The following is a 72,089-nucleotide window of genomic DNA, read 5'->3' as shown; positions in this document are numbered from 1 at the left end:
CATTTCAAGAATGGAAAGATTTATCATAACAAATTAAGATATAATGAAGTGATTAGAAGAAAGGGAAAATATATCATTATGATATTTTCTATAGTTACTACCGAGTATTGGGGAAATCATAGTGGTTTTCAAGCTAGCTATGTTGTCTAAGTGCATTGAAAATTCTATGGAGATTGAGCTTACAACTATGTAAGCACTTAGTATTAATGCAAGGTTTTTTAGGTTGTATAGTCAATTTTCAATTCATTTGCACTTACTAGGAAAATGAAGAGAAATAAGTTGAATTGTGAAGAGGATATTAGTGACTGAAAACAAGATTCTACTACAACATAACACTATTTCATTAATTTGAAAGGTATTTCACTTGTACTGAGTTAAATTGTTTCTTGTTTTACAAAACCTAGATAGAAAAAATGATAGCAAGCTCTTCAGAAAAAGAGAGAAGGGAAGGAAAAGAGGTTGTGAATATTGAGTTGATAAGAAATTATGTGCATGGACCTCCCAAATTTTGAGCCATACTAGATATCACTTACAATAAAGACCAATCAGTTGCGTTATCAACTACCCCAAAAAAGTTTTTGACAATTCATGATGTATGTTGTTGCTATATGTGTAAAATAGGTGAAGTTGGAGACTTGGAGATCAAGGAGACCTACAAGAGGTTATGTGAAAATGGAGTCTTGAAGGTGGAGAACAAGATTGTAGAGCTCAAATGGTTGATGCATGCCCTAGATTTCCCTCACATGTTCAAGACAATGGATAAAAATAATGCTAAGAAAATTTAATGATAATAAACTATGGTTAGAGAATTCTCTTGTCAAAATTTCTAAAAGAATTATTCATAGGATTAGAAGGTATCCTACCCTAGAAAGACCCATGACCATAAGAAGTGATGTCAAGGAAGTAATTGAGAAGAACACTAACGTAGTATGGCATAAGAGGGCTATGTCAATTGGTACTATTACAAACCCTATAACTATATTTATAGTGTGTGTAATAGAACATATGTTTTATTAGTCTATTAGAATCAATAATGTATAGTGTGGTGTTATGGACTTACATTAAAAAGTTGTCAAGAAAGATCATAGCTACGACCTAGTCGAGTTGTAGCTTCAACAATTGTCAAAAAATATAGAAGATATCAAAAAGGAAAAGAATACACAATGTAATTGTTTCTCACTCATTATCTACATATTCATCTATGTTCAAAATACATTTCCAACATTCAAAAGTTAGTTTGGAAGAACAATCAATTCATTTTGATTTAGTAATGACTAGCTACTTTGAAGACTTTAAGAATTCTATGAAGTTGAGATCAAGTATTCCTATGTCTCTAGTGGAACTACAATACAATGATGTTAGTTTCCTAGTAAATGCCAACTATACATATATTTGAATGGTTAGATGTTTAAGATCATTACTTTATGAGATAAGTGTTGATGAAGCATTAATAGCCAACACTACACTGTTGGCAAAAGAAATTAAGAAGGATGCTATATCATTCAAAAATTATGAAGAAGCAAAGTCAAGGATTACTATAAAATTGAAAACTACTACCATCATCAGAGAGAAAAAGAAAATGGTAAAGAAACTAAAAGAGAAGTTTGGTGAATGTGAAGAAGTAGAAATATTAGAAGAAGAAGATCAAGGAACTCTATAGATAACTCAAGGACATGGTGAAGATCAAGCTCTAGAGGATGAAGAGGAAGCTGAGAAAGAACCCAAAGAAAAAGGAAAGAAGAAGAAGGGACAACAAAAGAAAGTACATAAGCCAACTGAACCTTTGATAAGGCCAAGCACAAGGGCTGCCACTGCACAAACTTAGGAAGCTCAATCTACAAAAGGCAAAAGGAAGAATGATAAAGTAGAGCCGAGTCTACCTACTAAGAGACTTAAGAAGAGTTTTAAGACTTTAGTGCAATTTAGATGATGAGAAGACCAAATAAGATGACATTAGTCAATTCAAAGTGGTAAACCAAAATCCTTCATCTGATATTGATAATCTATGTGGTAATATTAAGAATAATGCAAATTTATCTACTTTTAAGACTACTCCTTTAGAGATTACCAACTCAATACCTAAAAGTCTATATGAAAGAGTTGAGTAGAAATGGAAGTTTTGTATGGAGACTAAAAAGAAAATTGGGGAGGATACTTTAGCTCAAGTTATGCATAAATTTGATAATAAAATTATCATAGAGGGTGTAGAGAAACATAGAGGAAGATTTACTCATAAATACAAAGCCTTTCATATTTTGAGGAATAAAGTTGAAGAGGTGGTAACCCAGAGTAAATTACTTTGGAAAAAAATGATGGTTTGACCACAAAAATAGTGGACAAGGAGAAAGGAATAGAGGTAGATAAGAATGCAATAGAATAGGATGAGATAGCTCAAGATGACACACATGAAACCATGGATGTTAATAAGTCAAGCACCAACCCTCCACAAGGAGAGAAAGAGAGTCAACAGGACTATGTGGCTATTAAGGATATCATTTATAACAACACACATAAAGTAAATCCACTTAGTGATGATAATATTAAGAAATTTCAAAAAGAATCTACTGTTACAAAAATTCCATGCACTAATCCTATGTTGGTGAGGATTGATGACTACCAAAAGGATGAGATTGAATCCACTTAGAAGAAATAGAAAGAAACATATATTGTACTCCCACTTGTTGCAAAGGAAAAGGAGAAAGAGTTAAATGAACAAACAATATCACAAGATAAGGTTTTGGAGAGGAAAGATGAGCTTACTAATGTACCATTTACAGTGCTAACATCTATCATTGAGATGAAAGAGAAATAGGCATATACACCAGCTATATCATTGCCTAGTCTACAAAGATCAAGTATACTAGATCTTGTGGTAATTGAAGGAAGGAAATGAAGAGAATAAGGGTAAGGAAACAAGTCCTATACCCACCTCATCAAAGCATGTTGAACATCAAAAATAGGATGATCTGATAGAAGAGCTTAATATGACCATTGAGATAGAGGAGCAAGAAAAAATTCATACACTGGTTACTTTGCCAATCATTTCAAATCCTCTCAATAGTTAGAGTCTCTAAACACAATTCACTCAAACCACACCATTTCAAATATCAATGTCGAGTGCAAGTACACCAAAGAGTGTTGGAACTACATCATAAGAGGATTTGAGTTTAGATGAGATGATTGTTCTACCATAGTTTAATCCAACAAAAATGATATTGGAAGAGATGGAGATACTACGAGAGGCCCTAGAAAGGAAAGAAAAGAAAGAGAAGCTCAAAAGAGAGCACAAGAAAAAACACATTTTGCATCAAATAAAAGATATTTTCATTGACGCTTTTGATATTTCAGACTCACTATCCAATAAGCCTATCTTAGAGAAACTTGCACATATAGTTGATAATATTAAAGAAGAAGATATAGAGACCAATATAAAATTATTGGAATGGTTTGAGAAGAAATTTCATACTAAGATCATGCATAAGATATCCAGTGCTATAGAACTGAGACAAGTTGATTCATCCATTAAAATGGATAGTGTGAAGAAATTTTTGGAGAACATTTACTCTCTATAAAATAAACTATACAATGTTGATTTCTTTACTCAAGAAACTCAATAAACAATTAAAAGGTTGCAAGGAGATCACAAGTCTACTAGAGCTAAATTGAAGACATCTCCTAGTACTAGTTAATTACATTTCTAGAGACTAATGTTGGCACAGGAAAGGCTTGCTAAGTTTCAATAAAGAGATCAAAATATAATATCAACTTTTATTGGCATTCAATCCATGTTGACTCCACACATGGTAGTTTTATAGAAGGAACTATCCTTGATAGAGACATTAATGAAGAAATATTCTCATCTTTCTGTAGACACATAAATTTGATTACACTGCTTTAGTAATCCTATTTAGTTATCTCTAAAGGCATCATTAATTAAATTCTTATTTAATTAATCCTTTGTCATCCCCTAGCTGATTAATTTAATTAATCATCTATAGTCCTAATTGATAAATCAAATAACCTATCATTTATCAATTAAATCCTTTTCTCCTATCTAATTCCAAAAATCCCCATTTATTAAATAAATCTATTTGATAAAATAAAATCCTCAAATCAAAAAACCTCTGACTTATCCCTAATCCTCCATTCAGCCTAATCCACCCCATCCACCCATACTAGCCAAACTTAACCACTAACTCACCCACCCTCATTAATGCCATCCACTTGCACATCTCTAACATTCCTAATCTAATCCTAAACCCAAGCCTAATCCACCCCTTAATGTTGTCACATTCCCTAAGCAAGTTTAAGACTTTTCTAAACCAAACCAAAGTCTCCCCTCAAAAATCCCAACCACCAAGTCATGAGTGCTCTTACAAACCATAAAAGACTCTTACAAGCCCACTCATGAATCTTACATCCATCTTCCACACTCTTCCCTCTTCCACACTCATTCCTCTTACATCTCTCTTACATACTCAACTCCACTTATCATGCCTTTAACCAACCTTTTACCCTACCCTCTCACACTCATCCTCCTTGTGACAAGTGTCACCTTCCCATTGGTGCTAAACAAGCACAATCCATGTGCTCTCCTTTGAGTGCATCCTAGCCCTCCTTAAGCCTTCATCTCTCCTTGCATATTAGCCCTCCATCTCTCAAGCCCTTAGCCTATAAATTGAATCCCCTCCTAAGCCTTTTCAATCACAACCATTTGAGTAAAGTTATCATGCCCCTTTGAGAGCCAAAAGCCATACCCATACCCTTATAATGCCAAATTGAGAGCTCACAAAGCTACCAATTTTGTATTACTCATCTCCGCCATTGAAGCAACTTTGAGCATCTTGAGCATACATCCACATCAAAGGACGCATCTACAAAATCAAGAAAGCAATGAAGTGCTTCATCTTTTGAGGTTTGCATCTCTTGTTTGTTTTCTTTGTCTAAGCATATATGTGAACTTAGTTTTGGGTTGTGAATGCTTTCTTTAATGTTAATGTTCCTTGCATGCTAAGATCTAGTTCTACATTTTGGCATGCCCGGTGGGACCCCGCTCTGGGTCATTTTTTTAATCCATTTCAATCTACATTTTGCTTTTAAGAACTAACAATCTAATGATTTGTTATCATTTGAGTTGTTGCAAGGTTTTTTTGCTTGTTTTTGCAAGTTTGAGGATGCACTAAAGAGAAGCACATGCCCTTTAAAATCCAAAAATAACCAAAAAAATAAAAAAATTTGGAAAAAACCCACGCCCATTGGTTCATTACGTGTAGTGTCATCTCTGCAAACTGGCATCTTCATGTGTCGTCTACGCAGAATGTCATCTGCGAAAACTCAATTGTCATCGTCGTACATTCAAAATTTCGTCTATGAGTTTTGGCGTCTCTGCCTATTTTCTAGTAGTCTGCTCCAAAAATTGAGCTGTCATTTGCGAATTTCAGCATCTGCACAGATCAGCGTCTACGAGATTCAGTGTCTTCACCTGGCTTCTGTCGTCTACGCCACTTCAAAAGCTCAAACTACTGTCTCTGCTGCCGCTAGCAGTCAACTGTCATCTCTGCCACCACCAGTACTCAAATTGTCATCTCCATCGTCGCAACCCGTCAATTGTCATCTCTGACGCCGCCAGCTAAACTCTTTATCTGAACTATCGTCTGCAAATTTTGATGTCTGCGTAGATCAGCGTCTTTGTAGATTGGCATCTCTGCCTATTGTATTGTTTTCTCAAATTTGTCGCCTACTTTTTGACTCTCTTGTCCAAGTCATTGTCTTTGCATGTTTTCAAAATTCTAACAAATGAACCTGTATGTTTAAAAAACATTTTTAAAAAAAAAAGAGTATAAACCAAAATTTGACTTTTAGTGGTTCTGTAGGAAATAGACCATTCTAAGCATTTTTACGCATATCAAAAACAACAAAAAAAGTTAAAATTTTCTTTTTCCATAGTTAAGCTTTCATTTTGGAAGATTTTGGGTGACTAATCAATTTGCTTTTTTGGTCTTATTGCATGTTGGAGCAACAGATTTAATCATGTTTTTTAGATTTTTCGTGCAATGAACTTGCATGTTTAAACACATTTTATTTTGAATTTATGTTGCTCAAAACACACTCTTGAATGCAATAGATTAAAATCAATCTTTCTTGGAATGTATGCTTAAAACAAACAAACTCAATCTTGAATGCATAAGATCAATTAACCATTGCAATATCTCACATTGCAATTTTTGGGCATAAAAAAGAATATAAATCCACATTTTTGTAATCTTCTAAGTTATAAAAACAAATAAAAATGCTTTGAGTGAGTTTGTCATTGGACTCACCCTCTTTAATCACCCATCAATTTAACCATTGGTTGCAATCTCAGCACCATCTATGGGGATGGATCCACCTAAGAGGGTGTTAAGTGCTCCACAAAAATCAAACTCTACTTACTTGTGTTTTTATTAGTTTTTCTAAGTTAGAAAATTTCTTGAATGCACATTAGGTTTGCTAACACTTCATTTGAGCACTAAAATTGAACAACCAATTGGTGTGGAAGGCCTCTAGGCACACGCTTGAAATTGAATCTCACACACTTTTATTTTGGGCTTAAAACAAACTCACACTCAATTTTGAATGCCTAACAATCAATGAACATTGCATAGTTTTGACGCATTTTCAATTACGCTCGCATTTCTTATGTTTACGATCTCTCAACTTCCATTATGTTGACAACACTGTCAAATTGGAATGAACATTGTATGCCATAATCACAAGTGTCTTCAATCATAGCTTACAAAATCTAAATCATCAATTGGAATGAACGCGTGTCTTTTAAAACCCAAGATCATGTATGTGGTCTTGTACACTTTTTAGGAGGCCTGCTTGAGAATTTCATCACCCCTTGGATGACCTCAACTCCAGCATTCCGACGGAGTATAAAGATCTGGAGGTGAATCCAAAGACACCTCTCTTGGGATTAAAATTTTGTCACTCAGGCTAAGCCTCAAGGAACTTTATACCCTTGAGAAGTTAAAGAGGAGAAGTGAGTTACCACTCCCCTCGGCTATGTGACATCTTTTTGGTTTCATCTATGGATTTGGGCCTCACGTACGTTGGGTATATCCAGGACTCCCTAGCTAAACCAAATTTCATCTTTGTAAAAAGCTTTCGAGGATGTTGCTTTGTTTGACGTGTTTGCTCCAAAATTTTGTATGCTTGTTTGTTCATAGATTTTGAATGAATGTTTGCCAACTTTGGTCAAAATCCTAGAAAAGCAAAAATCTTCCAACTCAAGGCATACTTAGCGTAGTCACTGCCTCATTAGAAAATCATCCAAGCTCCCTTAGTTCTCTACCTTAGAACAATCCTAAATCCAAAGTCCATCCAAATCATCCCCCCCAGCTAGCTAGCAACCCAATCCAAAATCACACCCAAGCCTTTAGAGAGTTGTTGTCATTTTGCCAGAATTTGCTATCCAATCAATCCTACCAATCAACCAATCTCACTAAGGTTATCCCTCTGATAGAGCATTGTCTAGGATAATCCAACTTTGTCACTTGTATCACTCATCACATTGAGCTAAAGGTTGGGATCCATAAGTGGTCAATCTCATGTCATGCCCATAGGATCATTAGTTTATCCTTAAGTTGACACAGCCACCACCGAATCTAGCGCATAGGAAAGAAAAGCTCTCACCTTTTGACAGCATACCCTTGAAGTCTTCCATCCGTAGGAAAGCAAAAAATCTTTAGCCAATCCTCCTTAGGTCTGTCATGCATCTTTGACTCTCCCTAGGAAATCTTTCATCAACCAATCCAAAATCTACACTTAATCCAAATCCAACCATGAGCTTCCGTGTTCATCCATATGCAAGACCCCATCCCCATCTGACTCATCATCAAAAAATGAAATCCCAAACCTATCATGATGTGTTCGGTTGTATTGTCCTTGCTCCCGCCACCTCCTATTCCAATGATGATGAAAATCTTGTTGACTATGATAGGTATATTGAAAGCCTTAGAAACATTCCCCCATGCATCCCCCAAAATCCATGAATTCTTCCAAACTATCTAGTCATGCCATCTGATATCCCATCTTCTCCTCCATCACCCAATCAACCAAGCTTCCAATCTTCCACCCCCATCACACTATTTATTCATGTCAATCCACTTCCACCTCCGACACACAAGTCTCCAAGGAATCTCCTAGAGGAAATACAAGAAAAGCCACCTCCAGCAGTTGATAAGCCATGTCATCTAATCCAACCATGTGAAGTAGTCAGTGATGAAGCTTCCCCATCTATAATATCACCTCCATCTCCCATTTCTATCATCCTTGTGCCATCCATCAAATTTCTTTAAATCCTTCCACTTCCTGCGAGCATCAAAATCCCACCACCTATCAAATCCCTCCAAATCCTATACACATCACCTCCAAGCATTTCCTAAATATCCCGTAATGACCCTTATGCATTCATCTTCTACTCACCCATCTCCACTACCGAATCTCCCATCTATCCATCTGCTGCCTTTGAAGAATCCATCCCTTCACCTCCTATCGCACCATCCACTCCAAACCAATCCTATCAAGATCCTGCCCAAAAACATGTTGACATCCCCCAAAGCATAAATGAAGATATCATCATATCATGTCTTCCATCCATAGCGTAGTCACCATCCCCTCCATCTCCAAAACCTCAAGCCATACCTCCTCTACTACAGGATATCTTTTCATCCCATCAGCTAAATCAAGATCCTATCCTACCATCTCCTCCACTCCATGCTTCCATCTTACCACCTATCCAAGCTATTCCACCATATATAATCTACCCTCTTGGTTCACTTATATTCATCCATGGTGGCATCCTCTCAGCAGAAGAATTAAGAACAGTATCTCCCCATTGCATTACATCTGATAAAGCACTTCCACCATTTGCCGCAAGCAAAAAGTATCCTCAGCTAGTTCAAAAGCTTAATCAATGGAATTATCAAGGTCAAGGTTTAGGACCACAAGAGAAAGGAATCAAAAAACCTATTATTGCACAAAAGAATCTTGAATTTCATGGTCTTGGATATGTATCCAAAGGCTCACCATCTAAAAGTATGTACACGCCATCACCAAACCAAGCCTATCTCAAGGCCCACCATATCGGCCTCCCATCACTCCTACAAGAAATCTTATGCCATCCCCCCTCCACCATCTTTATAGCCCAAAACAACCTACCATATCCCCCCTCCATCTACTAAATCCATTTTGGGTCCCTATGTCCCAAAATCTACCATCCTCCATCCTCTTGTCAGCCGTCATAAAAATCCTATTCCATCTATTCCTACACAAGATCAAAAAAGGCACATATCAGGGCACACCATCCATCATCATCCCCCTACATGCTTTTCCATATCCTCTCCATCTCACAAAGCTTCTCCTAACCATCTTCACAAAGCTTACCACAGCAATGTAAATGCCAACTTCAAAATGTATAAAGCTAAAAATCCACATCCTAGGCAATCATATGTCTATTTTAAAAGACATACTCCGAAAAGACAAAATCCAATCAAAGAATGCAAAACAATGCAAAAGCCTATGAAAAGAAAATCCAAAACCATGTGGATCTAAAAGAAAAAAGTTGAAACCCAATGCATAATGGCATCCACCATTGCTAATCCCCCATCCAGTGACTCATGTCCCCCATCTCCTAACTCCATCTTGGGTGCCTATATCCCTAAGTGCACTTCCACAAATCCTCCATCAAGCTCACATCTACCATCTATCCCCCATATGCTCTTTTCACACACATCCCAACATGTGCCAATTTTGATCCTGCATGTATCCCCATCTCATGCTCCTTTCCAGCCTTTTCATCCCTCCATCTCCTACCATCAATCCCATCTAATCCAATCTATTGCATAAATCACACATCCGGTGTACCAACAGCTAGCAACAAAATTGAACATTCCAACAACCAGTGAAAAATCCCAAAGAAGCTTAAAATAGCTAAAGAAAGCTAAAATCATTCTAGCTAAGTCCAAAGTCAAAAAGTCAAAAAAATAAAGAAAAATAAAGTGTCCACTGATAAAAACTTGGCAATTCAATTGCCTTGGACAAGTACTATGATGAAAACTTGGCAAACAAGCATCATGCGTAATCCAGCCATCCCCGGCTTAGCCTATCCTCCTCATGCTTTTGGTCACATCTTGCCATCCAAATCCATCTTTCTATTTATCTACCTATCTTTCATCCTCCAACTTTTATCTATCACTATCCACTTCTCTTCTGCAACCTCACCCCATCATCCTAGCTATCATCCATCTCCCTCGCACCTCCAACTTTTCCATCCTAGCTTCAATCCTATCACATCCATCGTAAGACCTCCTTCCACATTTCATCTTCTAACTGGCAACACTGTATTCCTTGGAGATCTTGTCTTGTCCATCCTCCCTTGTCATTAGTATCTTGTTCTAGGCTATCCTCATGCAAATCCAATGTCATCCTCTCATTAGCCATTCACTCTAGCGCCATCTACCAGCTCAGCTACCACCAACCTTAGCATTGTCCCCATCCTTGGTCACACATCTATCATCATCATTGGATGCATCCTTCCAATCCATACCTTTTGCTATCACCCCATCCTTAGCTTTCCCATCTTACACAACATCGAACCATCCTGCTATCTTACCATCATGAGCTTTTTCCTGCTTGTCACTATCTGGGTCAGTTTCAGCTTGTAAATATCTAGGTCTGTCAGCTTGTACATCCTCTTTAGCTTAGTACCATTGTATCTATCTGACTTTCATTCATCCTTGGTCAACATCTTGCACACATCACACATATTGGTTAGCTATTCCAATGCATCCTTTAGCTAGATTTCCTATCACCAAAGTGTTATCCTTCTTAGTTCAGCTTGTTAGATGCATCCCTCATCCAAATCCACCAGCTTAGGTTCTTTTCGATAGGTCCTTGTAGGATATAGCTTTCCTCATGTCTGATCTTCATCCATTAGTACCTCGTCCTACCCATCTCATTGGCAAACGGTTCTCTTTTGGATTTTCACTTTCTTTTGATTTGGGATCTTCCCTTTTGGGTCTTGAAAATATCTTTTCCAAGCAATCTCCTTGTTCCCTCCTCAAGGTTGCCATGATCTTCCATATCATGGTATGCTACGAATGGGGCAATCAGAGCATAAGGTCTTGATCATGTCTTTTGCTTGTTTTCTTTTCTGCTTGTGGGTTACCCAGTGTCATTTCTACGCTCCTTCCTCTGGGATTCATGTGTGATACTAGGGAAATCCTTGCATGTTTGTTTTGAGTCATTTTTTTAGTCCTTTGGATGGTTGGTGAAAAGGCCTTAATGTTCTTGGTAACCTTGGCAATTAACCAACAGTCCTATAGAAAATCTAGTGCTCAACTACATGGTGGTACTTCTCTTTGAAGTATCCCCCTGCTCAAAAGGCTTCAATGGATTCCCTTCATCTCCATTATCCCCCATCCATATCCTACATCTGTCGCTCCTACCCCAGCTTATGCATCAGTATTTCTTTGAATCACTCCTCATGCTTAGCTTTAGGGATCCACCAATCAAATCAATCCACCAAGCCTCATCTTTCGAGATCCATAATCCTAGTCCTAGGGATCTCCAAAATCCATCTTTCACCAATTTGACTCTTTGAAATCCTGTTGCATCAGCTTTATCATTCCATCATCCATCTCCCTACCATGGATTCCTTTTATAGCGCTCCACTCCTCCATCCTCCCCCTAATCCTAGAAAGTCTTAAAGCTTGCTTTACTATTGTGCCTCTGATTTCCCTTTATCATTCTCCCGTAGTGAGAGTTTGAGATAATTCAGCCCCTTCACCAATCTATGTCTATGCTCATCTCAATTTATTGTACTTTTCAAGAAGCCATCGAGCCTCATTTCTCTCTCCACTACCTTCTTGAGGGGGCATCATCTAAGTTTAGTCTCTCCTCTTCTTATCTGAGATTGGGGCAACCTTGTTGCTAAAACATCTTCCTCATGTCATCTTCACTCGAACTTCTTTGAAATAGTGTTGTCTCAACACTATGTCAAAGAGGGGCAAAATGTAGACACCTAAATTTGATTACACCGCTTTAGTAATCCTATTTAGTTATCTCTAAAGGCATCATTAATTAAATTCTTATTTAATTAATCCTTTATCATCCCCTAGCTGATTAATTTAATTAATCATCTATAGTCCTAATTGATAAATCAAATAAACTATCATTTATCAATTAAATCCTTTTCTCCTATCTAATTCCAAAAATCCCCATTTATTAAATAAATCTATTTGATAAAATAAAATCCTCAAATCCAAAAACCCCTAACTTATCCCTAATCCTCCATTTAGCCTAATTGATATAAGTGTTAAAAGAATGAGGAGTTTGAAGATATTTTTAAGGAAGATATCTACTAAGAAGGAGTCAAAATAGAAATGAAGTATTTACTTAGGGGAGATAACATATCAAGGTAACAACATCATTCTTTTTTGCAAATTTTGAAAGTTTTGAAATTTTGTAAAGAGATCAAACATAATGTATACATTGGCTAATCTATGCATGAAGTAAGATTATATATGCCATGAAAAAGTGTTTTTTTCTACTTATGTCAAATGGGGAGATTGTTAATCTCATTATGGTTTTGACAAAGTAGTGACAAAAAACATAATCATAACCTAGCATAGTTAGTTGGTTATCACTAAGACCAAGCTACTATTTAGGCTAAGTGCATAGTGCATGCTGAGTGAATAGACAAAGCCAAAGGATTAGTGTAAGCCAAGTAATCAGAGCATGATGGGCATAAATATCTAGACAATACATGCTAAGTGATCTAAAAGTTAGTGTCGAGTACTAGTAGGTACCAAGTAGTCAATATGTGTTGAGTCACTCAAGTTCCCAACAGACATTGTATGCCCAATAGTTAGTGCATTTTGAGTGATTCAAGAGCCAAGTAAATTGCATAAGAGAATAGTTAAGGCTTAGCATCCAAAGCCTATTGATGTCAAGTAACTAATCAATGATATAGGTATTTGTAATGGCACAAACTCCTATGTAAACCATTTTTGGCTAACATAATCTCAAATTTTTGACATAAAGAGATAAGGATCAATTCAAGTCACATATCCCTATGTAATACATGTAGGCAATTAGAAAAATGGATGCATTAGGTAGCAATATAAATCAACCAAAGTAGTTGATTATTACCTAAGATCATCTCGAGATTCCTACTTAAAAAGGTAAATGTTGTCACAAAAGCTTGCACCCTTTGTCCAATTTTTTTACCTAAGGGAAACTTTGTGAAAATGGAAACAACCTACAAGCTATAGGACTTGAACTATGAGGTTGAGTCTCTAGAGAAGGTCAGATTCCTTTACAATTAGGATGTATCTAGAAGGAAATAGGGGAGAAGGAATGCACAAGACACTAACCTACTTGTTTAAATCCAACAATCACATGTAGATAATACAACCAAAATGAATAACACAAGGAGGAAGATAGTTCACTTATATATCATTCATAGGTCAAAAGAGTTATAATCATGAATATTGCAAATAGCCACAAAACATTAAGGAGAGGCAAATAAACCTTGCATAGTGCATCAATGGCTGAGAGAGATAGGGTAGAATATCATTAGGTCCAAAGGAAAAGTGAATTTATAGTGAACTTGCAAAGCAATATCAAAAAAAATAGAGAAGAGTCAACCTTAATAAAGAATTACAACTTTACTTTTATAGTACAAGCATAACTAGGATATTTTTGACTGAAAGTTACTCCACAACCACTACCATTAAGTCTAATGAGAATAATCAAGATGATCTAAGAAAAAGATCTGATCTGACACACTTGTAGAGATGTCAAAATCATGGAAACCCTGACTAGAGAAACTTTGAAGTGATAGAAATGGTGCCAATCAATGCCTAAATCACTCAAATGGACAATCAAGTGGTACAAGGAATGTCTCTACATTGTTCCTAGCATAACAATAACTCTAGGGTGGTTGGGATAAATTCAAAAGATTAGGTTGTTCAAGAACCCTATCTTTCCTCATTCCTAGTTCAACACATTAGCAAGGTTAGTAGTCAAACTAAATCCTATAACCATAAAGTGTCACATGGAACAATTATCTTATTTCATTCTACCATCTCACAAGGTCTTCATACATATACCCATTTTAACCAAATGTGCCACCTTTTAAAGCTTAGTTGTGATGGCTTACACATTGTTAACCTTAACCATGATGTCAATTGTAGTTGTTACCTTAAAAATTGGGCCTGTCATGTATACTTGTCAACTCATCACTTTGCCACATGAATTAAAGATTGAGCAACTCTACATGGTAACAAAGTGATGACTATGGATCTATCTCCATCTAACAACTCTAGAAAATCATCAATCCTACCAATGCACCAACCAATAGAAATATGGCCCCACACTAGCTCACCTAACACTTTGTCCACTTCACCCATGGCCCACCAAAGAAATAGGACCCATTTCCAATATGTCAATTTCTTTCTTTCTTGCATAACTTAAATTCTTCACATCTTGAGAAAGCAAGAAAGAGACAACCCTCAGATGATCTTGATCTGATGACAAAGAAGTGACAATTCAAAAAAACTAGCTTGCAAAGAAAAAGAAAATGAGAAACTGCCAAATGAACTCTTGTCAGAAGACTCACCAACCACAAGAAAGAAGGCCCACCCTAGAAACACAAAACAATGTCACTTTGTCACATAAAATAAAGAATGAGCATTTTGCAAAGAGACAAAGTGATGTTTGTATATCCCAAAAGATCTGACAATGGATTAAATATGGGTTCATAAGGAAATATTAAAATGCATAGTACTTGGGAAGTGAGCAATAACCCAAGATTAAAAAAGATATATTTTCATGCCTCATTAATTGAATTTCTAAATATGTGAATGTTACTATTTAAATTCAAATCTCTCTATTTTGGTGGGAGGAAAAAATTAGCCAATAGTAAACCCTAAGGTGGAGTAAGAGTGTGAAGAGAGATACTAAGAAGAGTATCTTATGTGAAAGAAGCATGGAGAAGATGGATAATTGAATGAATAGTAGAGAAAAATCAATTAAGGAGAATAGATTAGTTGTGAAGTCAAATAGTGAAAAGTCAAAGAATATATATTAGATAAGGAGGATAAAAATGCAAACTATAAAGATGAGATTTGACATCCAATGATGAGGTGTTAACCAAAGGATCATGTACTAAATCATTTGGATAGGTGATACATGGTAAATCTCTTAATAGAGTAGTTCTAATAGACTTTTGTAAATCGTCTAATAGATTGCTTACTTAATTGTGAGTTTAAATCCTTTAGTCAAGGTGAGACCTAATAGTCTTTGTAAGCCTTTGATAGGGAAAACCTCTCATAGGGTAGATCATAGATTATGATCAAAAATTTATAACCATAATTGGCCCCACTTTATTGCTGTAGTAGTGAATATTTGTGGGTGTCATCCCTAACCCAATTTTACCTTCCCCTTGAAGGGTTTTTTAGTAATCAAATATTTTGTCTTATGTGTTGATTTACTTTATGTTATGGATGTGATGCATGCTTACATATTTCAGTTTGCATGTTAAGTAAAGTGATAGATGATGGTGAGATCCTCTAGTGCTAAAATTTTGAAATACTGATTCCCCCCCTCCACTCTTAGAGTTTACTTTCCCATTGTTATTTCAAACAAAGCTATGGTACCTTTTCATTCAGTTGGTTCTAGATGATAGCTAGTTAATCCTATGTATGATGATATGGAAGTTTCTTATGGAAATATTAAGATGTAAGGGATTCTAGATTATACTCATTGGATAATAATAATATTGAACTTGTGATTTGGTGGATGTAGCCCAAGGATTGGGTGAACCATATTAAATATTTGTGTCATGTTATCTTCTTTGTGATTTATTATTTTATAATATTGGTTATATTTACATGTAATTTTTGTTTCTTTCCATGGTTAGATGTAGAATGAGTGTATAAAGTTGTGAGGATGATGATGATGTAGAGATGGGATTATCTTTCCTATGCAAGAGATGAAGGTATGATACTAAGATACATAGATTGCATTATTATATGTCTCTTTCTAGGATTCATTGATCTAGCTAATGGATGAGGTTAGATCCTAGTGTGAGTAGTAATCATCATAGTTAGAGACAATAGAACAATGATTGTGACAATATTTTTGGCCCTTAGGGTCAGTTGTTGGTACTATTGTAGTGCCCGATGGTGGGGATTGATAGATGGGAGTTGGTACTATTTTAGCTAGATTAATCTTAGCATTCTTAGGACCTATAGGGTTATTATTAGCATCTTGATCTCTATTCTTATCCTCTATTACTCATTTTTCATGATCTTGTTTTGATATTCTTTCTATAGGTTGTCTTTCTTGTATATCAATGTTTTGTATAATGGGTGTATGTATCCTAATCCTAGTAATATATGCAAGTTTAGGAAATGAGTCATCAAATATCATGTCACTAGAGTATTCTAGGAATATGGGACAATATTTGTTTGTATTTCTAGGATATAATTTATTTCACATTAGAGCATATGTCTATTTATGGAGATTTAGATGTCCCATTACAAGAGTATGCAAATACCTATGTAGGACCCTTGCCTTTCCTTGATCTCTCTATGGTGAACTTTTAACCAATCCTTGTCTTAACAGTTATCTAAGGTGTGTAATAATAATAGGTATATTTCTAGATAAATATTGTGTTCAACTTTTGTCTTAAAGTGAATGAAAATAGTAGTCAAGGTGAAGCACAAAAAAGGTACAAATCATCAAAGAATGACTAAGTACCCTAGATAGGTGACTATCATTAAAAGAAGTATGACAACACTATAGGTAATAGTAGATAGGTTGAAGAATTGAGACTAGTTTACACATGAATTGGGATTCTTAGCTTAGTTTGAGTTGACAAATCTAGTTTTAGAATTGACTTTTATAGACATAGGAAAGTATAAATAACACCTAGAAAGTCACTAGACTTATCACAGGAGCCCACTGGAGAAATTTAAAGCCCTATTTTTCATGTTTCAAACATTATAGTATAGGGGTTTTTACTATCAGATGACAAAATGCTAACCTCATAAGAGTAAATTCTTTGTCAGACAAGAGAATGCAGTTTCTAGACAAGACTTTGTTGCTTTGGCCAACTTTTAGTACTTTTGATATAGGATTTATCAAGCAATAATTTGGAGGATCAAACAATAGAATATAACCCCATATGAGACTTTTCTAGTGTTATATTATGGTTTATAGAACATGACATATCTTTTTAACAAATGCAATAGTTAATGATGGAAATACTATATAACAAAGAATCTATTATTAGACTAATTTATGTGGTCTCCTAGATGAAAAAATAGGGACAATATGATGTGAAATCTATGGTTGTATGACATTCCTTAGAAGTCCATATTGTAAGAATTTGGCTTAGGGTAAAATAGCACCAAGATCAAGAAGCTAAAGCACTGAGCACAATATGGACTGATAATGTATGATCATAATAACAATAATGAGAATAAATATCATATGAATATACAATAAAAGTGCATATATATAAAGGCATCTAGAATGACTAGGAGTCAACAAAGTGATAAGCCTCACAACTAAGCACATGTCTACCAATAGTAGATTATCCTCCATTGAGAACAGGAGTTTGTATGATGATGAGAGGATAAGATTACATAGTTATATCTCATAAAGAGATGTTGTAGATACCATGTACTCAATTGGAGTGCAAACAACTTTGTTGTCTACATGACAACTCATATGATTATGAAAACTCCTATGTTGTCAACAAGCTAGCTCATATAACCATGCATACTCCTAGGTGTCTACATGAAAACTAATATAATAATGCATTAACCTAAGTAGACTTAAGTAAAGTGTAATAATAATAAATTATTTACACAAAAACATATGATAATGAAGGATATTCTCTAAATTTTTCACCATTTTGAGGAAATTTTTATATTTCTTAGGTTGTTTAGTTTATTTTATAGATTATTCAATAAAAATAAATGGTTTCAAAGATGGTAGTAAAAAAAATTCCTATCTAAGGAGAAAGAAACATGGATGGAAGGGAATCATTTTTGACAATTATGGACTCATTTGGACAATATTGAAAAGTTTTGACTAGTGTAGAAACAAGATAGAGAGCTACCACTAAAAAAAATGGTAGAGAAGACAAAACCATCATCTTACATCTTATGTGTATGCATTCACCTAACACATCTATGTCATCTTTTAAAAGACACTGCTATCTTTTGAGTTTCCCAATACTCAATAAGATATAATCAAAGGTTACCATTTAATAGGAGTAAATATCATATAACACCTATAGGCATCTAGATGTATACCTATGTTGGGGATCTAAAGGGAGATTCTTCAAATCCATGCATAAAGATTATGCCTACTTTCAAAGGTGAGATTGGTAGAAACAAGTTAAAGAGTGTTAAATAGGCTTCCATTCATATTAATCTCTAGATTCCCATAGTTGATTGTATTTTTTTAGGAGGTACTTCAATAGAGGTTTGCTAAAATGCATTGATGTAGATCAAGCTGAGAGAATGATTAAGGAGCTTCATGATGGTACTGATGGTCGTCACTTTTCAAAAAGAACCACTACCATTAAGATAATGAGAGAAAGTTATTACTAGCCATTCTTGGTCCATGATTTCTATAGGAATTTTAGGAAGTGTGAAAAATGTTCCTTCTTTCTAGGTAAGGAAAGACTTGCAACCCTTCCACTTTATCCTATTTAAGTGGATCAACCTTTTCTTAATCAAGATTAGATTTCATAGGTCCTATTAACTGATGAAGGGCCACACTACCCTTACCAACTCACAACCAAGAATGCAAGATTTGATATCAAATCACAACTCTTTATTCATAAAATAACTATTACATGCAATGTGTTAGGCTGTAAGGCCTTCCTAGTTATAGCCAAATACAATAGCAATTACAATAATAGTTCTAAAAGATCCATCAAGATCCAACCCATACCCTAGCTAGTCCAAATCCACACTCTGGTAGAAACCTCCAAGAAAGATCTAAACTTGTGCTTGCAAGCCACCAAGCAACCTCCTTTTTTATAAACCACAACCACTAGCTCTTCTCCAACTTTATCCAAGATCCAAGTGTAAACTACCTCACATTTGGCACTTTGTCTACACACTCCCAACACCACCACAATCCTATTGTAAACTACCTCACATTTGGCACTCTATCCACAGACTCAGGAAAACTCACCCTTTAGCTTCCTCCTTCTCTCCAAGCTTCTACTAAGAAGAGATCATGCCTTGAAGCTTGACCTTCCAAAGCTTGATTAGAAATGCTTATATGCCTTGCTTAAATAGGCACTTTCCACCCAATGCATGATTAATCCACAACCTTCTAGAATTCCACAATATCCACAACCTTTTAGGATTCACCTACACAATATTCACAACATTCTATAATTCCACCTACACACCTCAATAAATGGAATGACAACCAATTTTTTTTTCTATTATACTACCTATGCACCTCAAAAATACAAATTCCTCTTTTCTCCTTTTTATTAATTTTTTCTATTTTTTATTATTTTCTTTCTATTTTTGTCACTTTCTCTCTCCTCCATTTTTTTTAGAAAAAAAATTCCCATGCAAGATGCTCCTGCATCAGACTCCCCCAGTAGATAGAAAAGTGTGTCCCACACTTTGATGCCAAAAGAAAAATCTACAACCATCTTCATCTTCACTAAAGGTTTCCACCTCAATAGGGACAAGAAAACCAACATGCAAATCTTCCACATCTACATCCATATGTCAAACACTAGAATCTCAACCATCCAATCAGCATGCTCACTCTTAGGAACAAACTGAACATAATACTTCATCAATAAACCCTCATCTACATCAGCAACTAGTGAATCCATATCAACAACATCAAACTCCATAGTAGCAGCAATATGTAACTCCTTAGCAACATATGCCAAACTCTCAACCCTAGCAATCTCATTACTCACAAGAAGATGCTTTGCAACATACAAATCATCACCAACAACAACTAGATAATCCATGATTGAGTGCTCCACAATCTCCATGTTAAAATCAAGCAACTGATCATGAAAACCAATCTCCATCCTAAAAAGGTTAGGAATATCTTCAACAAAAACCTCAAGTTGCTCTATAGGTTCTATATCAAACTCCATAATCTGATCAACAAAACCAACTTCTTCCACCTCAACCCTAACTTGATCAACCAAGCTAGCTTCAAGCCAAGTAGTCATCACAAAAAACTTCCTCTCCACTATATCATGGATATTCAAAATCATCTTAGGTTCCAATCCTCTTAGGGCCATCTCCTAAGATCTTCATAAACCCTCTAAAAAAAATCCTTCCCACACTCCTTATGACAACCTTGAATTTTTTGTAAGTTAGATCGCAACTTGCCACCTCGCATGAACAATTAGGAACCAAATCACAAGTCTAGGACCATGGATCTACAATCCACAAAATCTCTACAATCCTACATCAACAAGTTCAGTCTTCCATCTCCACATCCATTAATCAATCTACATGTCCTCCCAAGGTCCTAGTCCAAACTGCCTCACGTTCGATGATTTATCTGCACACTCAAGAACTCTCGCTCTGATACCACTTGATGAAGGGCCATACTAACCTTACCAATTCACAACCAAGAATGCAAGATCTGATATCAAATCACAACTCTTCATTCATAAAATAATTTTTACATGCAATGTGCTAGGCTATAAGGCCTTCTCGATTATAGCCAAATACAATAGCAATTATAATAATAGTTTTGCAAGATCCCTCAAGATCCAACCCATACCCTAGCTAGTCCAAATCCACACTTTGGTAGAAACCTCTGAGAAAGATCTAAACTTGTGCTTGCAAGCCACCAAGAAACCTTCTTGTTTCTAAACCGTAGCCACTACCTCTTCTCCAACTTTATTCAAGATCCAAGTGTAAACTACCTCACATTTGGTGCTTTGTCCATAGACTCAGGAAAACTCGCCCTTTAGCTTCCTCCTTCTCTCTAAGCTTCTACTAAGAAGAGATCACACCTTGAAGCCTTCACACTTTCTAGCTTTCACACCTTGAAGCTTGACCTTCCAAAGCTTGATTAGACATGTTCATATGCCTTTCTTAAATAGGCACTTACCACCCAATGCATGATTTATCCACAACCTTCTAGAATTCCACAATATCCACAACCTTCTAGGATTCCACCTACACAATATCCACAACCTTCTAGAATTCCACCTACACACCTCAATAAATGGAATGACAACCATTTTATTTTTTTATTACACCACCTATGCACTTTAAAGATAGAAATTCCTCTTTTCTATTTTTTTTCCAATTTTTCTATTTTTTATTATTTTCTTTCTATTTTCGTCACTTTCTCTCTCCTCAAAATTTTATTTTATTTTTAAAAAAAATTTCCCATGCAAGATGCTCCTACATCATTAGCCCTCCTTCTAACTTTGGCCATGAATGGATTCTAGCTGATATAGATTATTTTACTAGGTGGACAGAGGCAATTGTTAGAAACAATAGTCCACCAAGATAATAGAGAGGGGGATGAGGGGGGTGAATCGGTTATCCAACAATTAAAATATTTATCTTCTTTAGAAAAACTTAACCACTTAAGAAAATTAAATTGCAACCATGTAAAGATGTGCATTGACAATTACACTAGATATGTTGACTAGGGAAATGCTTGATCAAAGGGAAAAAGCTCGGTGGGAATGATGCCCACAAAATGATGTACTAATATAAGTATTCCTTATTAGAGGATGGACCCTATTAGGAGTCTATTAAAACATTTAGTACAATGAGTCCCTATTAGGAGACTTTGAATCCTTGTTAGGAGATTCCAACCCTATTAGGAGTTGTGGAATAATGTATGCAAAAAGAGCCCATTGCCCAAACATACAATTTCAACTACAAGAAGAGCTCACTACTCAAACAAGTAAATTACTATTATATTCTTCATTCCTCTATCCTATCAATTGGACCAATCACTGTTAGACCTTGTAGACTAGGTCACAAACCTCATATCACTCAACAAAACTTTGGTAATGAAGTTTCCTTTACTTTTGCACTGCTCTACTCAACTTCACATTTTACACTCTCTGTTGTTTATTGAACATTCACACTTCACATTCTTTCCATCTCATGATTCAGTTGTTAGACCTTTTGAATTGATTATTATAGGACCACATTAAGAACATGGTACACTTAGTGATAACCTTAATATTCCATCTTGCAACTTGAATAAATTTCTATACATGCAATATTAAGATGATTGAGGTTAACCACATCATTCTCAACATGTCTTCTTCATGTCCTCAACCTCGATCCTTAAGATATCAACTCTACTAAGAGATATAACAAGTTTACCAGAACATGCCTCTATATACTCTATCTCAAAATAGACATCACCAACACTTTAAAAACTTCTTTTGATGTTAACCACATATTCCAAATACTTAGAAGTATCTCCCATAACTCAAGTGGTTATCATTCTCAACTAGTTGTCCATACCAACTTGATCTTCCTATTGTTCTTCTATCAGATACCACATAAAACTGATATATAGACATAAAACATGATATGTTGACATCAAGGAAAAAAATCAGTCATAAATGTAACATATTATCATAGTAGTACTCCCCTATAGGAATATCATTAGCATTCATTCTTCCAACAACCTCCCCCTTTGGCATTGATGGCAACATAGATGAAAGACATCTAGTTCCAAGAATACCTACAAAAGATTGTTTCAAACCCTCTTTATGAGTCATTCTCCCCTACTGATATACCTCAATATGCTTAATACCAAATTATCATTCCACATATTGTGCTTATGCCAAAATTCTCCCTTAACATACTATATTTCATACCAAACTCTTCCCCTTTAGCATAATGTTTTTCATGCCAAACTTCTCCCCCATTGACATCAATGTCAAAGCTAACCAACTCTACTACATCAAACTCTACAAAAAATGATACTTACTGGCTTGAATGTCAAAAGATACTACTCAAAACAACATCAACAAGAATCCTAGATGACTCTATCCATCTCAAATACTCCCCCATTTAGGAGGCATTAGCATTTAGTCTAGACAACAATGGTGCTTTGTTACACTGTACTGATGAACTCTTGCATATTCTTACTCTAATGTAGTAAGGGGCATAACCCCAAGAATAACTTCCATATACTCAAAAATATCATTGGGAAGAGGCTTAGTGAATATATTTCCAATCTACTCTGTAGTGCTTACATACTCCAATCTAATTTTTTTTTCTACAACTTTTTCTCTCAACATGTGATACCTAAATAAATGTGCTTAGTCCTCAAATGAAATATTAAATTCGTAAACATATTTATTGTGCTTGTGTTGTCACAATTTGTAACAATAGGTTTACTGATTTCCATCCTTATATCCTTTAGTAACTACTTCATCCATATTACTTGATTGCAATTATTTGCTACTACAACATACTTTGCTTCTTGCTTAACCAAGATACCAATCTTCCTCCAAGAAAGAAAACTCATCTATTAGTGCTCTTTCTATCATCCATATTACCTACCCAATCTACATTAGCATAAGCACTTATAGTAAAATCATTAGATTTGATATACCATAATCCAAATTTTGAAGTTCCTTTCAAATATCTAAATATCCTTTTCACTGCTGCATAATGTGCTTCTTTGGGATCATCCTAGAATCTTGCAACAATTCCAATTGCATTTTCTAGATCCAGCCTTGTGTGAGTTAGATATTGCAATCCTCTTATCATAGATTTGTACCTCTTCTACTCAATAGTAGGTCTTTCATCCTTTATAGATAACTTGTGTCCAGTTAACATAGATGTTCCAACAAGTTTGCATGTTTCTAAACTGAACCTTTTCAATAAATCCTATAGTTACCTAGTTTGAGAAATAAAGATTCCTTCTTTATTTTGTACAATCTAGAATCCTCAAAAATATTTCATTTCTCCTATCATACTCATTTCAAATTCTTTCTGCATCCCTTCTACAAAATTCTTACATTTTTCATCATTTCCTCCAAATATAATGTCATCAATAAATATTACTAAAATCATCAAACCATGATCAGTTTCTTTCTAATATAGATTACTATCTACCATACCTTTTCTATATTCAAGCTTTGTCAAATGCTTGTCCAACCTCGCATACCAGGTTCTGGGTACTTTCTTCAATCCATACAATGCTTTCCTCAGTCTGCATACTATGTCCTTGTCATCTATCAAGGGATATCCTTCGAGCCACTCAATGTATACCTTTTTTTCAAGTTCTCCATTCAAAAATGCTAACATGACAACTATCTGATATACTTTGAATCTCTTTTGTGTAGCTAGCCACTAAGGCATAAGTCTCTTCATAATGTATTCCTTCTTGTTGTGAGCAGCCTTTACATACCAATCTTTCATTGTTTCTTACAACTTCTCCTTGCTCATTCATCTTGTTCTTGAATACCTATTTAGTTCCTATCACATTCTTGTTTGCTAACTTGGGGACCAATTCTCATGTCTCATTCTTTTCTATCTGATATAATTTCTCTTTCATAGCTTGTTTCTAGTAATCATCTTTTCATGCTTCACGTACATTCTTAGGTTCAATTTGAGATATCAAGCATAGTTCTTCATTTACTCTACTTATTGTCTTAACACCTTTGTCTTTTCTTCTAATGATCTATTTAGATGGGTGATTCTTTATCATGTTCTTTCCTAAAGTAGGAGTTGTTATCCCAACTCTTGGCTCTACTAAAGGTATTGAGCTTTGTTCTTGCCTTAGCTCTCCTTCATTTTGTAGATCATTATTAGTCTTAAGAAATACCTCATCATTCCTTGGATTAGTAACAACATCATCATCTAAATTGTAATCAACTATTAGATACCTTGTATTATGAGTTCTTCTCATCAATTCTCACATTTGCACTTTCCATAAAAGTCTTAGTTCTCTAATTATAACATCTATAAGCATTGTTTTTCAATGAATAAGAAAGAGAAATACCTTCATTACTTCTAGCATCAAACTCACTGATGTCATCATCTCTCTTTATGTAACACTTACTTCTAAATATTTAGAAATACTTAGCTGTAGGTGAATGACCAAACCATAGTTCATAAGGTTTCTTGTTTATGTCTTTCCTAACTTGTACTCTATTCATAGTGTAAACTATTGTATTCATAGCTTCTCTCCAAAATTTCTTGGATACATCATTCTCTGCTAACATAACTCTTTCAGCTTCTATAATAGATTTGTTCCTTGTCTCTGTGATTCCATTTTGTTTAGGGGTTCTCAGGGCTGATAGTTGTCTTTTAATTCCATTTGCTAAACGAAACATGTTAAACTCATTTGAAGAAAATTCCTTCCTCTATCATATCTCAAAGATTTAATCTTCATATAGGATTCATTCTCAACTCTATTTTTGAATACCTTAAACTTGTCAAATGCCTCAGATTTCTCTTTAAGAAATGCAACCCACATCATTCTAGAAAATCACCAACTAGAATCATAAAATACCTTTCACCATATAATCCTCTAGTCTTTGTAGGACCACTAAGATCTTTGTGTACAATCTCCAACTTCACTATAGTATTAAACTTCTTGCTAGGAAAAGAAGTTTTATTATGCTTTACCAAAACATATTCCTTGCAAATTGTGTTAGTAGGCTTTACAATCTTCTAAAATCTCTATCAACAAATATTTTACTAGTCCTCACAATACTCTCAAAGTTTATATGAAAAAATCTCTTGTGCCATTACCAACTATCATCTACCTTTGTAACCAAACATGTCATGTTAGTAGGATTCAACTAAAATACATTACCTTTAGATCTGGTTCCTATACCAATTACCTTTCCATCATTATCTCTGATCATGCATATCTTTCCCCATGAACTACAACTGATAACCTTTGTCTACTAGTTTTCCAACACAAAAAATATTGTGCTTTAAACCATCAACAAAGTATACATCCTCAATATTATTTTTACCATCAAGAGTTATAGATCCAATACCTTTAGCTTGGCATGCTGCATTGTTTCCAACTTTGACAATTCTTCCATCCTAACTTTTGAAGTCAAAAAAATTTTTCATATCACCAATCATATGATGTGAACAACCACTATCAATTATCCAATTAGATTTCTTCTCAACTTGCGATACCAAAGACACCTTCTCTGGACTTTCTTCTTTAATTGCCACAAATTCAATTTCATCATCACTAGCGCACTTAATACTTGTTCATCAGAATCATTATCATCGTTTGCATACAAACAATCTCTATCTTTTTTGGATTATGATTTCCTTTATACTTTTTCTCCCTTTTAGGACACTTAGATGCATAATGACCATATTCATTACAAGTCCAAAATTTAAAGAATTTCTTAGCTCCTTTTTCTCTTGTTACTAGAAGGGCTACTCTTTCTTCAATCTTTTTGTCTTCCTCAAATCTGCTACTGCTAGAAAAATCTCCTCTAGCACTTTTGCTCCTTGATAAGTTAGGTTGAATATTCAAGGCACTAAAAGTTATTTATGTTCTAGTCAATTCTCCAAATTGTCTAAGTTCATTCTGAACTACTTCAATTGTACCTTCTCTAGACTTTCTTCTTTAATTTCCACAAATCCAATTTCATCATCACTAGTGCACTTAATACTTGTTCATTAGAATCGTTATCATCATTTGCATACAAACAATCTCTATCTTTTTTGGATTATGATTTCATTTATACTCTTTCTCCCTTTTAGGACACTTAGATGCATAATGACCATATTCATTACAAGTCCAACATTTAAAGAATTTCTTACCTCCTTTTTCTCTTGTTACTAGAAGGGCTACTCCTTCTTCAATCTTTTTGTCTTCCTCAGATCTTCTACTGCTAGAAAAATCTCCTCTAGCACTTTTGCTCCTTGATAAGTTGGGTTGAATATTCAAGGCACTAAAAGTTATTTATGTTCTAGTCAATTCTCCAGATTGTCTAAGTTCATTCTCAACTACTTCAATTCTTCAGAGAAATGTCTCCTTTGTGAAATCATTGGTACATGATATTAATAATTGTATCATCTAAACTCCTAACTTTAATGGTGGTGTTAGAGTGTTCAATATCTTCCATATAACCTCATCATCTTCTTTGATTCCTCCTTGAGCTTTAATACTTGTAGTAATTTCTGATATCCTACCTAAATATGTTCTTATAAATTCATCTTCCATCAGTTTAGCATCTTGAAATGCACAAATCCAAATTTGTAGCCTCAATTTCTTAGAGTGTGCATCATCTTCAAAACTATTTTCCAAATCTTTCCAAATCAAATCTAAAGTAGCAAGTGATTTAACCTAGTTGTAATCAATTTTAGGGAGTTTAGTCAATGGTGCTTCTCTAGCTCTCATGTCACACATGAAAAGATCTCTTTCTACCTTGGTGCAAGTTTCCAAATCCTTTTCTTCAATGATTATCTTTGCTAATTTTGTTAAGATCCAATATCCCAAACCCATAAACAACAAATGTGTTTTCATCTTTTCCTTCTAGCTATCATAGTTTGTTCCATAAAACTTTAGACTATCTTTCCTTAACATGTTTTCCATGGATCTCCCAAATTTGTTAAACTTTTTCTTCAAGGACCTAATGCTCTGATACCAATTGTTAGAAACAATAGTCCACCAAGAGAACTGAGAGCGAGGGGGCATTTAATCAATTATCCAATAATTAAAATATTTATCTTCTTTAAACAAACTTAACCACTTAATCAAAGTAAACAATAACCATATAAAGATGCACATAGACAATTACACTAGATATGTTGACTAGGGAAACCCTTGATCAGAGGGAAAAATCCCAGGAATGATGTAATAATATAAATATTCCTTTTTAGAGGATTAACCCTGTTAGGAGTCTCTTACAAAATTTAGTACAATGAGTCCTTGTTAGGAGACTTTGAATCCCTATTAGGAGATTCCAACCCTATTAAGATTTGTGGTATAATGTATGCAAGAAGAGCCCACTACCCAAGCATAAAATTTCAACTACAAGAAGAGCTCACTACTCAAACAAGTAATTTACTATTATCTTCTTCTTTCTTATGTCCTTTCCTCTATCCTATCCACTAGAAGAATCACTATTAGACCTTATAGACCAGGTCATGAACAATAGATCCAAATACAAAACCTTGGATCACTTAGCAAAACCTCAATGATGAAGTTTCCTTTAATTCCACACTACTTTTCTCAACTTCACATTTCACACTCTCTGTTGTTTATCAAACATTGACACTTTTCATTTTCACCATCTCATGATAAAGAAAAAGGTACTTTCTTTATACAAAGTCCATAAAATAAATCCCTAAGTCAGCTATTAGACCTTCTCAATTAATTATTATAGGACCACATTAAGAACATGTTACACTTAGTGATAACCTTAATCTTACATCTTGCAACTTGAATAACTTTCTGTCATGCAATATTATGATGAGTAAGCTTAATCATGTCATTCTCAACATGTCCTCAACCTCAATCTTCAAGATATCAACTTTGCTAAGAGATATAACAAGTTTACTAGAATATGCCTCTATAAACTCTATCTCAAAATAGACATCACCAAAACTTACAAAAATTCTTCTAGACTTATCCTTTCTTCTTCTAATGTTAACTACATATACTAGTTACTCAAAAATATCTCCCATAACCATAGGCGATTATCATCCTCAACTAGTCATCCATACTGACTTGATCTTTCTGCTATTATTCTATCATATACCACATAAAACTACTATGTAGACATAAAACATGCTATGTTGACGTCAATGAAAAACTCAGTCATGAATGTAATATATTGTCATAGTAGTACTCCCCCATAGGAATATTATCAGTATTAAAGGATGCATTAAAGGATGCTACTAAGAATTTAGTTGTTGAGTTCTTAGATGGAGTCATCACAAGGTTTGGTACTCCTTCCAACATCATTTTGAATAATGAAAAATCATTTGTGGGAGCTCAAATATGTACATAGGGGGTAGATCATGGAATTTATTTGAGTACATCTTCCAATTACTATCCTAAAGATAATGGATTTTCTAAATAATCTAATAAGAATTTGATCAGAATAATGAAAAGAACCATAGAGCCCAATCAGAAGTGTTGGCATCAAAATTTGAGAATAGCCCTTTGGGCTGATAGAATAACACCTAAGAGGGCCATTGGGAACTCCCCTTTCATACTTTTTTATGGAAGAGAGACCAGGCTTCCTATCTCATTGGATTTCCCTTCCCTAGAATTATCTCATCAATTAGAGTTAATTGAAGATAATGGTATGATCGTGAGTATAGAAAAAATGATGGAGTTAGAAGAGGAGAAACCAAGCTATGCAGACCTTGGAAACTCATCAGTAGAAAATGAAAGGGTCCTTTGACAGGAAGGATAGGGTTAGGAATTTCAAGCAAGGTGATCTTGTGTTGAAGTGGGATGCAAATAGAGAAAAATTAGGGAGACATTCAAAATTTGATGCAATATGGATTGATCCCTATGTGATAGTCAAATGCTTTCCAGTTAAGCAGGTCTAATGGTGAAATTTTGCCTATTCCAGTCAAAGGAATACATCTTAAACCTTGCTTCTAATGAGGATGAATGTTTTGTGTATATAGTTAGAGTAGTTTTCTTTTAGTTCTTTCCTCTTTTCTAAGAAGTGCATGGTGCACATAGTGTTGTTCCTCTAGAATGAAAGCTTTTGAAGAGGTTTTGCAGAGTAGATAGAGGTAGAGTTTTCAGAGTTTTTTGTTATAGAGGTTATAGTTCCTTGTTGTTTTTTATTTTGTAGAGTAGACCTTCATGTATTTACAACTCCATAGCGCAATGGATGTTTAAGGTCACCGTTCATATGCATGGCAGGCTTGCATCCCCTCTGATTCTCTAGAATTGTTGGTCATTTTTTCCTTCCTACCAAAATTAGGTTTTATTATTGAACATGCCCAACAGTTATATTTATTTGAATATTCAAATGGCCCAATGTCACAAAAAATACATTTTAGACCTTAGGTTATATTTTATTTCCTAAGTCTCCAAGTGATTGCCTATTATTATGTATCTAGCGGGCCTACATCCTTTTCTTCATCTAATCTTCCAAAATCTAGGACTCACTTTTTCATTATTAGAAATCACATAAGAAAAAGTCTTAATGATAAAGAAATAGTATTCCACATATCTAGGGCTAGTCATTCTTTCTCTACAACTAGTGGAGTTGTTAGACAAAAAACAACTAGCAAGGTTTTATTCGCTCCTCACAAATGTGGGTCAATTCCTTAGTGTATTTTGTCCACAGTCAGATCTAGGGTGATCAAAGGTTGTCACTATATTGCTATGAGATAATGTATATTCATTTTCCTTAACGAGATAATGATGATGCAATGCATGGACATGTGAATGGTATTTCCTTTATGGGTTGTAGGAAAGGTGGAAAATGTGTTAGAAGAGTTGTCATATTGCAATATTTCCATTGGACAAGGTATTGACATGGGTTAATCATCTTTGGGACTGTTGGTCTTATTTTTTACATATTAATTTTTCTTAGAATCATGGTGCAAAAATTAGATGTAAGTTCTTTTGTTAGGTCCTAGGATTTTAGGTTTTGGTCTCATATTTTGATATCTTTTCAAAATTTGTATAAAACTCTAGGTCATGCATTTTTAAATTTTATCCTAGCACAAAAGTTTTAAAAAAAAGGATAAGCAAATATTCTTTTCCTGCTTGTTTTAAGGTCATTGTTGAGTCCTTTTGAAAGAGGTTTTATCCCACCATCAGAACTTATTTGAATCTACAGTTGTCGCATACTCGCTATAACAAGATGCTCGAATGTTATGCCTAGCAAGGTAGCTACCATCGGATAACTATGTTGTGATACTAAAAAATGAAGTCCAGTGTCGAGAAATGTGTTAACATGAAGAAATTATGACCACATGTTATGTCCCAGGCTTGTCAGTTTTAAAAAAGAAATGCATGTGAAAAAACTCATAACTGGTGTCACCGGAGTTCAAGTTTCTTCAGCAATTCACTAAGTCACTATCAAAAAATCCATGTGACTTGCCAGTAGCGACATAGTGAGTGCCTAGACTTTGCAAAAGGTAGTGTTCTTTTAAAGGTTGATGTGACCACAAAAATTCCCATGCAGACTTATAAATATGCATGACTACCTTTTCTGACACCAGTATTAATTGGTAAAATTTCAATCAATGTGTTTTTGTTCTCTGTCACTAGAATTGAGAATCCATTGAAGGTTGCTATATCACTAGCTAGAATAACACCAATTTTCTAGTAACAACATAGTGAGGGCTCGGTCATATCAAAAGATGGCATTCTCTTATAATAAGAAATGATTTTGAGGATCCTAAGGAAAATATTGTGCAAGATTTGCTTTTATTTCTGTGCAAGTTGTGTCACTCATAGTTTTATTTCCGAGCGTCGATTTTGATGGTTACCAAAAAGTTTCTATATTGCTACTTGGATAGTAGGTAATTTTTTAGGTGGCGATGTAGCGACTAGTTGAAAGGTTGTGATATAACAAAAAATCCTCAAAGGTGGGCCCTGAATGAGTGACTTGATAAAGCTGAGTTGTGCATATTAAATGACATGGTGGCATCTTACTGGGCATCGATAAGCCAAAAATTTTGGATTCGTCGAAACTCACTATACCGCTAGCTGAATAGTTAGTAATCTTGCCAGTAGCAATGTAGCAACCCACCTGAAAGTAACGAATGTGGAAAGGCAAAGAACATTTTATGTCATTAAGAGATTAAATAATATATATGTGTACCAACATGTTAAGTTGGCTCAGCAATAGTAGTATCTAGACCCACTTCTCATGTATAAAACATATAAAGAATTTTGATCGTCAGATCAAACATGGATCAACGATGCTCGTTAAGTCACTATGGAAAGATGTGCACAAATTATGTATAGTGAGTTAGAAAATGAGGGAACAACCATTATTCTATTAAAAATGGTTTCAAATATTTGCCGCACGATCAAAGCAAAATTAGTGGTTGTCGCTGGCTCGCTATAGAAAGGTGCTCGAAAGTTATGTATAACGAGGTAGTGAGTTGATGACACATGTCCTTAGTCATCTATGGACCCAGTTTGAAACACCAACATTGAAGGAAAGGTATAGATGGAGGTAGTTTATTGGTTTGATTATTATCATGCTAAGGAGAAAAGTGAGTCAGCCTAGTTTTCATTCCTAGATCGTAGGATATTTCAAGGATCAACGATGCAAATTTAAAAGGAAGTGTGATGCCACTCTATTTTTCAATTCTACACATTTATGATGAATAAAAGCTTCATGTGTGGGAGAAATAGAGTATAATATAGGAGATTTCATTAGTTCCAATCCCACACAAACAAAGATTTCATGTTTTTTGAGCACAAGAGCCTGTTGGTCATATTGTGTTTAGCCTAGTACAAATGTGAACTAACTCCGCATCTATTCGAGAGAAATTGCAAAGGTTCAGAGAAGAACAGGTTTGGAAAATCAAGTAAGTACTCATATTACAACCTCTATAGTATTCTAGTTCCTTTCATTACTATCAAGATGCCTCCTAAGAAAGCATTTTCTAGGCAAGTTAATCATATGGATAGGAATGTCCACGATGATTTGTTAGAATTACTCCTAGAATCTACTACAAAGCTTGCACAAGTTAAAAGGTTAATTTCCTTAAACCCTAGGGTTAATATTGTTGATGTCCTATATGATAAGGGGAACTAGGTTAGGGATGCAACAACTACACAAACTAGTCTTGTCTTGTTTAAAAAGTGGTTTTTAGAAAGGAATTTGTTTGCCCCGCATGCTAATATCTGAAATTTTAATTTGGGAAAGCTAGTAGTTCCAAGTGTTTTCATGGATTATGATTTACTTGAAGCCATTGCCAAGAATTATGACCAATCTGTTAGAGTAGTGAGAAGAAATGATGGTGTGCCTCTAATCTCAATTACTCCTAAAGAAATTAGAGAGGTTTTTCACCTAGAACCATTGTTAGATTACCATGTGCCAATCAATCTGCCAGAATTGGAGAATGAATATAGAGCAAAGAAGGATGTAATTAGGGGAAGTGCACTAAGGGCACACATTGGTAAAATAGGAAATCTTCCAGTAATTACTACAGCCTCTAGAGAACCTTTTAAGAAGAGCCTTTTCACTTCCTGGGCTGTAGAGATATATAGGACACTATGTCATGTTTTTGGTGAAGATGAGCAGGATTTCATGCCCATTGGCCTTATGTATATGATGGTTCAAATTGCTTCTTTTGGTGTAGATTTTATCTTTGATTTTGCCTCCTTTTTGGCTAAATAAATTCATACCGGTTTAGTTGGAATTGCAAGGGGCAAAGTGGAGAAAACTTTTGGCCATTGTTCTCTATTAATGCATATGTTCTTGTTCAAGGGCGTGACATATTTTGGTAATGAGATGGAATTGAATAGAGAAGAGAATAGGGAAGCACTGTCAGTCTAGTTGTGGAGTGCAGATATGACCTGGGATGCAAATAATGCCAGTTTTGTCAAATTTGATAGGTATTTTGCTTCTAAATTGAGATGCCTCATATTGAGTGACAATCCCAGAATCCCTAATGTACTAATGAGTCTCATCAAGCCTGTGGATAACCCCCACAATTTGAAAGTTTCACATAATTGGGGAGATATCATCCCTTAATCTATTTCTACTATTTTCAAAATCTATGGTTTTAAAGGGAATCCTCATGTCTTTCCTTACCAAGTACCTTTCAAGGTAGGAATGGTTGAAGTTTTGTGGCAACTAGGAGGAGTAGAAGAAATGTTTCTGTTGAAAAGGAAACTAGGGTAAATTTTCCCTACCTGCAAAGTGACCCATTAGTTTTTTATTACCAAATGGGGTTGGCTCTTTTTGCATAAAATTTTGGATCAGTATATGATAGCTTTCTCTCATCCCTATTTTTTTGATTTTGAGGGATTTTTAATTAGACCTTGAGGCATAGAATTAAGTTGGGACAAGTCAAACATGATTCATATTATCTAGAGGACATTATAAGGAATGAATTCTCATTGCATGATTAGGAAACTAAAAAAGAAAAATGGAGAGTTTACTCCCGGGTCCTAGAATTTGTTCATTATTTTGATCAGAAATATGGTCCTTTAAATAATGCTAACGTAGAGGCTGATAGAATAAATAAGCTCATGAGTAACTGCCCTGAAATAATGGAAGCTATGAATGAGAAGTAACAATTTTTTGTTGATTCTTATCCTGATAAGGCTAGAGAAGTCATGAGATGGTTGGCTTTCACTCCTAATATAGGAGCTGGTCAAATAATTGTACGAAAGAAGCCTAGTTACACTATAATTCAAAATAAAAGGGCTCCTATAGATAAGGGCAAGAAAATAATGGGATCCACCAATATAGCCCAAGAAGAGAGACTTGATGAGCCCAGTTCCAAGAGGTAGAAGGTAATGAAAGTAGAGAGGCCTCAAGTTGAGGAGTATTCACCCACTCAGTCCCCTTTGAGGATTAGAGAAGAACAACTCATAGGTGAGAAAATTGAGTAGATGGGATCACAGGGAGGCATTTTTATTACTCAAATAGAATTGGATGAAGGTAACCCTCTAGAACCTCCCCTTCCAAGTTTGGACCTAACAATAGCTAACTATAGAGGCACGAAATTGGATCCTCTATTAGAATAGGAAAGTCATCAATTTTTGGCTAATGAAAGCTTTGTGAAATCTAGGGCTTTTCAGTAGTTTGCATGGAGGGAAAACATGAACATTTTTTAGGAGAAATGTAAAAGGTTGAAAATAAAGCATCCAAAAATGGATGATGCTACCATCTAGAACCAAACAAAAGAAGAAATGATAAAATAATTTTAGAATATAAGCCCTAAGGATAGAAGGCAAATGGTGAAGGCATCTAACATTTTATTGTTGCACAATTGGGATATTACTGGTGCCTTATTTTTTAGTTATGTTTCAAATGAACTAGCTTTGCAAGATCAAAATAAAGGGGATTTCCAAGGCACTACATTCATTGAAGATCAAGTTGCATTGGTTAGTTGGTCATTGAGAAGAGGATCGAGAGCCCCATCAACACAACCAGATGAGTTTGGATTGATGGGAAGCATAATATTGAGAAGAGTTGTTGATACCTCACATGTGCAGGCAACACATTGGAATGTGGATTCTTCCAAGTTTCTTTTGGCCACTCTTAAGAAGGAGGAACCGGCTATGTTTGATTACAGAATAAATATGAAACAATTCTTGAGGCTTATAATAAGGAGGTAAAAAGGAGAATTGAGCTTGAAGACAAGCTAATGGGGAAGTCCACTAAGCCAAGAATAACATACCCCCATCCTCCAGTGGAACCTTTTAAATCCACCCCCCTTGTAGAAATACTAGACACACCTCAAAGGCTAGAATATTACGCAGCTGAGGATTTTGAAGAAGAGAAAGGAAAGCTATGGGCCTTACATGTAGAGTTAAATATGCAATATGAGGATAAGCTTAGAAAGGCTCTAATGTATTTAGTAGATAAAATTGAATGGCCCTTGTTTTATGACCAGTTGGCAAGAGTAATAAGTATATGGGAGAAACTAAAAACCCATGATGAAACCCTCAAGTCTATTGTTAATAAGTGGGGAAAGGAGAAAGAAATCACCCTTTTATGTTATTGAGTTATAAGGTCTTCCCATGACCATATTGAAAAAATATATGATGTTGCTAATGACCTGTGAAATTTTGATAGCAAGAGAGTTGCTTTCTAGCTGAAAATTGTTTCTTATTTGAGCAAGTACAAGAATCAAAAATTTGATTTGTTTCCTTGTGCCTTGGATAGAAAGAATAAATTGAAAATTAAGGATGAATGGAGTAAAGAATTGGACGACCTTTTCTACATAAGGATAAATAAAGTTGTAAATGAGAAGGGGCATGCCTGGTGGGCCATCACAATAGAAGAATTGGTTAAAGTATAGTTATTTTTTGATTCCTTGAGACAAGAGTTTGTTGGTCTCGAAAATGAGGCTAACTACATATTAAAAAAGCAAGATGATATCCTGCAATTTAACTAGCATGGTGATGCATAGTTTAACACCTGGATAGCAGATATTCCTTCTGATGAGTAGTTAGAAGCAGGCAATTCAGATGATGATGAGGAGCAAAAAGGTAAGGTACAGATTATTGACACATCAGCACCAGATTTGAAAAAAGAAGAAGGTGAAAAGGTAATATTGCCTGCTCAAGGTGAAAGTAGTGAAAACCCGCAGGAAAAAATTGATTTGGAGGCACCATAGAATAACCCTTCATTGGCCACTTTGGTAGCCACATATTCTGAAGATCTGAAATAGCGAGGGATAAATCAAAGTTGATGATTTGCAGTAGTAACAAAAATGGGCCTACCCAAAGAATATTTGATGTGCTTGGCATTCTTTTGTGCTCATTTTTGTCTCTTGTATGGTGTTTTGTTTCTTGGACACTTGTCAAATCACAATTGCCCTTTGATTGTTACAACTCATGCTATATAAATGAGTTTACAAGGCATTGTGAGGGTTCAAATTTTGTATAATTTTTAGTCTTTTGAGAGAATACAGTTGATCCAATAGTGTGTAGTTGTTTTGAGTTTATTTCCAATTGTACTTTCTGATGATATATTGAAATGACAAAAATAGTAATCTATTCGGGGCTTTCAATTTATTTTCTATTGGTCATTGTATTAGTCATCTGAAAGGATAATGTCTCCATTTTATGGATTTATGTACTTTGAAGTCATTTAAATAAGGTTTAACTTGGCTGAATGCAATCTTGATGGGTTGTATACTAATATCACTGTTGCTTTTAATTCAAGGAATTATAGAAATGCTTCAATGAATTAGTAGGGTTTATGAGTTTATAGAAACGATACTTCATAAGAATGGGAATGGGTGATTACAATTGATTGATTCATTTACAAGTTATTTGAATTAGATCTCCCACCAATAGTCAATTTTTTGCCCAATGGATAAGGCACTGGTCACATAAGTTAGAAGTGAACAAGGATGAATTATGTTGCTGCATATCAAACCAATTATAAAATTGAAAGCATTTTTCATTCCATTTTGTTCAAAGTTATAAATGCTAGTCACTACTCATTTATATCTATTCTCAGATTCTTAGGTAGCTATTATTTCAAGGAATATTTGTAAATCCTAGGAGAATTATGACCAGATCTGCTAATAAGGGATGCATACAAGTTTGAGAACATTAAAAGAAGTAAAGTAAACTACTCATGTGTTACTGGGTAATAGATGAGAATCAGAATGAAACTAAAAGAATCTCTACATAGTAGTTTGTGTTAGAATCATCCCTAGGTATACCTGCCTTGGTTTAGCAGAGCCTAAAGAGTAGAAAACCATTTTTGGTTTTGTTGAAGTTGGGTCAAAGTGGTTTATTCATGTAATTGCTACCAGGAATTGGCTAATCCTTAGATTGTGTGAGTAATTTCACTATGATATTGAGCATTTTTTTGCTCAGTAGTTTCAAACACCAACAAAATGGCGACTCTGGTGGGGACTTACACTTAGTGTTGTCATAAATAGTGAAATATTAGAGATCTGTGTCCCCTTGGGTAGAGTTGTAGATTTTTCATGCTAAAGTTCTCGTGGATTTGAATTTGTATACATTTTCCCTAAGACTGTCACTAAAGGATTTATCATTTGTTCGGTTCTTTTTCCCATTCTGACAGAGTGGGTAGCGACTCAAAAGGTTTTAACCAATGTCAAGATTAGGAAATCTGTTGTCTCAAAACCATGGAAAATAAGAAAAATACATAGGCAAATGTGAGGAAAAACCTGGGAATCAAATTACAAACTGATCTCCCTCCTAGAGGAAGACAAAATTGGGTTGTGAATGGAAATGAAATGCAAAAAGGAAGCTATTCATAGGAGAAAATAGTAGGGAAAGATAATACTCATCATTCTATTGTTGAAAAAGTGTCTTTCTCTAAAGGTTCGAGATCTCATCCAATTTTTTCTAAAGATGATTTCTATAATACCCTTGAAACGATATGTCAGGAAAAGGTTGTGCAACCACATACATTTGGTCTTGAGGACAGGACTAGTAAAAATCTTTTCTAGTTTAGCACAAACCCTTTCAGGTCAGATTATTCCCCTAAAAAGGTCACACCTAGACACTTAGAACCTGAAAGTTTTAATGATGAGAAAACATCTGGGTCTGAGTTCACTATCCCTAATCCTGATGAGAATGAAATTTTGAAAGCACAACTTGCTAAGCAAGAAGCCATAAATAGGATATTTCAAAAGGAAAGGGAAGAATTGATTACAAAGAACTATGAAGCAAAACAAGAATTACTAATGTGAATTGCTGCTCTAAAGAAGAAAAATGAGATAGCAGCTAGTGTGTGGCAGCTTGAGATTGTGGGACAAGTTGAACAACTTAGGAAGTAAGAGAAAAATTTGCTGGAAATTCAGAAAATGAATCTAGAGGGACCTGTAATATAGCAGATTAAGAACTATACTACTCTAGAAGTTGATAACAATAGAGTAAAGAATGTGGAACCTATTGCAGGTGCTAAGGACAAAGGAAAATAGAAGGTAGTTGGTATTAGGATCAATGAACCAATACAAGTTGTCCAAATTCATGATATTGTGTCACCTTCAGATATTGAGCTAGAAAAGAAAAGAAAAGAGAGAGATGCTATAGCTAAGAAATTGGAGATTGCAGAAAATGAGGCTGCTATAGCTGAGATGAATAATAAGATCAAGTTCCTAGAAATTGCTAAGAAGCAATCTGTAGTTATGCCTAAGGGTAATGTGATGGTAGATATGATAAGGTAGATCAAGATACCACTCAAGTACCTCTTCCTTTTTTATCTTTGTTTTCACAAAAGGTAGATCTGAATAAGTCTCTTGGTGATGCTAGTACTAGAAATGCTAATGATAATATGAAAAGAAATGTTCCCTACCATCCTAGGATTGATTTGCAAAGAAGACATGTCCATTTAGAAGGCTAGAGGAAAATATGTTTTGATGGAATTCCTAGTTTCCCTAATCCTATTCCATAAGAGATGAGAAAATGATTGCCTAAATTTGTTGGAAATAATGCTATTACCTGTGAAGATCACTTAAGAAGCTTCCTAGATATGATATAAGTGACTATGAGGTTGAAGCAGAAGATGTTATAATGAAGTTGTTTGTTTAGTCACTTACTAAAGATTCTAGGGAATGGTTTAAAAGACTTCTTGAATTATCTATTATGGATTGGAAGGATATTGAATATTGTTTCAAGGAAAAATATGGTGACAAGTTAAATCAGATATACATTTTGACTGAATTTAATAACATCAAGAGATTTCCAAATGAATCTGTCACTGAGTTCAATAATAGGTTCCTAAAAAGGATGTATAAGCTAATGCAAGCCATGTGAGTTGATGATAAGGTATGCCTGATCACTTATTTGAATGCTTTTGATGGTAAAGTAGCATATCAGCTTAGGGAAAAAGAGCCTAGAACTTTAAGGGAAGCCTTTAGGGTTGCTGATAACATTGAAAATAATCTAAGAATTTTAGGCAGATTAGAAAGTAAAAGGGATGACCCTAGATTTTTTGGTAATAAGGGAAATAGGAGAGAGGACCATAAAGTTATAGGTGGGAAGAAATAGGAACCTAGTGAGATAACTCAAGTTCTTAATGCCATAAAGAGTTTAAATCTTCCTCAAGTAAAGAATGATAGGAATCCCGGTGACAATAGGATTCCTTATCAATCTAACTTCAATAAATACAATAGATTATAGAATTTCCCCTATAATACTACTTGGAAGGATGGTCAGCCTCGTGTTTCCCTCCCAAGAACAACATAAATAAAGTGACCCCTAATCCTTTATCAATAAAATATGTGAATTTGGTAGATGATCCTGAATCTATTGTTGAGCCTATTTGGTGTTTTGCATGCCAGTGACCTCATTCTCCTACATCCTATGTAGTGGCACTATCATGTCTAGGGAATCAGAATATAGTGGAAAAATGTCAAGAATAGGAGAAAACCAATGATGATGTAGGATGTAACAGGTTTGATTCACATTTTTATGACAATGAAGGTTGTGACAGAGATATAAATGATCAGAGATGTTTTCATAGTGTCAATCAACAAAAAGTATTTTCTGATGAAAGTGATGTTGAGGATAATGTGTGTAACATGGTAGGTTCAAAGGAAGAAGTGAACTTGAGAAAACCCTCTAGAGAAGAAATTGACAAAATTACTGCTAATATGGTGGCTTAGGTTTAGACAAGAAGTATGGTTCAAGGAAATGAGGGGAATAAAATAGCTAGTATTTTTATAAAGGGGACCGACCATAAGAAAGGAGAAATTGTAAAAGCTAAAGAGTCCCCTACTGTGAAGGTTAAATTTGAAAATAAAAAATGGGAACCAAGGAAAGGGAGCAACCCTGAGGATATAGAGTGCTCAAATAATGTCTCCAAGAAAAGAGATGGGAAGATATCACAGAATGTCACTGAGTGAGATAAGAATCATCATAATCCCTTGAACACTTTGGGTAAGCATAATGAGAAAGGGAATGTGAATAATGATAATCTTTCTTATTCTTCTATAGATATGTTTGTTGTTTTGTCTTAGATTAATATTAAGGTTCCTATGTCTGAGTTACTAAGAATCTCAGAGCACCGAGATAAAGCCATAGCATGGTTGGGGAATACTGATGCAAAGGTAAGTCAAGAATGTAATAAAAATCATGTTCCTAAAGAAGTGAAAAAGGAAAAGTTGAAAGAACAGGACAGTAAAGTGGTTGTGTCTCAGATTCTTCAAATGTTTTTGGATAACTCTATCAATGAATGCTTGGGAAATGTTGAGCCATTTTTCTTAAGTATCTTAGTGAATGGTAAGACATTAAAGAATTTTATGAATGATTCTAGTGTTTTCTAGTACTATTATGCCTTTTGAGATAATGAAAGAATTAGGTCTAAAGGTTGACACTACTCAAGGAAGATGTTGTGCCATGGATAAAAGGGAAGTTATAGTCATAGGCACTATCAGTGCCTTGCCCTATAGATTGATAGCTTGTCCAAATAAAGAACTCACTATGAGCATATTGGTTGTTGACATACCACCTCAATATGGTATGTTATTATTTGGAAAATGGAGTCCTACCATGGGAAGAAGTTTACAATGTGACCTATCATTCGCTACTTTTAATATTGATGGAAATTTTGTAAAGATCATTAGAGAGCCAAAAAGCATATATATGATAATAGAGGAAGTTGAAGATGATATGAAAAATTTTGTGGATACAGATGTTAATGCATTTAGAGCTGAGGTCCTAAATCTAAAGAAAAGCAAGAAAAAATCTCAGATAGAAATGGAAGTTGATACAAAAATAGATAAAGGTGACTTATGAGCCATGTTCGTTGACGGTGCTTATTGCAAAGATGGAGCAGGTGCAGGTATTTTATTAATTTCTCCTGCTGGAGTAACTTACAAATTTTCTTTCACATTGAATTTCCCCTGTACTAATAACATAGCAGAATATGAAGCTTTGTTGTTAGGACTTAGACTAGCTCACAAGCATGGGATAAAGTGTTTACATGTTATAGGAGATTCTGAGTTAATTGTATCCCAGGTGAGAAATGTTTATGTATAAAAGAATAAAAGGTTAAAATAGTATAGAAATGTAGTATGGGATATGATTGAGTGCTTTGATGCATTTGGGATAATTTGGAAGCACAGATCTAACAATAAGATGGAAAATTTGCTGGCAAAGATAGCAATAAAACCTGATGATATTACATTTGCTGGTATATCTAAAATTGAAATTTAGATCAGGCCTTTTGTTCCTAACAATGTCCAAAATTGGCAAGTATTTGAAGATGACAAGGACATTTTGAGATTTCTAAACTATGAAAGTATGTTTTCAAGACAAGAAATTGATTGTGCAGCTTATGTGGAGAATATAAATGGAAAGGATACTATTTTTGGGCAAGAAGTGCAATTGAAGACAAATAAAATCCTAAAGGGTCTAGTTGTTTTAGAAATTATTTTTGACAACCAAGATAGGTCACAAATGGACTAGTGGATATAATGCCAAGGATTTAGAGGAGGTGAACTTGGGAATTCAGGAAATACCTAAAAAGGTATATATTGGCAAGAAATTGCCTCCTAAAATTAGGAAAGATCTAATAGACTTGCTAAAGAAGTATAGACATGTTTTTGCATGGTCATATGATGATCTAAAGGCCTATAGGGAAGATCTCTTTCAACATGAAATCCCTTTGAAACTAGATGCTAAGCCTTTCAGAATAAAACAAAGGCCAATAAATCCAACGTTAGCTCCCAAAATGCAAGAACAATTGATCAAGTTAAGAGATGTTGGGATTATAAAACCTATTAGACATTCTTCTTGGGTATCCAATCTAGTACCAGTAAGAAAGAAAAATGGAGATATAAGGTTATGTGTTGATTTCAGGAATCTCAACATATCTTCACTAAAAGATAATTATGGTTTACCCAATATGGAAGCCATGTTGCAAAGGGTCACTGGTTCAAAGCTTATGTCAATGATGGATGTATTTTTTAGGTTACAATCAAGTGATTGTTAAAGAATCAGAATAGTTTAAAACTACTTTCACTACTCCATGGGGTACCTATATTTATGTTAGAATGCCATTTGGGTTTACCAATGCTAGGGTAACTTTTAAACGAGCAATGGATGTGGCTTTTGCTAATATCATTAATAAATTCTTGGTTGTATATCAAGATGATTTAACTACTTATTCTAAGGATGAAAATGATCATTGCATGCATTTAGAAAAGGTGTTTATTAGAGCCCTCAAGTATGGTGTCTCTTTAAATCCTAGAAAGTGTCAGTTTGGTGTCACTAAAGGAAAGTTGTTACGACATTTAGTTGGCAAGCATGGAGTAAGGATTGACCCCGAAAGGGTAGAAGCAATAGACAAGATATAGAAGCCTAAAAGTGTTAAAGGAATTCAATCATTTTTTGGGAAAATTAATTTTCTTAGAAGGTTTGTGACTAACTTCCCAGATATTAGTAGGCCGATATCAAGAATTCTAGAGAAAGGATCTGAGATAAAATGGGATGGTGAACCTAGTATTGCATTTCAAAAAATTAAGCAAGCTATTAAAGATGCCCCTGTTCTCAGAGCTCTAGATTATGACAAAACAATGCATATATTTTCTTTTGCCTCATTTCACATTGTTGCTGCAATACTATTATAGAAAAATGAAGAAGGTTATGAGCAACCTATTGTATTCTTTAGCAAGTCTTTGCAAGTAGTAGAGCTTAAGTATGATATCAATGAAAAATAGGCATATGCACTGGTAAAAGGGGTGAAAGCTTTTAGGTGTTACTTGAAGGGAGCTACAATTATTGCTTTTGTCCCTATTGTTGTTGTGAAAGACATTTTCTCACAACAAGAAGTATCCGGTAGGAGGTGTAGGTAGATCAATAGAATACAATAATTCAATATTGACATCCAAATTACTAAATTGGTCAGAGGTCAAGGTTTGCCCAAGTTGATGACAGAAGCAAATCTAGAGGCAAACCAAACTAATCAATTGGATGATAATTGCAGAGAAGACCTCTGTGATATAGACATCTCTGATTGGTACAAAGATGTAATCTATTATTTGCAAAATATGAAATCTCCATTAGAGTTAATTGATAATCAAAAGAGATCCCTTAAGTTGCATGCTATAAGATATGTTATATTCCAAGGACACTTGTGGTGGAGAAGCATGGAAGGAGTTCTCTTAAAATGTGTGGATGAAACTGAGTCTAGAAGAATTTTGAAAGATATGCATGAAGGTGTATGTGGTGGTCACTATATGGAAAAAACTACTACCCATAAAATCCTGAGAGCTGGTTTTTGGTGGCCCACACTTTTTAAGGATGCTTATGAATTGGTTAAGACATGTGAAACTTGTCAAAGATTCAGTGGAAAGTAGAAATTTTTTGGGAATTTACCATTAAGACCTATAGAAGTACAAGCACCATTTCAATAGTGGGGAATTGATTTCATAGGTGAAATCTCAAAAAAATCTAGTGGTGGACATTCTTGGATTTTGGTGGCAACTAATTACTTCACTAAATGGGTTGAAGCAATCCCTACCAAGAATTCTACAAGAAAAGTGGTGATCAATTTCATCTTAAAAAATATTATAACTAGATTTGGTTGCCCACAGAAGATAATAACTAATGTCAAAAGTTAGTTTTAGTAAAATAAACATATCTCATTCAATTCTTAATAAAATTAAAAATTTCTTATAGATTAAGAAAGATGAAAATAAGGGGCACAAACACTTTTGAGCATTTTAGTTAGTTTGGAAAAGTAAATGAGTACCATGGATCAGAAGTTGACTAAGTAAAAGGTGGCACATTTTCAGGCAGCAGAAAACCACTTTCAATAAAATGGCCATATCTTCCACATTTCTTAATGAAATTCATATTTTCAAAATGATCTAGAAAGAGAAAAAGGAGGAGCACAATTTGATAAAAGGGTTTTATATAATTCAAAATAATAAAGGAGAACCATGTATTTGAGTATACTGCTGAAAATGTGGAACAAAAAATCAGTACACTTAGTAATTAGTTTTGTAATAAGTCTCTTCCTTATTTAAAGGAATGATGAGACACTTTTTATATGGTTTTTAGAGAGTCAATAAGCATATATATTCTAAATTTTAATCAAACATTTGAGATAGATATGTATATGGAGATAGACAGATATATATAAAGTTGTAGTATACAGTTCGTACAACCATTACTGTGTAGTTTCTTGCAGTTTCCTGTAGCCATTACTATGTATTTAGATTTATTTCCAGCATTTTCATTTTGCAATGACAGAATAACTTAGAGGTTTTTATAGTGCATATACTTTGAAGACTTGTTTCAAGTATACGTCCTTGGGTTAACAATTTAAATGAACCTTCTCTATTAGAAAGATAACTACTCATTTTGGATGTCCAATCCATGAGTTGTGTTTATAAATGAAGATATTGATCTAATTGGGAGGCCAAAATTGTTCACTAGGATAGGACGATAGATCACCCTTATCTCAAAACTGTATGGAAAATTATCCCTCTATATGTCTTGTGGAGAATCTAGAAGGAGAGTAATAATAAAATCTTTAGGGACAAAGCCACTACTAGTTCAGTTGTAACCCAACAAATTATTAGACACTTAAAGGAATGTAGTGGGGTCTGGCAATCAAACCCCCCCCTCCCCCCCCCCTTTGAACCTCCTAGGAAGATCAGATATAAAGTGGGCATCCACTTGTGGGACTTAGGCCCAATGGTGGAACTATTTGATAACAACAACATTATGGACAAGTGTAGAACAATGTGACATCCCCCTCTTAAGACTTGGAGAAAACTTAATTTTGATGAGTCGGTGGTCACTTACACTAGAAATTATGGAGGGGGTTCAAACAATGAACCATAATCCCTGGCCCTTCTGTGGGGGTTGAGAATTGTGAGAGTTAGAGGAATTAATAGATTAGAAATTGAAGGGGGTTCGATGTTGATTATCAAAGTGGTTAAAGGAGAGGCTCGAAGTAGTTGGAAGATCAAAATAATAATAGAGGAAATTTTCAAGTTGATGGATGGGTGGAGTGAAGGATGAGTTGGAAAAATTTGGCCATAATGCCATGCAATTTTTTGAATGGGAGAGTATCATCCAATTTTCATAATTAACTTAAGTGATCATATAATGTGAACATACTTTGCACAAGGAAATATGAGTTATCTTAAAAGGTGGTGTGTCTTTATGAAGTCATGTGGGCAAGAATGTTAATGGATTTGTTTTCATAAAGTCAATTTTGGGAAAGCTTGCATCAGGATTTTCTCTTATGATCCCCTCAACATGAGCTTTAATTATTTTGCTAAAAGGATTAGTGGGCATCATTATGTTCAGATGTGGTGAACCACAAAATATGAAAAGGTACTAATCACATGTGCCATGAAAAATGGTTTCTCATATTCAGGGAAGCCTTGTGATCTTATGATGGGTTTCCATTGCCTCAACATTTTTAGCCTGAGCATGATTTATTTATTCTTTCTATAAGAAGGGGATGTTGGAAAACACTGAGAAACTGGTGTTATCTTTGGGAAGGTGGCCTACTTCCATTTAAGGAAGGTATGGAAAAGCATTATGAGCATGTACCAATGCAATTATTTGTTGGAAGCATGAATCTTGATGATATTACTATGGGGGAGTATTGTAGAAACATGATTAGTTCATTATCATGATGATATGTTACATTCATAACTATGTTAGTCATTATTGTCAACATAGCATTTTTCTATGGTATTTGGCAAAAGAACAGTGGAAAGATCAAGTTGGTATAGACAGATCATAGAGTACTTTTAGTAGCAAGGTTAAAGAGAGATTATACTATGTGTCTAGTATACATAGCTAATCTCAAAACCATTAGATATTAAGTCTAGAAGAAGTTACACAAGTTTCAATGAAGACTATTTTGAGATAGAGTTTATAGAGGTATGTTCTAGTAAACTTGTTATATCTCTTAGTAGACATGTTATTCTGAGAAGCCAAAGTTAAAGATCTAAAGAAGACATGTTCGTGATGGCATGGATAACCTTGCTCATCATAGTGTTATGTGTAGGAAAATTTATTTAAGTTGCAATCTAAAAGATTAATGTTATCACTAAGTGTAACATGTTCTAAATGTGGTCCTATAATAATTAATTGAGGTGTAATAGCCGACTTAGGGAATTATTTTATGGATTCAATATAAAAAAAGTATATTTTCTTTTATCATGTATGATGGATGTATGAGATGTATGAATTATTGTAAGAAGCACAAAGATAAAAATGTGAAGTTATGTAGAGAAGAGAAAAGGTGAATTAAACTCTATTGCCTATGTTTTATTATGTTATTGAAAGTCAGATATTTGGATTCGAGGGTCATGACCTAGTCTACAAGGTCAAACAATGATTAGTTTAGTTGATAGGATAGAATAAAGAAGTTAAATTATAGTAAATACAATTATTCTACAAGGAATAGTTGAGAGATTAGTTCGACAATGAGTTCGGTGATCTTGCACCAAAAGCTATTTGGACAGTGGGTCCTTCTATCTTCTGCAACTCCTAATAGGGTTGGAATCTTCTAACAAGGATTTAAAGTATCCTAATAGGGATGCATATGCACTAAATGTTGTAATAGACTCCTAATAGGGTCCATCCTCTAACAAGGAATATTTATATTAGTTCATCATCTTGTGCGCATCATACCTACTAGGGTTTTCCCTCTGGTCAAGGGTTTCCCTTTTTAAAATATCTAGTGTAGTTGCTTATGTGCATCTTGTTATGGTTGCTATTTATTTTTTTTGAATGGATAGAATTATTTAAGGCTAATAAATATTTTAATTATTAAATAATTGATTCACTCCTTCCCCCCCTCTTAGTTATTTTGGTGGACTATTGTTTCTAACAATTGGTATCAGAGCATCAAGTCCTTGAAGATAAAGCTTAAAAACTTTGGGAGATCTGCAACAAACATATTTAGAAAGGATAGTTAGGAGTTTGATTGAACAAATTATGATAGTTGGAAGGAGAAGATGAAGAAACATTTGTTTTGTATGGGTCTAGGATATTAGATTTTGACAAAATTAGAAAAGACAGTCATTGCTGAAAAAGATTTGGAAACTTATACTGAGGAAGAGAGAGATCTTTTTATGTGCAACATGAGAGCTATAGAAGCACTATTGTTTGCACTTCCTAAAATTGAATACAACTAGGTAAAGTAACTTGTTACTTCTCATATGATTTGGAAAGCTTTGGAAAATAGTTTCAAAGGTGATGAAGATTCTAAGAAATTGAGGCTACAAATATGGATTTAAGCATTTGAAGATGTTAAAATGATAGAAGATGAATCTATAAGGACATATGTAAGCAAGATATCATAAATTACAATAGGTATTTTTGAGATTATGGGTGTTGCACCTAGATGGGCATGCAACATGTAAAGATTCTCATGGGATATACTTGATGAGTTGTATAGTAACATTGTGATAATATTTCATGTAATTATTTAATATTAGGGAAAAGAATTAATTTTTTAATATTAAATGTGGGGTCAATGGGTTAGGTAGCACATGGTTTTAGCACCTGGTTTATGCAATACCACTTGGTGGTTTTGTGAGACTTGCTACTATATAAGTAGCCACAAGGGTAATTTTTGGTGTGAGAAGAAGAAAGAAAAAAGGCAGGAGTTGAGTGGGACAAGGCTTGATAGGTTAGCCAAGGGAACATTTGAGAAGGTTGGAAGCATCACATAGGATGTGTGTATTCATGCTTGTTCACATAGATTACTCAGTAGTGGCTATGGATTTGAAAGCTTCCATGGTTGTATTGCAATGGTATTTTTGTTGAATAATACATGTTTATGGATGCTTTTGGAGGCTAGGTTTTTTCCCTCAATGAGGGTTTCCCAAGGTATAACTTGTGTCACAATTTTTATAGATGCATTGTCTATTCTCTTGCATGTGGATTTTAATTCTGTATTCATTTTCAAATCTATTATGGGTTATGTGGAAATGGTTATATTATTTCTTGCAAATTTCCCTACAAGTGGTATCAAAGCTATGATTTTATTATTGTAACCCTAGATTGAATCCATGAGAATGCTTGAGAGGATAAAAGAAAGGGCAAGATATATGAGTTGTTTATTACAGATTTGAGGGTTTTGGATTTTCTATTTTGATGGGTTGTTAAGATTTTTGGGCACGTGAATTTGGTTGACAAAAGGATTTTTTGGAAGTTTCATTTAAGTGAGGGTTTTAGGGGAGCTTACACAGATGACCTCCTGGGTAAAAACAAACCTCACCATTGGATTTGGGTCGATGTTACCATAAATTTTGATATATAATATGGCCTAGTTTGACCATGTTCAAAGGAAATAAAAGATTTTTTTAGTTTTAGCCTATGATGGCCATCAAATTTAATATTGTCTAAATTTTTGTCACTAATAAAAATTGTAGTAAAAATTGTAAAAAGCTTGTCTTAGTAAAACTACCATAACTTTCTCTTAGGATATCAAAGTGTAGACTTTTTATAGGCATTGGAAAGCTAATTTAGAACACTACAATTTGGTGTAGGTTTGGTTATATGATTTTGACATTTTGTCAGGTTTTAAGATTCTAAAAGTTAGATGTTGTTTATTTTGAGCACAGATTAGGGTATAACTTGGGCATACAAAGTCATATTTTTGACTTTGAGTAGTTAAAGGAAAGCTCTTGGATAGCTCTACAAATTGGTTTAGATTCTATGTAGGTTTGGTATGGTTTATTTGGTGATATATTAATCTACACAATTTTTGGTATATATTGACTATGGTAACATTATGAGTTTATGACATTGTATATTTTTTGAGATTTAAGATTTAATTTCATTGTATGCCAATTAATATTTCAGATTGGTCTCATGATGATAAGGTTATTAGTGTTTAGTTTGGATATGTATGATAACTTGTTGGATCTACAAGCTATGTATCGTTGTAAGCGGTCTATACTTATAGGTTACATTTATAGCTTGGTTATGGGTTGTCTTTTCCCATTGATCTTTCATTATTGGTGCATATTCAAATTTGTGACTTGTATTTAGGTTGCCTATGCTCCAAGTCACATGAGTTTTTTATTTTTCTTCATGTAGAAGGGATGATATATTGTTACCAAGTATAGTCATGGTGGAGGATTATGGTTGACTATTTTATGCTGACAGGTTGGACACATTAAGGGTTAGATTTTCAATTCATATATGTGATCATGGTGCCATGAATTTTGGTATGACATGATTAGATATACATGTACATCCTTGATGTTAATTGGCTTGAATTTCTAATTTGGTTATGGTGATATATCTTCTTGGTTGAGTATCATGGTTATTTGGTTTCTTTTGAGGAGCTCATGATGTGCACTTTGAGTTCATTGATGGTTTGATGCATGGTTGATTCTCATGGTTAGAGGTTGATTTTTCATCATGATTTCATGGATAGCTTGGACACATGGTTTAGTGGGAGCTTGTGACAGCGATGTGGTGATAGTGTAGGATTAGTTCCCAATTTCTAGTTTGGATTGTATCTTCTTGGTTTGGAGATCTTGGTTTCACTTGGTACTGACACTTTGGTAGTGTGAGTGTAGACCTAGAGGAGCTTCATGTAGGATATGAATGTTATGATTCCTTGGTACCATGGTTGAGTGGGATTTTTTTGGCATTGATATATTTATTGAGTGTTTGCAGATGTTGGAGGTTTGTCTTAGATCCTGTCTCTACAAAAGCATCTTTGACATTTGCATGGTACACTTGTTATCCTCATGGTGTGTGGAGATGGTTCTTCATAGTATGTGGACATGGTTTTCTTCATGGTGTGTGGAGATGGTTACATCTTGAGGAATCATAGGGTTCTTGGTAAAGGTGTGGTTTATCCTTTCATTTGACATGTTATCCTCGAAGTTAGGATGATTTCATTATTATGTCATGGTATAGTCTTGATACACATTAAGAGTGTTGATATGTTATAGTATGTTCATATTGAGCATGTTATCTCTTTGGTTGAGATGGTTAGATAATGTTGTCATGTTATGTTCCTAAGGCCATGGTTGAAACTTTGACATTGATCTTGGTTTAGTTTCTTGGTATTGAGTACATTGATCATAAGATGGATACTTCATGATATTGCTATGTTGCATTCAGAGTTGGCATAGATTTATTGGTTACAGGTGCTCATATATGCTTAGAGATGCTGGTGATATTGATTTCTCTTAGACTAGAGAAGTATTTTTTGGGACAGTTATTTCATTTCAGCAAGAAGTTTGAGGGACATTCACCTGATATGGGCTTGAGAGGAGATTGTTCTTAGATGAGTTTTGGTTGGAGACTTAGATATCTTGATAAGAATTCTCATTCCCCACTCTTGGTCTACTCAATGGTTTACTACTTGAGAGGTATAGCCCATTGTTTCTCTTAGGTGCATTATGTTTATGTTTGTCTTTCATGGATATGGATCTTGAGCTATGTTACATGTGTTAGTTTTGGAGGGTTCATTTGAGAGATTGTTTATCATTTCTTATCTCTATTTGAATATGTTATTATGCTAGTTAAGTTTGGTAGATGGTTTTGTATTAGGCATATTCCTTGGATTAGGAATGGTTTATGAGTTTGATCCTCCTATAACAGGCTAACATCCATGATTGGTCATATGATTTGGGTGTTGTTGAGGCTTTTTATTGGGGTTTTATGGAGGAGATCATACTTGCATAGTTTACATCTAGAGGTGTGTGTGTGAAAAGACATGATACAAGTTATGATTTGCATGACTTCTCTTTGGTCTTGGTTATCTTCCTCAATGTTCAATTTTGCTTACATTGGATTTGAGATTGGTTAGATATTGTCATCACTAGTTTATGCTCATGTATGTCATGTTAGAGATGGCATGGTTTTTCCTTTATCTCTTTCCTCTATTGGTTGTGGAGGACTTGGGAGAGCATTGGAGATTGGTTATGAGAGTTGTTCTTGCAAGTTATTGGTTTATGTGTTGTGGATGTCCTTAAGACTATATGGATTCACTTCTTTGAGAGATTATGAGTGGATTGGTTATAGATTTGATATTATCTTTTGTAGTGGGAGCTTCTTGGTATATATGCAGTAGGTATTGCTCTTGATACTTGTGATTGCAGGTTATCGATTGGATATGTTGATGATGTGAGATTCACTTGGTATACCTTTGGCGGTATGAAGTCGGATGGGTTTGGCACTTGTTTGGGTGCTATTTAAGCTATGGATATTTTAACAACTACAGATAGATGTGGTTACATATGGAATAGGTTTTTGTGCTTGGCATTTCAGTTGGTATAGGATTTTATGATCTTCTAATGCGACAGGTTGGGTAACTTTCTCTTTAGATAGCTTCTATGTATGTTTGGTGGCAATGGCATAATATGAAGTGAGATCATTCATGTTTGAGATGTTGGATACTTTGATCTTGTTGTAGGTATTAGGATGGAGCACTTGATGTACTTTGATCCATATGGTGGATGTGTTAGGAGGGATTGTTCTCTTGTTCATTTATGTAGCTATAGATTGACCCTATGTAATGTATATAACAAGTGGGAGATTGTTGAGATTATAGGTGTTGCACACATTGCATAATATTTTTATATTGCATTATTTTATTTTATTATGTAATGTTGCACCTAGATGGACTTGCAACATGTAAAGGATCCCATGGGATATACTTGATAAGTTGTATTATAACATTGTTATAATATTTCATGTAATTGTTTAATATTGGGAAAAAGAATTAAATTTCCAATATTAAATGTGGGGTCAATGGGTTAGGTAGCACATGGTTTATGTAATACCACTTGGTGGTTTTGTGGGACTTGCTACTATATAAGCAGTCACAAGGTTAGTTGTTGGTGTGAGAAGAAGAAGGCAAAAATGAAAGAGTCGAGAAAGACAAGGCTTGATAGGTTAGCCAAGGGAGAATTTGTGAAGGTTGGAAGAATGGCATGGGATGTGTGGAATCATGCTTGTTTACATAGATTACTTGGTAGTGGCTATGGATTTGACAGCTTCCATGGTTGTATTGTAATGATATTTTTATTGAATAATATATGACCTAATGGATGCTTTTGGAGGAAAGTTATGTTTTTTCTCCCAATGAGGGTTTTCCAAGGTATATCTTGTATTACAATTTTTGTGGGTATGTTGTCTATTCTCTTGCATACGGATTTTAATTTCATATTTATTTTTAGATCTATTATGGATTATGTGGAAATGGTTATATTATTTCTTGCAAGTTTCCTTACAGGTATTAGATCTCAAGCAAGAACCAAAGAAGATGCTAAGGGGATATGGAAGATATTGAAGAGCTTAACACTACCATTTAAGCTAGTAGTTCAAATGATATAGTTGTTGATATCTTGTACCAAAGATTTCACAAAGGAGACATTTTTTGAGAGACTTTAAGTAGTTGAGAATGAGCTTAGACAGTCCGAAGAATTGACTAGAATGGAAACAACTTTTAGTGCCTTGAATATTTGACCTAGTTTATCAAGAAGCACAAGTGCTAGAGGAGACTTTACTAGCAACAACAAATCTAATGAGGACAGAAATATTGAAGGAGTATCCCTTCTAGTAAAAAGAGAAAAGGATGGTAAGAAAATCTTTAAATGTTGGACATGTAATGAATTTATTTATTATGCATCAAAGTGTCCTAAAAGAGAGTAAAAGTATAGTGGAAATTTCAAACCTAGAAGAGATAGAGAGTGTATGTGAAGAAGATTATTGTAATGAACAAGAAGTAAGTGCTAGCGATGATGAAATTGGATTTGTAGCTACTAAAGAAGAAAGTCCAAAGAAAATAGCTTTGGTATCACAAGTTGAAAAGAAATTTGATCGAATAATTGATAGTGGTTGTTTACATCATATGAATGGTGATATGAAGAAATTTGTTAACTTCAATAATCATGATGGAGACATTGTCAGAGTTGAAAAAATTACAACGTGCCAAGTTAAAGGTATTGAATCTATAGCTCTTGATGATAAGACTAACACTGAGGATGTATATTTCATTGATGGTTTGAAGCACAATATTTTGAGTGTTGGAAAACTAGTGGATAAAGGTTATGAGTTACAATTCAAAGAGAAGACATGAATGATCAAAGAAAAAGATGGAAAGGTAATTAGAATAGGAACCAAATCTAGAGGTAATGTATTTTAGTTGAATCCTACTAAAATGAAATTTTTGGTTGCAAAGATAGATGATAGCTGGTTAAGACATAAGATGTTTTGTCATATAAACTTTGATAATATTGTGAAGACTAGCAGTATGTTTGTAGTTATAGATTTGACTAAGATTATAAAGCCTACTAACACAATTTGCAAGGAGCCTGTATTGGCAAAGTATAACAAAACTTCTTTTCCTAGCAAGAATTTTACTACTACAAAAAGTTAGAGATTGTACATATACATCTCAGCAGTCCTACGAAGACTAAAGGATTCTATGGTGAAAGTTATTTTACAATTTTAGTTGATGAATTTTCTAAAATGATGTGGGTTGCATTTCTCAAAGGAAAATATGAAGCATTTGATAAGTTCAAGATATTCAAGAATAGACTTGAGAATGAATCAAGCATGAATATTAAATGTTTAAGATTAGATAGAGGAGGAGAATTTACTTCAAATCAATTTAACATCTTTTCTGAAGCTAAAGGAATCAAAAGATAGTTATGATCTCTGAGAACCCCTTAATAGAATGGTATAGCAAAGAGAAGAAATAGGTTAGTAACAAAAGCTGCAAGAGCTATGTTAGCTAACAATGATGTATCCAAGATATTTTGGAGAGAAGCTATGAATACAACAGTCTATACTATGAATAGAGTGTAAGTCAGGAAAGACATAAATAAGACCCCTTATGAACTAGGGTTTGGTCACTCACCTATAGTTAAGTATTTTAGAATTGTTGGCAATAAGTGTTATATCAAAAGAGATGATGATATTGGTAAGTTTGATGCTAGAACTGATGAAGGTAGGTTTCTTGGTTATTCGTTGAAAAGTAAGGCTTATAGATGTTATAATATAAGAACTTAGACTATTATGGAAAGTGCAAATGCAGTTGGAATTATTGCAAGATTTCAAGTTGACCCTAGAGAAGCACATTATGCAGTAGTCAAAAGGATATTTAGATACCTGAAACAAACACCAGAGTTTAGATTATGCTATGATAGATCTAATGATTTCACTCTATATGCTTTTACTAGTGTTGATTAGGCAAGAAGTATGGATTACACAAAAAGCACTAGTGGTGGAGCCTTGTTTCTTGGAGGAAGATTGGTTTCTTGGCTAAGAAAGAAGGATTGTACCTCACAAAGTACAATAGAAGCAAAATATGTTGCAATAGAAAATAATTATAATCAAGTTGTTTGGGTGAAGCAGATGTTGAAGGATATAAGGATAGAGCTTATTGAACTTATTGTCATACATTCTGATAACACAAGCACAATAAATATGTCTAAGAATCCAGTGTTGCATTCTAAGACTGAGCACATCTCTATCAAGTATCACATGTTGAGAGAGAAAGTTGTAGAAAAAGAGATTGGATTAGAGTATGTAAGTACTAAAGACAAGATTCTAGATATTTTCACTAAGCCTCTTCCCAAAGAGACTTTTGAGTATTTATGAGGTATGCTAGGGGTTATGCCCCTTCATACATCAAAGCAGGTGATGTGAGAGTGCATTAGTTCAGTGTAACAAAGCTCTATTTTTTGTTTGTATGGGGGAGTATCTTTGATAAACAAATTCATCTACGACTCTTGTTAGATATTTTTTTTTGAACAATGCCTTTGGACATTTGAGCTATTCAGAAATATTTGTTGTAGAGTTTGATGGTTGATGAAAATTTTGACATTGATGTCAATGGGGGAGAAGTATAGCTTGAAAAATAAGTATAGCATGTTCAAAAAGCATGGAAAACAAGTACAACATGTTCAAAAAATTAGTTGGAAAGAAGTTGAATAGGAGAAGTACAACATGGAAAAATGGTTTGATGTAAAACACATTGAGGTATATTGATGGGGAGAATGATTGATGAAGAGGATTTGAAAAGAAGTGTTAATAGTCTTTTGCAGTTGGTATTCTTGGAACTAGATGTTTTTCATATATGTTGCCATCAATGCCAAAGGGGGAGATTGTTGGAAGCATGAATGCTGATGATATTCCTATGGGGGAGTATTGTAGAAACATGATTAGTTCATTATCATGATAATATGTTATATTCATGAATATGTTTTTCATTGATGTCAACATAGTAGTTTTATGTGGTATCTAACAGAAGAATAATAGAAAGATCAAGTTGTTAGGGATAGATTGTTGAGTACGTTTAGTAGTGAGGTTAAAGGGAGATTATACTATATGTATAATATACATAGCTAACCTCAAAAGCATAAGACATTAAATCTCAAAGAAGTTATGCAAGTTTTAGTGAAAACTATTATGAGATAGAGTTTAAAGAAGCTTGTTCTAGTAATTTTTTTATATCATTTAGTAGATTTGTTATTCTAAGAAGTTGAAGTTAAATATTTGAAGAAGACAAGTTGGTGATGATATGGCTAAGCTCTCTCATAATAATGTTACATGTACAAAAAGTTATTTAAGTTGCAAAGGCAAAAGATTAATGTTATCACTAAGTGTAATGTGTTCTTAATGATGTCCTATAATAATTAATTGAGAAGGTTTAATAGCTAACTCTGAGAATTGCTTTATGGATTCGATATAAAGGAAAGACATTTTCCTTTATCATGAATGATGGATGTATGAGATTTACAAATGATTGTAAGTAGCAAAAAGAGTGGAATGCAAAGTTAAGTAGAGTAGAGGGGAGGTGAAGGAAAATTCATTGCTGATGTTTTATTGTGTGGTCTAAAGTTGGATAGTTGGATCTGAGGTTCATGATGTAGTCTACAAGGTCAAAGAGTGATTGATTCAGATGACAAGATAGAGGAAAGAAGTTAAAGTACATGTATACAATTATTTTGCAAGGAATAGTTAAGATATCAATTGGACAGTGAGTTCAGTGATCTTGCCCCAGAAGTTGTTTGGACAGTGGGTCCTCCTATCTTCGAATACTCCTTATAGGGTTGGAATCTTCTAACAAGGATTCAAAGTCTCTTAACAAGGAATCATATGTACTAAATGTTGTAATAGATTCTTAAGAGGGTCCATCCTCTAACATGGAATTTTTATATTATTACATCATCTTGTAGGCATCAATTCCACCAGGGTTTTCCCTCAGATCAAGGGTTTTAGTAGTTAACATATCTGGTGTAATTCTCTATGTGCATCTTGTTTTGGTTTCTATTTACTTTGGTTCAATGGATAAAATTATTTAAGTTTGACAAATATTTTAATTATTGGATAACTAATTCACCACCACCCCCCCCCCCCCCCCCCCCAATTATCCTAGTGGACTATTGTTTCTAACATTCTTAAATTTGTGGAATGAAAGGAAGGTTAACATTAATGGAATGTCATTTGAAATCATAGAGGAACTAGTTGCTAAGGTTGGTGGGTTTCCCATGGAAGGAAAGAATTGGCATAAGTAGGGCAAGGTTGCAGATGAAAACAATCTGAGAAAGAATTTGAGACCTAATGAGGAGTTGGTTTTTTCAGGTGGTGGGTTTTCCAGGATCTTCCAGCACCCTAGGATGTGATATGATATGCCATTATGAGGTATATTACCGTTGAAGATTGGTTCTAGGTGTTGTATTACTACTATTTCTCCATTCTCAACCATTTTAAGAACCATGATATGATTTCTTTTCCTTACCTTTTTATGTATTCCATGGAGGATTCTGTCATGAAGGCTAGGAAAAAGAGAGGAGAGGGAAAACCCTTTTATATTATCCACTAGGGTTTCATGCACAAACTTTACAAATAGCACCTTGCTTTAAACCCACCATTTCTAGTCAACCTATCGGGTACTATTACCCCTCAGATATCCATAGACCCTACCCCTAGTCTAGCCATAGAAAAATCAAGAAAACCCTTAGTTCAAAGGTTAAAATTAGCCTTATTACATTAGATATTGACATAAGGACGAGCAAGAAAACTACTCAGAGGGATAGAAAATGTCTCCAAATGGAGAAATTCAAGTCCCTCCTAAAGATGACTTTAGCTCTGAATCAATTGAGAGTGAGAAGAAACCCATCAAGAGGAAGAGGGCTCACCAAGACACTAGAAAGAAGGTTGTCCCTAGCCCTCCTATCCCCTCACACATCTTGGACACCCTAGAAGCTATCCCATCCCTGAATAGAAGTGGGGGGAAGGACATCACCTCCCCCACAAAAGATACTCCCAATGGTGGAAAAGAAAAAAAATGGAAATGTAGCCATGGTTAGAGCCATAGCAAGGTGAGGTTGGATAGGTTGGAGAGATTGGAGAATTCTATGAAAGAGCTTGTAGAGAACTACATTGGTATCTACAAAAAACTCAAAACCTTGGTATAATTCTCCATGAAGGTCATCCACTATACTACCACCACTCTCTACTTCCTACTGATGAACAAGGATGAGAAGGATCCAGGCATGTAGAGTGAAACCACTCACTCCATTTACAGCATCCTGGCAGAGGATTGGCTCAAAAATATCCTTCAAAAAACTATCAAAGAGGAGCATGTAGAAATAAATAGGGAAGAGCTTGAGGAGAAGAGGAATGAGGAAAGTGGAAAGAAAGTGGGCAACTAGCTCTAGTTCTTTCTTCTTTTTTTTTTCATATATTGGTTGCTGATGAACTTGGTTCCCTACAAGGTTTTGTTATGTATGCTTTTTAGAAAGTACTGGACTAATAGCAGTAATAAGTCTAATAATTTTTGGTATGTTTTTACTTTTTATATGTGTGTTAAAAATAGGGTGGATGATTAGAATTGCTCTGGTTTGGAGCTTTTCTGTGTTTTTTTTTTGAATTTTAAAACTAGTATCAATTAAATAGGTGGGTGGTAACCTCAGGTTGTTTTTGGTCAACCCATTTTGTACTCTGGAGTTAGCCCCCCTTTCTTTTGGCTTCTATCTAATACTTCAAAAACATAGTAGAAAATTCATTATTTTACTTGTAATGACACCCTAGTATTAATGACTATGATTTTTTTTTTACATTTTCCAATTGTAATTAGTACTCAAGCCTATTCATTTTGTATGGTTCTTTATTGTAATTGAAAAGTCATCAAAACAACACATAATACTATAGTTTCTATGATATTATGTGATTGAGATAAGATGCACTACTTAATTGACTAAAAAATAACAAAATAAGACAATGTGATAACTTAAAGTTATTTGCATAGAAATATTAATATTAATATATGAAACAAACAAAATCATTAAAAAATACTTGATGGACAAAATAATGAGTGGGAGAGCGGGCAACAAAGGGGTGAGGGTTTCTAGCTTGGATGCTTACGATGGTGAGGGCGAGGAGTCTGAAGTGGATGAAGATGATGGATGGGGGGCCTTCCCTGTGCTAGTGCCCTCTAGCTTTATTGGGTGTAGTCATGTTTAGAGGGTGGATCTTGTTGGTGCACAATGGAGTGGTATTTTTGTTTTTCTATGGGTGTTTGCTACTGAAGGATGGTTTTTTTCCAATGCCTCTTCTCCACACTCCAGAGCAATTTGGATCTTATGGGTGGTGTTTGGAGATGGAAGGCCCCATGTTGGTGCTTGAGGTTTTTTTGGGTTGTGCACTAGTTGGAACTCTATAAGGGGTTGCAATTTGTGGGTGGAGGTGTTTTTTTCTAGAACCCCAACTTTGGGTTTTGGATGTATGGGGTCTTTTGCCCTAGGTGTGTTGCTGGTCTCTGCCTCCGGTGGGCTCTCTTATATTTGGAGTTTCTTAGAGATAAGGATACTAATGGGTTTGGTTTAGAGGGTTATGTCTAGTGGCTTCATTGGAAATTCTTTCCCTTGGAGCCTCCTATTATGGCTCATGGGGCTCATGTGAACCCTAGGGTTTGTAGGGGCTTGGCTTGGACATTGATGGTCTAGCCTACACAAGAAATGTGGTTCATGTTCTTGGTGCTAGTTCTATTGATGGGGGTGTTTTCCCTAGATTGGTTTTCATTTTAATGGGTTTTACTATTGATAGCTCCCCTTGGTTGGGCATTTTTGTTCATCATTTGGGGATTCTCTTTCCCCTTTGTGTTTGTTTCTTTGGGGATTCCTTTGGATGCCAATGCTCTAAGCTGAATGCTTCCTCTATTCGGGGCTGAAATATGGTTAAGGAAGTCATTTTTGAGCCTTGGATGCATTTGTTATAGAGGCTTCCTTTTTCATATTCTTTCACTTTCCTTCTTGCTATTAAGGTGGAGGACCCTACTGAGGTGGGGGCAAAGATTATGGAGGTAGATGGTTGCTGGAGGAAATTAGTTTTGAATGTGTTTAGTGGGTACTCTCCCATTCTTTGTGAGTGTCTATTTCCTATTGAAAGAGATCTAGTTGGTGAGAGCATGTATGGATGATTTACTTCAAGTGGTGAAGAAAGGATGACTCTACAACTAAACACTTTGGTGTGGAGATGTGTGTTAGGTCCTATAGAGATGTCCTAGGTCTTACTCTTAGCTTCTAAGTTTGCTACTCCTATGGAGGTGGATCAATATTTTATTGAGATGGAGATCATATTTGGGCATTAGGAAGAAGACAAAACTCCCAGTAAGATATTAAATACTTGTGTTACTTTTAGTAGTCTTGTTAGTGGAGGAAGGGGGAGTTGCTCTTACCTCTAGGGCTTGGTCTTCCTCCTCTCTGCTCCTCTCAATATGGTGTTTTGGGAGTTTGTGGGGAATTGGAAGACTTTTGACTATGTTTTCCAAGGTTGGAGCCTTTCCTATACCTATGGTTGGATGATATGCATTATTTTTGCCAAGGCTAGAGGTATAGTCTTGTTCAATACTATTTCTTTGCTTACTATTCTAACAGACATAGATGTCCTAGGTTTGTTTACTTGTATCTTATGGTGATTTATTTTCTTAGTTTCTCTTGTGATCGAGTGATTGCCAAAAGTTTTAAAGGGCACACTCTAGTCCTTTATTGTTGTTTTTGGTTTAATTTTGTAGCTATTATGGGGACTTGTCCCAAGTCTTTCATTGTTAGCATTGACCATGGTTTGTAGAACAGTTGCTTGTGGACCTTTATCTTTGAAAGAGGGAGATCTAGCTTGTCTAGATCTTTCTAGTGTTTTGTTTGTACTTTGGGTTAGCACCCATTAATTGCTACTTTTCTTAATAAAAAATAAAATCATATACAAACATAACTTACACATACAAGAAAAACAACAGAGAAACATTAAAAAAAATAGAGAAGACATATTCTATTTTCAGTTTTAGTTGAATAATTTTTTTAAAAATAATACTACTGCCTACAAATAAATAAACTTATTAAACTCTATTTTTCATTATTATAAATGATCTTTTCTTGTTTTTCCCTTATTATTTAAATGGTCCAAAATATGTAAATATTTCTATTATACATCATTTTCATATATAAACTTGATAAGAAGAACACATCATTTTATTTTACATCTCTTGCTCTTTTTCACTGATGGAACATCTAGTTGATTTGAAATGTTGATGTCCAATCAATATAATCATAATAGATTGTGAAATTTTGATCTCTTTGAACCATATATATTCATATAATGCATTTTCTCTATCGTGATTAATTTTTACAATAAAATTCTCTAAATATAACCATGAAATTTACAAAATTACAAATTAATTTTGTATGTACCAACTATCCTATGAGTGATGTTGATTGAATTATGTAAATGTACACAACTTACAAAAAACCATAGAAAAGAACTAGTCTAGATTACCATACAATTTTTAATTATAGACTTTTATTGATCTCCACAAAACCTAATCAAGAAAAGTTGACCCAAAAACATTAATTTATAATGTTGTTTCCCAACTACAAATCTCATCCATAAATGCATCTTACATAAGGTTTTATTTCACCATGTAAAGTAAAGAGTTGGAGGCAGGTCAGAGCTCTTTGCAAATCTACAACCTTGCAGGAAGATTTCTCAAGATGACTTATGTAAGGTGTTTTTTTATTTTATTGGATTTTTTTTTTCTTTTTAAGTATTACAAGAGAGAAACTACCTAGTCTCATGGCCTCTTGTATTATCTAACATGGTAGAGGATTGTTATGATCATCAATATGGATTGCCACAAGTGCAAGAGAGTGGCCTTGTAATCTATCACAAGAATAGATGGTATCATACAACAAAATTATTCTCTTCCAACATGCTTCTTACATATTTCCCAAAAAAAATGGAACAAGGAAACCCTAATGTTTTATCCTTTCATGTTTTCTCTCTTGAACATGTTTAAAATCTCAAATTTCTATGTTTTTTTTTCAAATACCACTCCTTACATATTTTCTCAACCTAGCATATTTCAAAAGTACTATTACAAATCCTGATATGTAAACAAAAGGGTATATGTATAACTTATGTTATTGCTCTCATTGTCATCTTCTCTGATGTCTAGATTCATATATGATGGGTTAGTTGTTTTCATTTCTCTTCTGGGTGAAGTCAAATATATTTTGAGCTCATATTCATAATGAAAGTGAAGTTTCATTCTACTTCTAAACCAATTATTGTTGTTTGAAATTTAGTAATGGCTTATCCTTTATTTATAGGAATAGATAGAGTTTTGATTAATATGAAGGAGAGCACAATAACTATGGATGGAGATGTAGATCTAATGTGCATTGCAAACCAAATAAGGAGAAAATTTCAATGTGCTCATGTGATTTCCTATGAACCTCCACCTCGACCCCCAAAACCAGAGGAGCCCAAGAAAGAAAAGAAAGATGATGGTAAGAAGGAGGATAGGAAGAAGGTTGACAAGAAAAAGGATGATGTAAAGAAAGATGATGTGAAATCCCAAATTATAATATGTCCTGGGTATCCTCCATTCATTGGGTATTGCTCATGTGCACCTCCTCAACATTGTGGGTGTTCAAACAAATTGGGTATGATGGCATGGCCTATATATTATCCTTCGCAGCTTCTTGCTAAAGATTAGTTAAGATAGTGATCTTATAGTGTATTGATTATCTACTTAAGGCTACAAAGGTTGGATACACTAACTAAGTCTAGAAGAATAAGTAAGAAGAATTGAGTCTACAGAGCATGACCAAGTGAATGGTAGGTACTAAGAAAAGTTAGTGCAAGTCGAGTAGAAAATCAATTGGAGCCAAGCAAAGTGATAGTTCAATGTATGCCGAGTGATACACTATGAGGTGAGTAAAGTTTAGTTGATGTTGAGCACCAGTAAACTTTAGTGATTGCCAAGTGATCTAGTTGAAGAGGAGTAGAAGAAAAGTTTGGAAGTTGAGTGCCAAAATTAATGTCAAACCATAGATTTCACCAATCTATTAGATTGTGGTGACTTATCAAGAAAGTACTATACATACTTCACAAATTCTTTGGGGCTCAGGGCATCGCCCCAAAAAATAAATTTGGCCCTATTTTATCAGGATTTTGGGATGACATGTAATTATCAATTATAACCCTAAAGCAGTAAAAATACTTGTATAAAAGAGCTTAGGGTTAGGGATTGTTTTATATAGTTGTGATGCAAAATTGGTTCTTGCGGTAGTATTGAGCTGTAAGGGGTTATGGATTGTAATATGGTGGTTTGTAATAATATCGGACTTCTTGTTTGGTGAATGTAGCAAAGGGATTGGGTGAACCACATTAAATCTTGGTGTCTTGTGTACTTTTTTGTGTGATCTATTATTTTATGTTATTGGTTATATTTGCATGTAATTGTTATTTCTATCTGTTGTTTAATCCTAACAAGTGGTATTAGAGCGAGGTTTTTTTTCAGTTATCCTCTATAGGAAAGTCTCATGGTTGAGTGGGAGTCTCATGGTTGAGTGGGAGTGATGGCAAAGGAGGGTAAGCTAAGGGTTGACAGGTTTAATGGGCAAAACTTCTAGTTATGGGAGATGCAAATGGAAGACTATCTTTATCAGAAGGATTTATGGAAGCCATCGGAAGGCAAAGCCAAGAATCAAGGATCTATGTCAAATGATGAATGGGATCTTTTAGAGAGAAAGGCACTTGGAAGCATTCAATTATGTTTGGAACCATTAGTGGCATTTAATATTACAAAAGTTAAGATGATAGAAGAATTGATGCAAACCCTAGCGAAACTATATGAAAAGCCTTCCCCTTCAAACAAGGTATTTCTCATGAAGTGTTTATTTAATATGAAAATGGAAGAAGGTGGATCTATTGTAGATCATTTAAATGAGTTTAATACTATTACTAGTCAATTATCTTCTATGGGTATCAATTTTGATGAAGAAATTACTGCTCTCTTGATTTTGTGTTCTTTTCCTGAAAGTTGGAATGGCTTGGTAATGGTTGTGAGTAATTTTGTTCTTGGATCTAGTACCCTAAAATATGATGATGTGATCGATGTTGTTCTGAGTGAGGAAACTCGTAGGAAAACCTTAGGTGGATTTACAATAGGAAGTTCTTTGAATGCACAAAGGAGGGGCAGAATGATTGAGAGAGGAAGTAACTCCAAAAATTGTGAGAAATTAAGAGAAAATTCAAAGGGGAGGAGGTCTCAATCGAGAGGATCAAATGACTGCTGGTACCGTGGGAAACCAAGGCACAAAAAGAAAGATTGTTGGAATTGAAAGAAAAATGAAGGAGATAAACTAGATGGAGACAAGGAGGCAAATGTGGTAAGTAACAAATCTAAAGAGGATGATTTGCTTCTATCTTTAGAAAGTGTTGATGATTTATGAGATTTAGATTCTAGTGCTTCATTTCATGCTACACCTTTTAGAGGTTATTTCATTGATTATGTCCAAAGGGATTTTAGACTTGTTTATTTTGGGGGTAATGAACACTGTCAAATTGTTGGAAATCGAAGATTTAAGATTAAGTTATAGAATGGGAATCATTGGCTATTACATGAGGTAAAACATGTTTCGAAGCTAAGTAGGAATTTAATTTTAGTAGGGCAACTTGGTGATGAGGGTTTTGTAGTTACTTTTAATAATAAAATTTGGAAGGTTTTAAAAGGTTCCCTTGTAGTAGAAAAGGTGTGAAAGTAGGCACCTTATATCTTTGTACAAGTCATATTGTTCCTTCTACTTTAATTGTTTCAAAGAAAAATGAATGTTCATGAACAATTGCTGCAGTTGAGTAGGGAGAACAAATAGTTGTTGTAGATTATGATACAGCACTGTGGCACAACAGACTTGGCCACATGAGTGAGGAAGGTATGAAAGTACTTTATTCAAAGAAAGTTTTACCAGGTCTAAAATGTGTTAATATGGACTTTTGTGAAATTTGTGTGTATGGAAAACAAAAGAGAGTGAGCTTTGTGCAGATTGGGAAGGAAAACAAAAAGGAGAAATTAGAGCTTGTGCATATCGATGTATGGGGACTGACTTAGCTATCTTCCCTTGGTGGCTCTCATTATTATGTTACATTTATTGATGATGCAACAAGAAAGGTACAAGTTTATTTCCCTAGACATAAATTTGATGTATTTCAAACTTTTAAGAAATGAAAATGCTTGGTTGAAAATCAGACTGGTAAGAAATTAAAATGTCTCAAATCTAATAACGGTGGTGAGTATTGCAGTCATGAATTTGAAGATTATTTCTCCACTAATGGTATTGGTAGACATTAAACTATTCCAAGGACTCCACAAGAAAATGGAGTGGCTAAATGTATGAACATGACTATAATGGAACATGCAAGGAGCATGAGATTGCATGCTGGGTTGACCTTACACATGTGAGCAGAGGCTATCAATACTATTGTATATTTGATTAATAGAGGTCCCTCTACTCCTTTGGGTTGTGGTATTCTAGAGGAAGCATGGACTGGTAAGAAGGTGAGTTATTCTTTTCTCAAAACCTTCAACTCTAAAGCATTTGCTCATATCATTGTCTTTATTTTAAGATGTTGGATGTTGATAGCTACATTATTTTATGTTTATATGTCAATGATATGCTTATAGATGGGTCTAACATGGATCACATTAAGGGGCTGAAATGCCAATTAGCACATGCATTTTCTATGAAGGATTTGGGTGCAGCAAAACAAATCCTTCATATGAAGATTTGTAGAGATAGGAAGAAAAGAACATTGACGCTACCTCAGACTAATTGTGTGGAGAAGGTGTTGGAATGTTTCTCTATGAAGAATGCTAAAGCTGTCAACACATACCTAGTCATTTGAAGTTGACTAAGGAGATGTGTCCCAAGACACAAGAAGAGGAGGATAAGATGTCCAAGGTACCCTATGCTTTAGTTGTAGGAAGCTTGATGTATGATATGGTATGCACTAGGCCAAATATTGCACATGTAGTGGGAGTCGTTAGTAGGTATATGAGTCATCAAGGAATTGAGCATTAGAATGCAGTAAAATGGATTCTCAAATATTTGAGAGGAACATCCAATAAGTGTTTACACTTTGGGGGCTCTACTATTGATTTATAGGGCTATGTTGACTCAAATTTGACAGGGAATATTGATACTAGGCTGAGTACTATAGGTTATGTATTTATTATTGGTGGGGTAGTCGTGAGCTAGGTTTCTAGGTTACAAAAGGTTAATGCTTTATCCACTTCAGAGGTAGAGTATGTTGCTACTACAGAGGTAACCAAGGAGATGATATGGCTTCAGTTCTTCTTAGAAGAATTGGGACACCCTTAGAAGGATAATTATTTGTTTATAGACAATCAAAGTTCCATTCATCTTGCAAATAATTTAGCTCTGCATTCAAAGACCAAACACATACAATTGTGGTACCATTTCATTCGATCATTTTTGGAGGATGGACAATTATAGTTGGAGAAGATACATACAAATGAAAATCTAGCAGATATGTTTACAAAGGTAGTAACAAGGGAGAAGCTAAACTCCTCTTCAACTTCAATTGGTCTTCTAGACTCCACATGAATAAAAGAACAACAAAGTCTAGGGTGGTTTGATCTAGTGGGAGCCTCATGGAGTAGCGGCATAGCTACAGGATTAGTCTCCAAGTAGGAGATTATTGTTTAGTGTGGAGCCTGATCAGTCCCCAAGTGGGAGATTGTTAGATTGTGGTGACTAATCACAAAAGTACTATACATACTTCATAAAATGCTAAAAATTCTTGTATAAAAGAGCTTAGGGTTAGGGATTGCTTATATAGTTGTGATGCAAAATTGGTTCTTGCATGGTATTGAGCTATAAAGGGTTATGGATTGTAATATTGTTATAATCACTAGATTATAATAATATCAGACTTGTTGTTTAGTGGACATAGCCCAGGGATTAGGTGAACCATGTTAAATCTTGGTGTCTTGTGTACTTTTCTATGTGATATATTATTTTTTGTTATTGGTTATATTTGCATGTAATTGTTATTTCTATCTGTGGTTTAATCCTAACAAAATCTAAGTTGACTATTTTTTTTTCTTGAATTTTGTGAAGCATGTGGAAGATAACTATGATGAGTTGGTGGCACAAAATTTGTGGTAAACCATTTTGAGGAGAATTCAAAGAGGATTGAAGAAGAAGTTTCTAAAAGGGACTCAGATGAAAAGATGGGTAAATTCATTGAATCCTATCTAATACTACCTATCCCTAAAATGGATGATAGAGGATAAATGAAAAAACATCTTAATTTTCTATTTATAGAGATGACTAGTCTGAAGCAAGGTGGGCTATGTTTGAGAACCTAAGTTAGAAAAGAGGTCTAAGGTATTGCTCCATTTAGTGACTGAATATAAGAGACTACTATGTTAGAGTATATAGTGCATTGGTATAACTTGGGGGGTGGGGTGTGAATTAATTATAAGAATAATATCACCAATAACAAATTTAAACAATCTTAACCATATGAGTAATGTAAACTAAAACCACAACAAGATACTCATGCACAGTAACACAAGATAGGTTAACTAGGGAACTCTTATTCAACAGAAAAACCTTGGTGGGGATGGTACCCACAAGATGATGTACTAATATAAATATTTCTTGTTAGAGGATAGACCCTGTTAGGAGTCTATTACAACATTCAGCATATATGAGTCCATGTTAGGATACTTTGAAACCTTATTAGGAGTTGTGCCAACCCTATTAGAAGTTGTGGAGGACAACTGGACCCATTGCCCAAACAACTTCAAGGGCAAGACCGATGAACCCACTATCCAAATGATGTTTGTATTATTCCTTGCAGAATAATATAACTAAATTGTACTTCCTTTCTCTATCTCTATCTTGTCAACTAGATGACTTCTCCTTCTAATCTTATAACCAGATCATGAACTGTGCATGCAATAATCCCTTGGATTACTTACATGCATTCAATCAACACTTTGCTCTTTTTTGCACTTCACAAATATAATGCACAATAGATAAAAGTAATACACTTAGAATTAAGGAAAAAAATCTTTCCTTTATACCATACCTACATAATAATTCCTTGAGTCATCCTTAAGGCTTTTCTAATTAATTAAAATAAGATATATAATTAATTACAATTACAATACCACTGTTAGCTCAAAATCTATACAAAACTTTACACATGTGACTCTAGGTCTTGTGTACTTGCTAATCCCATCACCTAACTATCTTCTATCACTGGTTAACTTCGCATCACCTCATTATATCTTGTCTAAAAGATATAATGAAAACATCAGAAACTACCCAACAAATGCTTTGTTTCTGCACTGCTCATAGTAATTCAAACACAACTACCATATGTCTTTGACTATGACTTTGTCCTCTTTACCATATTATCTGGACACTCTCAAATACATTTCCTTAACTATGCATCACTTAACCCTTACTCAGTTACCATGCCACATAAGATCTTTGGCTACTAATCTTCTAGTCTCTACAGAAACATTATTATTTTGACATCAATGACAAACACAAGATAATGAATGCAACATATCAATACTCTCCAATGGTTAGGATACAACCCCAATGTAGTATCATCAACATTCATTCTAACAATTACTATTGGCAAGGAAAGAAAGGAGGCTTAAGAGTATGAATTCTTGAAGGGTGAAAAAGCTATCAGATTTGAAGTGTGTCAATTCCAAGCAGAATGGAGGACTAAAATACAGATATTTAATCTACAAGTGAGTTGTAATTCATTATTAGATGAAGCCTTGTTGTTACTTTCTAATCATTGTACCAATCTAGGGCAAATCCTTTTGATTAAGGTTGACTTAATAGTCATTTGTAAATCCTTTAACTAGGTGGAATTCTAAGTGAATGATCTGAAGTCTTCTAATAATGCTCACTCCTAAGAATGTGATTAAAATCCTCTAACTAGGTCATATTTAACAATGTGTATTGTAGTCTTTAACAGGGCTAGCCTTTCACATGGAATCACTTTAGAAGAGTGAGAGTGAAGAACATGTTATTGGTTGTATTTTCCAAATTGTGTTTCCATGTAAAATTGTTGTGTCAAATGTGTTATTGTGTTTCATGTTTACATTTCTACAAAAAAAAATTGACCTAGGACATTAATCTATAAGTTTAAGTGATTGTTTGATCTAATGGATGCATGAATGAATATGTTTTATGGATATGGGTTCACTAACTTGTGAAAAGTTTTATTTGTACATCTGGACCTTGGATCATTGATTCACCCCCCTCTTAGTTATTCTAAAGAATTCCAATATATATATATATATATATGTTTCAAACAGAAAAAACTAAAACAACTCTAATCAATTTGAATGTTATCATCTCTATATCTTTAGTAGTGTGTGAAAATTTTAATTACTAGTTTTACTTTACATTCATCAATTATTTATGTATGCATGCTAAAAAGATGGCAAAATAATATATGTGTATAAAAAGTTTTAACTCTCATTAAACACATTGATTTCTAAGCTATTTTCTACTTACACAAAAGTAATTTATGACCTTTCAGACAATGAACTACCTTTGATTTCATATTCAATTTCACATTACCCTTCTAGCATCATTTTGTTCCTTGTCATCAAATTGTATTATATGTTGTCACCAATAAAGTTTTTGAATTAGATAGATAGTAGCCAAGAGAGATAGACAGCTGACCCCGAAGTACAAACCATAAGACAAGATCATTTTTTGTTAGCTTCTCAATGAAGATGGTTTTCCCTTATTTTAAGATTTACATTCTAAGTCTAAACAATAATGACTTGGTATTTATAGAAGTTAATAATGATTTTAAAAATGTAAATAAATAAAAAACCACACAAAAATATATAACACACAACATACTTAAGAATACATTATTGTACTTACAATGTTACACTAGTACTAATCACCATGTTTTATTTTTTGCGTTCTCCAATTAAAATAATCATTAGATCCTCTAATGCTTGTATGAGGCTTTATTGTGATTGAAAACATCCTCAAAACCCCATATACCTTTATTGTATTTAACATATTTCATGTTTAAGATTAGATGCAAAGCATAGATTGACAAACTAATAACCATATAGAACAACACCATAACTTAAAGTGACTTCTACACAAATATAAATATTAATATACCAAAACACAAAAAATTATATACAATCATGTCCTACACATACAAGACAAACAAACAAACAAAAACATACAAAGTATGAGAAGACCTACTTTACTAATTTAAATTTCTATCCAAAAAAAATATTAAAAAATAAATTTAAAGTAATACAAGCACATATAAGTTCAACTAATCTCGGTAAAGTCAATTTCCTCATTATTCTTCTATAAACCATCTTTTTCCCTCAAATGTTAAATTACAAATGAATATTTAATATTTAAATTATAAATTATATTCACATATACACTTATAGAGAGTCTTCCAGTCTTTCCTTAGGGATGAATATGTGTATATAGTTTTCTTCAAATCTCTCATTTTCATATTATATATATTTTAAATTCTGATTACATTTTACAATAAAAATTTCTAAATATAGCAATGAAATTTATAATTTTACAAAATTCACTAAAATGTGGGTGCATTTTATCTCATGAGTTGTATGACACTTTTAGTTACTTTTTAAAAAGTGTTTAATGAATGCATGCTAAAAAGAGTTGAAAAATATGGACAAAAAATATGCTTGTATAATATTTTTAACTCTTGTTCAAAACCTCAACTTTTAAGATTTTATCTTAAACAATAATATTTTATGACCATTTAACCAATCAACTAAATTTGATTTCATTTTCAATTTCAAATTACACCTTTAAATGTATCATTTTTCTCATTGTCATCTAGTTGTCTTTGATGCTATCACCATCATAGCTTTTCCCATGGAAAAGATCATTTTTGGTAAGCTCCTCAATGATGATAATTTTCCCTTTGAAGTTTTCATTCGTAATATAAACCATGTCATTATTGTATTTAGGTAGAAAATCTTAAAAATTAATCATTTTTAATATTTGTAATAGACAATGATGCTTACCATGAAAGGAAAGAAATAGAGACTACTAAAATAAACAACATAGTAGAAAAATCATTATTGTACTGTAATGACACCTTAGTATTAATAGCTTAGTATTAATGACTATGATTTTTCTTACATTTTCCAATTATAATTACTACTCAAGCATAGTCATTTTGTATGATTCTTTATTGTAATTGAAAAAGTAATCAAAACCGCACATAATAGTATTGTTTCTATGATATTATGTGTTTGAGATAAGATGCACTAGGTAATTGAAAAAACAATAAATGGATAAGACAACACAACTTAAAGTAGTTTGTATAGAAATATTAATATTAATATATTGAAACAAACAAAATCATATACAAACCTAACTTTTTTTTGATGAATAGTCATTTTCAATTAATAAAATTTACTAAGATTACAATTCACAAAAAAGGGGTCGAGGGATATAGGATCACCCCGCGAATGAGTTCAAATGGCCGAAGTTAGAAAAAACAACATGGCCTCAGCCATAAACTAAAAACTATTCATAAAAAAAAAACACTTTTAACAACCTCAAGTTGCCAAGGCAGTACCAGAAAAGGGAGGAGGATCATCTTTATCAGGAAATCCCCACGCATCAGTGGGATTGTGAGGCGAACTGGGAACAGTCCAGCCGTCAGCAGCATCAGCAGGATCTAGGGTAGTCGCAGTCTCTGCATCCTTCTTGTCTAGCCGCGAAGGAGAAATTGCCAAGGCCAACCAAGGAAACTTGCCAAAGTACGCCTGTCCAGGGGGAGGAGCTGAAGATCGACTAGAAGCCTGCCCAGGGGGGGAGTCGAGGACCAGCCAGAACCACCACGCGATGGGGAAACGGAGCGGTGCCTCCAACCGCCATGATCACCACTGGGAGAGCGATGTCGAGGACCCTGGGAGTGCGTCGTGTGTGAATGGCAGCCAGAGGACTGGTGTCGGGAATGGCAACCGCGAGAGGAGGAGGCATCAGCCGAGGCATCCAAAGGCACTTTGGCAATGGTGCAAGGAGCATTGC

Source organism: Cupressus sempervirens, chromosome 8, assembly GCF_028749045.1.
Source record: "Cupressus sempervirens isolate cs-2001-9-10 chromosome 8, ASM2874904v1, whole genome shotgun sequence".
Classification (NCBI taxonomy): domain Eukaryota; kingdom Viridiplantae; phylum Streptophyta; class Pinopsida; order Cupressales; family Cupressaceae; genus Cupressus; species Cupressus sempervirens.
This window is presented reverse-complemented; position numbering follows the sequence as displayed.